This window comes from Salvelinus fontinalis, chromosome 36 (assembly GCF_029448725.1).
Source record: "Salvelinus fontinalis isolate EN_2023a chromosome 36, ASM2944872v1, whole genome shotgun sequence".
Classification (NCBI taxonomy): Eukaryota; Metazoa; Chordata; class Actinopteri; order Salmoniformes; family Salmonidae; genus Salvelinus; species Salvelinus fontinalis.
The window spans coordinates 13,152,183-13,213,130 of record NC_074700.1 but is presented as its reverse complement, the minus strand read 5'-3'; the positions used below and the strand labels follow the sequence as shown (position 1 = coordinate 13,213,130).

The following is a 60,948-nucleotide window of genomic DNA, read 5'->3' as shown; positions in this document are numbered from 1 at the left end:
CCATACTCTCCTCCCCACATACCCCCTGCCACTGATGTGCCCTCACTCCTGTTAAGCTCCTAATGTTCCTAACCTTAACGCAGAGGTTGTAGAGGGCTTTACCTCCCACCCCTTCAAACTCCCCCAGGCTCGGAGTGTTAAACTCTAACAAGTCCTCCAGACCCCCTTGCCAGTCTCCAGTCTCTGCCGTCACCTGCAGTGGCGGAAACGTTGGTGGCCCCTCTCCCTTTGGCCTCTCAAACATCCCCCTTACCGGCTCAGACAGTGCCTCCTGGACCTCCTCCAGGAATCTCTCCAGCAGCCTAAGAGATGTTATTCCTGTTTGTTGAGCCAAGACTTCCAGGGTTTTCCACCCCTCCTCTTCCAGCAGTCTCAGGTCACCCAGCCTTTGTAAACCCCCTGCCATCAGTTGCCTCTGCAGGGTGGCCGACTGAACCGATCTCAAAGGGATGGCTGGGTTGTGGAAGATAGGCTCCTCCCACACCCACAGCCCACGCTCCACACCCCCTTCTCATGTGGGCCTTAGCAGCTGCCAGGTCCTCAGCACCGCAGAGTAAAAGTCTGAGAGACCTGCTGTACTCAGCCTCTCCAGCTTCATGAGGAACAGCTGCCGGTCCAACGCTAATCCACCAGCTCTCCTCAGCAGCGCGCATGCTGGTTCCCTCCAGCCAACATCAGTATGGTACAACAGAGTCTGCACCGCCTTTAGCCGGAAGGCAGCCATCCTGCTCTCCAGTTCCACCAGGCCCTGTCCTCCTTCGTGGACGGTCATGTACAACACTGCCGCCCTCAGCCAGTGATGGCCCGACCAGAAAGAGTCCACCAGCTTGCGTTGCAGGTCTGCGAGCAGCCAGTTTATGCCACAGGGAAGATGCCACCAGGTTGTTAATTATCAGCACCCTCCCTCTATATGACACTTGGGACAGGAGCCACCTCCACCTGGCCAGTCTTGACACCACTGCCTGTGACAGCCCCTCCCAGTTCTTCCTGACCCAGTTCTCCGAGCCCAGGTACACCCCCAACACTTTAAGCCCTTCACAACCCCACTGCAAACCCCCTGGAAGCAGAGGAGGAGCCCTATCCCCCCATAACAGAGCTTTGCTCTTGCCCCAGTTTACCTTAGCTGATGAAGCTCCCTCGTACACCTTCAGACTGGTCTCTAGTGCCTGCATATCTTGACCATCACAGAAACATCCTCTGCATATGCTGACACTGCTATGCCTGTCACCACATCCATGCCTGTCCAGCACACTCCCTGCAGTCTCCTGCGTAGCAGTCCTAAAAAAGGCTCAATGGCTAGTGTGTATAACTGCCCCGATAGAGGGCATCCTTGTCTAATACCTCGTCCCACTCAGACTGTCCTACTGAGTCCCCCTCCCACCTTAACAATACATGACGCCCCAGCATATAACAGCTTCACACATGTCAAAATACTCTTCCCAAACATCACATTAAACAGATGGTCCACTCAATCAAAAGCCTTCTCTTGATCTAAAGAGACCAGTCCAAAGTTCACATTAGAACCTCTCGACAAATCCAACATGTCCCTAATTAAGAACAAGTTGTCCGTGATTGAGCGTCCCGGTACACAATATGTTTGGTCCTTATGTACTATCGAGTCCAAATGGGACTTCAGTCTGTTAGAGAGGACCTTGTCAAATATCTTGTAGTCCGCACAGAGTAATGCCACAGGCCTCCAGTTCTTAAGTTCACACGAGTCCCCTTTTTTGGGCAGGAGAGTCAGAGCCACCCGACGGCAGCTCATCGGCAACTCTCCTACCCCGACGCATTCACGCAACACGCAAAAGAAGTCCTGTCCAATTATTTCCCAGAATTTTTTATAAAACTCCACTGGGAGTCCATCGACCCCCGGTGCACGACCGGGGGACATCTGGGTTACGGCCTCTGCCAGTTCATGGGACAACAGAGGAATGTCCATTTCATCCCTCTGTGCTAGAGAGAGATTAGGGAGTCCTGCGAACAAGACCTGAGCACACATAGGATCACACACACTTCTGCCCTATACAATTCAGTATAAAACTCCACAGTCCTCTCCCGCATCTCACCCACCACAGAGGTCACCCGCCCATCAGACAGCCGTAGACAATGCATACCCTTGGCTTCACTGCTCTGTCTTTCCAAACCAAAGAAGAAGGAGCTGGGAGCATCCATCTCCTTGAGCATGGAGAACCTAGCTCTTACAAGTGCTCCCTTTGCTTTAACCTGGAAAAAACTGCCCAGGCCCCTACGTAATTCAGCTAAATTAGCCTGGAGGCCTGCATTGCCTTGCCCCACCATCTCTACCTCCATCTCACTAATACAGCGCTCTAGTTCCCCCAATACTCTCCTAGACTCTGAGGATGAGAGAGCTGTGTACTGTTGACAGAAAAGCCGAATTTGGACTTTCCCCACATCCCACCATTGACTCAGAGACTCATACTCCTCTCTTCGCTGCTGATGCGGAAACACAAAAAAAGGCTCTGATGACACCTCCCTTACGGGATCCGCCCACATCTTCACCACTGGTTCTGCCACTTGGGTGGGGGACAAACGACTGGTTGGATAGGATATCTTGCATCCAAACACCACCACCAGCAGAGGCAGAAGGCGAGCCATCAATCAACCAGGAGGAAGTCAGACCAACAGTAGAGTTTGATTGGGTTAAATTGATGCAAGGTTTAAACTTAGGGAACGCATAGGCATAGTCGCTGGTAATTTATTCACAGAAACAGCTTGCCGCATTCGCTGACAAGAATAGAAATGTAACTGAGCGATAAGGCTGACTTGGTCCCCAAGAGTATATAAGAAGCATGCTTTCCAAAAAAAAGGTGTGGTAGTGCGACTTGACTTATCACTGAACTCGTGATACTTCAAACTACCATCAACCTAAAAGGTCATATCTGGCTTTCATACTCTAGAACAATTGTATCTCTTGACTTCTGATTTATGAATGAGACATACTGAGTCAATTCCCACATACACCCCTCGCGCTGAATATATCCACCAAGTTAGAGTGGATGAAGGGCGTAGTGGGTGCTATGAAGGGTGTTGTTCTCGAACCGTCTCTTCACTAATTAGTAAATCATAGTGCGACTTCTAGTAGGAGACACAGATACATATCTGAATTTCATACTCTAGAACAATTGTATCTTTTGACCGCTGGTTTTTAGGCGAGACCTACTGAGTCAAGTACCCCGTACACTCTTAGTGGTGTTACACAGGGTCTTGATCTACGATAGCAGTCTCGCTACTAAATCAGAACAAATATACAAAACAAGAAACAGGTCATGGTACAACTTCTAGCAGGAGGAACAGATACTGACGTGATTGGCTAAACCGGTAGAGCAAATGTGAGTTGAAGAACATACTCTCTGGGAACCAACCAGGTCGACCTAAGCTAAGGTAATTAACTGCTTGTTGTAATACATAGATAAGGCACTGAGAGTTCAAGTGTTTTTGATGATTATTGATGTTTTATTGGAAAGACGTAAAGAAACTGTAATGACGTGTATAACTGTGTGCTTTGCAAACATTGAATAAAAAGTAGAAACTAGACCCAAAACCCTAGGGGAGAAAACATCTCTTGACACTCCAAGATCTAGGGGAACAAGTCTAGTTTCTACACAAAAGACAATATATTGTAAAAGGTAAAGTTATTCTGTATTAATATTCAAGCAATATTAACCGACGGGTATAGGCATTAAATCGTAAACCGTGTGTCTAGATACAAGAATAATTGGGAACCCTATAGAGCAATGGCGAGGTGAAGAGTCTACTCTATAAGAGGTAAATAGGCATTAATTCGTAAATCGATTTACAACAGAGTTTATTATTTATGTCTAGATACAAGAGTCTTTGGAAACCCTATAGAGCTGAAGAGTCTACTCTTAGGGGAACCCTATAGAGCAATGTCCAGCTGAAGAGTCTACTCTTAGGGGAACCCTATAGAGCAATGTCCAGCTGAAGAGTCTACTCTTAGGGAAACCCTATAGAGCAATGTCCAGCTGAAGAGTCTACTCTTAGGGAAACCCTATAGAGCAATGTCCAGCTGAAGAGTCTACTCTTAGGGAAACCCTATAGAGCAATGTCCAGCTGAAGAGTCTACTCTTAGGGAAACCCTATAGAGCAATGTCCAGCTGAAGAGTCTACTCTTAGGGAAACCCTATAGAGCAATGTCCAGCTGAAGAGTCTACTCTTAGGGAAACCCTATAGAGCAATGTCCAGCTGAAGAGTCTACTCTTAGGGAAACCCTATAGAGCAATGTCCAGCTGAAGAGTCTACTCTTAGGGAAACCCTATAGAGCAATGTCCAGCTGAAGAGTCTACTCTTAGGGAAACCCTATAGAGCAATGTCCAGCTGAAGAGTCTACTCTTAGGGAAACCCTATAGAGCAATGTCCAGCTGAAGAGTCTACTCTTAGGGAAACCCTATAGAGCAATGTCCAGCTGAAGAGTCTACTCTTAGGGAAACCCTATAGAGCAATGTCCAGCTGAAGAGTCTACTCTTAGGGAAACCCTATAGAGCAATGTCCAGCTGAAGAGTCTACTCTTAGGGAAACCCTATAGAGCAATGTACAGCTGAAGAGTCTACTCTTAGGGAAACCCTATAGAGCAATGTCCAGCTGAAGAGTCTACTCTTAGGGAAACCCTATAGAGCAATGTCCAGCTGAAGAGTCTACTCTTAGGGAAACCCTATAGAGCAATGTCCAGCTGAAGAGTCTACTCTTAGGGAAACCCTATAGAGCAATGTCCAGCTGAAGAGTCTACTCTTAGGGAAACCCTATAGAGCAATGTCCAGCTGAAGAGTCTACTCTTAGGGAAACCCTATAGAGCAATGTCCAGCTGAAGAGTCTACTCTTAGGGAAACCCTATAGAGCAATGTCCAGCTGAAGAGTCTACTCTTAGGGAAACCCTATAGAGCAATGTCCAGCTGAAGAGTCTACTCTTAGGGAAACCCTATAGAGCAATGTCCAGCTGAAGAGTCTACTCTTAGGGAAACCCTATAGAGCAATGTCCAGCTGAAGAGTCTACTCTTAGGGAAACCCTATAGAGCAATGTCCAGCTGAAGAGTCTACTCTTAGGGAAACCCTATAGAGCAATGTCCAGCTGAAGAGTCTACTCTTAGGGAACCCTATAGAGCAATGTCCAGCTGAAGAGTCTACTCTTAGGGAACCCTATAGAGCAATGTCCAGCTGAAGAGTCTACTCTTAGGGAAACCCTATAGAGCAATGTCCAGCTGAAGAGTCTACTCTTAGGGAACCCTATAGAGCAATGTCCAGCTGAAGAGTCTACTCTTAGGGAAACCCTATAGAGCAATGTCCAGCTGAAGAGTCTACTCTTAGGGAAACCCTATAGAGCAATGTCCAGCTGAAGAGTCTATTAGGGAAACCCTATAGAGCAATGTCCAGCTGAAGAGTCTACTCTTAGGGAAACCCTATAGAGCAATGTCCAGCTGAAGAGTCTACTCTTAGGGAAACCCTATAGAGCAATGTCCAGCTGAAGAGTCTACTCTTAGGGAAACCCTATAGAGCAATGTCCAGCTGAAGAGTCTACTCTTAGGGAACCCCTATAGAGCAATGTCCAGCTGAAGAGTCTACTCTTAGGAAACCCCTATAGAGCAATGTCCAGCTGAAGAGTCTACTCTTAGGGAAACCCTATAGAGCAATGTCCAGCTGAAGAGTCTACTCTTAGGGAAACCCTATAGAGCAATGTCCAGCTGAAGAGTCTACTCTTAGGGAAACCCTATAGAACAATGTCCAGCTGAAGAGTCTACTCTTAGGGAAACCCTATATAGCAATGTCCAGCTGAAGAGTCTACTCTTAGGGAAACCTATAGAGCAATGTCCAGCTGAAGAGTCTACTCTTAGGGAAACCCTATAGAGCAATGTCCAGCTGAAGAGTCTACTCTTAGGGAAACCTATAGAGCAATGTCCAGCTGAAGAGTCTACTCTTAGGGAACCAAAGATGCCTGGTAAAGGTACCCCAAGAAGGAGGTTCTCTAAGTCTGATTAATATTATCTAAGATCCCGAAACAATAAACACTAAAAGGCAATTCTCTGAATTAAGGGCAGGAATAAACAACCCGGGTCAGTCCGGCGGACCTGTGAATCATCTGTTTGCCGGATGATATAAGAACGAGTGATTCGACTTGTGTCACTCTTGACGGGGGACCCGGTAAGATCTACTCAAAATCCCCTACCGCGACACTGCCCCCACCTTTCCCAAAAGGTCTGGAGAACCGAGCAAAAACTGGCATCTTGTAAGAGCTTTACATTGAACATCCAATAAGATGCCTGCCGGGGCCCTGTTGAAAGACAGCCGAGCCATGGTTATGTGATGATCCGAAAACCCCACCAGGAGAATGGTAGTGCCCAACAGCCTACTGCTCCGATTCCTAGACATGTGAAACCAATCACGTCGGGCTGCACTCACCCTAGCCCCAAAAACCTTCACCCATGTATACTGTCTTGTGTTGGGATGTTTAGTTCTCCAAACATCCACTAGGTCGAACTGATTAATGATGTCCCTTAACACTCCCACTGACACTGAATGAGGCTCTTCCCCATTTCTGTCTTTTGTAAAATCCATTGTACAGTTCCAGTCCCCTCCGACCACCAGCGTCTCCTCAGGCATCTGTCTTTTGTAAAATCCATTGTACAGTTCCAGTCCCCTCCGACCACCAGCGTCTCCTCAGGCACTACCTGTGAGAGTTCCGGTCTAAGACTCCCAAATAGAACCCCTCTTTCTCTCGCTGTATTAGGCGCATACACATTTATAAAGACAAAACCCATGTTGTTAATTTCTGTTTTAACAACAAGCAGCCTACCCCTACACACCTCCTTTGAGGAGCAAATTTTTACAGACAGACCCGGTGCAAAAAGGACTGCCACCCCTGCACTAAGATTTGTCCCATGGCTCAACACATTTACCCCTTTCCACCAGAGCCCCCAGTCAACTTCATTCACCACATCACTATGCGTCTCCTGCAGAAACAACACCTGATCTTTTTTTAGTTTTACATATTCACCCAACACACTCCTCTTTCCTGCATCTCTGGCGCCATTTATATTGAGCGAGCCTACCCTAAGAGTCTCCATAAGAAGTGGGAGAAAAGCCGGCAAAGAAATAGACCAATAGCAAAGCTCAAAAAGCCCCAGTGTCAGAAAGAAACTCTACATCTAAACAGTGTCTGAAGGTAAACCTTTACGCACTGTTGTGACCCACTTCCTCAACCTAAACCGTTTCCTGGGTGAGAGGACACCATGCCCCTCATTTCTCATAGCATGTTATACTGATCTTACAAATTTTATCGGATCAGAAAAAAAAGCCTCAGCCTTCCCCTTGGTCTCATTCAGGAACCTTGTCAGTTCTCTCAACGTGTACTTAGCTTGAATGGCTGTCAGCTCCGGTTCCATTGAAGAGGAGACTGAAAAAAATAACTCCTCATCCTCTTCCTCACACTCATTTTCCTCCTCATCTCTATCTCCCACCCTGACCTTCCTCTCTGGTCAGGGCATCCCCCACAGCAACAGGCAAAGTTTCCATGGTGCCTTTGACCACACCCTTTTTACATTTCCACTGGACACCCTCCTTCTCCTCCCCTAGTCTCTTACACTTCCCCACTATACTCTCCTCATCCACTAGCATAACCTGACTAGACCCAGTATCATCTACACCACCCTCCATAGCATGACTAGGCCCAGCCTCAGCTACCCCACCATCTCTAGCCTGACTAGGCCCAGCCTCATCTACACCACCATCTCTTGCATGACTAGGCCCAGCCTCAGCTACCCCACCATCTCTAGCCTGACTAGGCCCAGCCTCAGCTACCCCACCATCTCTAGCCTGACTAGGCCCAGCCTCAGCTACCCCACCATCTCTAGCCTGACTAGGCCCAGTCTCATCTACACCGCCATCCCTGGCATGACTAGGCCCAGCTTCTGCATCTCATTATCCCCTGCACTTTGAGCTCGATTTCCCCCACTGGCGCTTGTACCCTCACCTTGTCTACGGCCTCTATGTGGGCACGCAAAGCTCTTATGCCCCAAATCCCTACACTCAAAACACCGTAGACTATCTGTGCTGGCAAACCCTGCGTAGAGCCCCTCCCCATGCCTCACTTTAAAATGCACATTTAGCTGTTGCTCATTGTTATTCAGAAACATAAAAACTTGCCTCCGGAACGAAACAACGTGCTTAACGGCATCTGACTGAAAACCTGCCGACAGTACACGAAAACCGCTAGCAAACTTACCAAAACCACTCAGCTCTTTCCTAATTTGATCATCCGTAATAAACGGAGGCAAATTTGCAACTACCACTCTTGTCAAAGGGGTAGAGAGAGGTGAAACTGGTACCAACACATCCCTTACAAATATTCCGCTAGCAATTAGCCTACCAACCAAATTTGCTCTTTTCATAAACACAACCACAGCTTTGTTCATTCTAGAAGCAGAATGTATAAATTCAGCTCCTACCTGTTCACCGACCGCGAGCAGAACCTCCTCAACCCTAACTCCATTCTCAGGAACACACCTGAATCCATGCTGTATCGACAGCGTCTCCTCCGCGCTAGGCTGAGAAGCCATCGCGCACACCACACCTTCCAAACCCCAGGAAAGTCACTCTGTCCTCTTCCACCCTAACTTTGAAACAACTGTGGATACCGCTAAAACAAATATTGCATTAACCCTCCAACATAGAAAATAACATGTAAAGAAAAGAATCAAGATTCCAAGAACACGGGATGAGATGTTACTATCCTTTGTGCAAGCACTTACAAGAGTTCATGAATAGTGAGACTGGTGAAATTTGGGGAGCGCATCGTCAGTAGTGTACCTTTGGTTCCTAGGGTGTTTCGGCCTTTCACACTATACACCCTCCCCAAAGGCGGCCAGCAACAGGGTGATCAATCCTACGCTTGCGTCCCATTCCCAATTAGTCATAGGAGTTGCCTTGTTGTTGATAGCCAACATCCCATGGGACTATGCATGGCAGGGGCGTCTTCCTCCCTGAGTCAAGCATTGTTGACCGCATACCTCCTGGCGCTCTCACTTCGGGGCCCAGCTGGGGTCTTTCCTCTTCATCCAGAGCCATTGACTGCTGCCTTCTGCCGCCTCTGATGCAGCTTTGATTGCCGAACGCTGGCTCTGGCCCTTAATTCCCAGGTCTCTAAGCAGTCTGGTTGTAGATGTTGCCACAAAACCTCTGCAGCCCACCTCCACTGGTCGGACTTCTGTGTTCCAGCCATGATGCCGTGCTTCGGCAGCTAGATCGGCATAGCGCAGATTTTTCCGCTCATAAGCCTCATCTACTGAGTCCTCCCAGGGTACTGTGAGCTCAATGATGAAGACCTTCTTGAGCGAATGGGACCAGAGCACCATGTCAGGTCTTAGGGTGGTGGTTGCGATCTCCGGAGGAAACACAAGTTGCCGGCCAATGTCAGCTAGCATTTTCCAGTCGCGGGCCAAGCGCAGCTGATCTCGCTCTAATGGTGTAGAGCCACTCTTCGGTGGTTTAGCCCCTTCGCGGACAAAGGTCGTCCGTAAGGGGTGTGATGCTGCTGGGGGTGGTAGGGAGTTGGTGGCAGCTCGCTTGTCCTCCAGGGCGGACGCAAGGTTTTTAAGGACTTGGTTGTGACGCCAAGTGTAGCGTCCTTGGGTGAGGCTTGTTTTACACCCTGTGAGAATGTGCCTGAGGTTGGCTGGCATGGAACAGAGGGCACAGTCCGGATCTTCACCATACCATTGGTGAAGATTAACTGGTGTTGGAAGGACGTCATATGTTGCTCTGATGGAAAAGCTCAACCGCCTCGCTTCCATGGCCCACAGATCCTTCCAGCTGATCTTCCTCTTCTCCACACTGTCCCATCGAGTCCACTGTCCCTGTTTGGCAAGAGAGACTGCCTTGGCCCACCTTGCAGCCTCCTCCTGATGGCGTACTTCCTGCACTACCATCTTCCGCCGCTCTGGTGCAGTGGCCTTACTCCAAGCAGCACGGCTAGTTAGCCCAAGGCCTCCTCTCCCTTGCTGAACATGACCCACAATGTCAGCATGTCTGAGGGCTGCTGTTGCCTCCTGGACTGCTTTTCCTGGCCTCCATTTGCGCCCAGTTGCCAAGGTCGGCGCGTTGTTGCTCACCACTGGGTCTCGAGATTCATTCAGTGTCATCTGGAGCCTGGTTTTTGCACACTTGAATTCCTCTGTTAGACTGGTGAGGGGCAGCTTGAGGACACCATCTCCATAGAGGCCTATGGTGGTAAGGCATCGTGGAACTCCGAGCCACTTCTTTAAGTAGCCTGTGACTCCTCTTTCTATCTTCTCCACTGTTGAGATTGGAACCTCATACACTGCTAGGGGCCACAACACCCGGGGTAGGAGACCAAACTGCAGACACCAGGCCTTTAACTTTCCAGGTAGCTGGGTGTTGTCGATGGACTGTAGGCTACTACTGATGTCTTTGCGCAGCTGTTGCACCTGGTCTTTGTCCTTCAGGCTTGCATCATACCACCTTCCAAGGCTTTTTACCGGCTGCTCAGACACTGTTGGGATTTGGTCATCTCCGATGAAGAATTTCAGGTCAGAGAGTACTCCCTTCACAATCGAGATGCTGCGTGACTTGGATGGCTTAATCTTCATACGGGCCCAGCTGATGTTCTCCTCAAGTTTTCTGAGCAGTCTCCTGGTGCATGGGACAGTGGTGGTCAATGTTGTAATGTCGTCCATGTAGGCTCTGAGTGGAGGGAGGCGGAAACCAGAGTCGACTCGCTGTCCACCAGCAACCCATTTTGAGGATCTGATGATAACCTCCATTGCCATTATGAATGCCAACGGAGAAATGCTACATCCCGCCATTATACCTACATTCAGGCACTGCCATGAGGTGGTGAACTCTGAGGTGGTGAAGCAGAACTGCAGATCCTTGAAGTACGACTTCACCAGCGTTGTGATGGTGTCCGGTATGTGGAAAAATCTGAAGGCAGACCACAGGAGTTCATGGGGCACAGAGCCAAATGCATTGGCGAGGTCGAGGAAGACTACGTGGAGGTCCCTTTTCTCCACCTTGGCCATTTGGATCTGGTGCCAGATCATGCTGGAGTGTTCCAAGCAGCCAGAGAACCCTGATATGCCTGCCTTCTGTACAGATGTATCGATGTACGCATTCCTTTGCAGGTACTCGGACATCCTCTGGGCAATGACCCTAAAGAAGATTTTACCCCCGACATTCAGTAAGGAGATTGGGCGGAATTGGCTGATGTTCACTGCATCCTTCTCCTTAGGGATCAGGACCCCACCTGCCCTACGCCACACTTTGGGTATTATCTTCTTCTGCCAAGCTGTTCTCATAAGCCTCCAGAGGACGTCTGGTGCGTTCTTATACACTTTGTACGGGACTCCATTTGGCCCCGGGGCTGATGCTGTTCTTGCCCGTCGAACTGTGTTTTCCACCTCTTTCCATGTCGGAGGGCTGGTCTCAATATGATGTTCCGGGGGTTCAATGGGTGGGATATCTGATGGGATGGCCAGATGTTCATGTCGCTTTGAGTCAAAGTTTGTTGTTATCAGGTGCTCCTCTAGGTCTTTCTTTGTTGTTTTTAGAGCTCCACTTTTTTCCTTCGTGAAGAGACTTTTAAGGAACTTGAAGGGATCTTTACAGAATCGAGTTCTAGTTTGTTCTTTCTTCCTTCTGCGTTTCCGTAGGTTCTCTGCTCTACGGAGGGATGCCAACCGGGTTTTAATGTCAGCCTGAAGTGCCTCTATGCCCTCCTTTTCCACTTCCGAGGCCTTCTTCCACTGTTTCTTAAGCTGTCTCCTTTCTTGAACGAGGCGCTTGATTTCTTGTTGCCTCCTGGAAACTGGTGGGGTTGGAACCTTTCTCCCGCCTTTTGCCTCTTGCACTCCAAAGCTTTCTGCCCCGTACTCATAGATGATGTCCCCCATCCTCTCCAACTTCTTCTCCACTGTGTCTAGAAGTTTCTCGAGGGTCAAGGTAAGGTCAGTATTCACTGCTTCCCACAACTTCTTGTCACTGGCGCCAGGCCACTTCACATACGGTCTGTGCCCTGGTAGTCTCCTCTCGACTGCAGGTCTGGGAGGCTGGGTGAGTTCCACTCCTGTTGTTGGTTCCACCTCAGTTGTTACTTCGGTGCTTGAGTTTACGTCCTCCATGACAGTGGTACTGATGCACTGCAAACTATGGTTTGCGTCCAGTTGCTGTGCTTCATTCGACTGATTTGATCGCTTTCGCAGAAAATGATCAATGCGAGGCCTCTGTCTCTCTTTACCCAAACGCCCCTTCTTCCCCTGGTGGATCCTCAACCCATGGTGTGATGTAACTTTCCTCCAACCACAGACACATACCTGCATCTGTTTGTGGCCCGCTGTTGCAGCGGAACTTGTGACAGTTGCTGTGGTGTTCTCTTGTGGTGTGCTCTCATTACTCGTAGTTGTTTCCGGTCCAGTCGTTACCATGTTGTCAGCCAATGAGTCATCTTCCGCCCCCGCTCTCGCAGACTCTAGGGGTATTCTCGTATGTTGACTTTCTGTAGCTAAAAGCGGGTGTTTCCAACATACTGCGAAGTATGGGAAACTACAGAAATGGGAAGCTACCCCATGGCTGTCCCAGTGGGGTCTATTCCCTCCTGTCAGCCGTCTCTCCGTGCCGCCACAAGGACTTTCCCCTGTTGTCAGCTGAAAGAAAGTTAATTAGGATAGAGCCCTCCACACCAAACACTCAAACTCCAAAAAATTCCCAGCATGCACTGCAAGAGAGAGAGAGAGACCCCTCACCTCTGCTCTACACTTGTCAGTGCTCTCTCTGTGTGTGAAGGTAAAGCAGGAAGTCTGTGTCAGGAAGTCCCGTCCCCTCAGGCCGTGTCATCGCCAGGTTTGGTGCATCAGGCTCTGGGTACACTGCACAGCCACTCATGTGATCATCTGGGATCTGTCAATCAACAATTGGTAAAGTGATAAGATTGAAATTGGTACATTTTTACTGGCAGCCTCTCTCCATGATCCAATGACTACTAGGACTACTCTCATTGTGCCAGACTGGGTTCAAATGTCTTCTGTTGACATTTTCTGTATTTATTTATCTGTATACTGTATGTATGTATATTCTTTACTGCTCTAGGGATATAATTATTGTTTGGATAATCTTATTTACTATTGTAATGATTTATATTTTTTCACTCTTCATGCAATGCGCACTGCAGAGAATGCCGGAAAAATACATATTGTAATGTTTGTTTGTGTCAATTAATCCCATAACATCAAAAAAATATATTAATTCATACTATACTAGTACTATAGCATATCTGGATGGTGTGAGTAAGAGTAAAATGCTGCTATACTCACAATAACATCCAGACTCAGTCCTGTAGTTCTCATTGGCACGGCCACACCTGTGGAAATGGAAAGCTTTGATTGGTTGAGATCATTCAGGGGTCGATAGAACCCCACAGTGGAGGTGTCATAATACCCATAAATCCTACCAGTCAAACCATCAAACAACTGTATTTATAAAGCCCTTTTTACATCAGCAGATGTCACAAAGTGCTATACAGAAAAACAGGGAAATGGTTCGAATCGTTTTTCCACAATTCATTTTTCCCATAGGGAATTTTAGAAACACTTAAAACGAAGGCTTGCCCTGGCGTGACGTTTTGATAACCATGTAAATCTCTCTCGGACAAGGTGACTTTTATCAATATATTTACTGTCAGATTCAAAAGTGCTAATTAGCGTCAAACTAGACATTATGCAAGACTACAAATCCCTGCAAGCTCCTGCACATCATCTTTAGCTGACACCTTTGCTAACAGGTATTGTGTCAATTTAAAACTTGCAGAAGTCAGTTCACAGAACTGTCAATTTAAGGAAATGTAGCCAACTTATTCATGACTAAATTTAGTTAATATTACATAGTTCATCAAGACATTCTTACCTTTGCCTCGATTCAGCAGTCTCGTCCAGACCATCATGGCCCTGGAGTGACGTGAGGCTTGAGACGGGCATTTGTAGTTCTGTATGATAGCCACATTAGCAGCTAATTCGCATTTCATTTTTGAGGTGTTTAATAGTCACCTTGTCCTAAGAGATTTACACAGTTATCAAAACGTCACACCAGGGTAAGCCTACACGCAACACAGCCCTTATTTTAAGTGTTTCAAAAATGTATGGTGGAAAAACTATTGGAACCATTTCCTTGTTTGACCGCTAGAATTTATAGGTATTACGACTCATACTGTGGTACGCTTTAGCAGTAGATAAGCAGATATACAGTACAGAATTATTAGACAAGACTTTATATATATTATAAAGTCAGACCTGTTGGCAGCGCTGGCGTTCCTCCAGATGAATTCACAGTACTTGTTGATGAGCAACAGACGACCAGCGACTCTGTTCACTGTAGAAACAGATATTTTAGAAATTATCACCACCATTAACACATAAACATGCAATGACACAAAATAACACTAACATTCATTAACAAAACCAATCATACAGTCAATCAACAGTAAATAAACAACAAAAAACACACAGCTAACAAAGACACTCGTGTCTTGTTAACATGACAGTAAGCTGGACACGATGCCAACAGCCTCCCTGACTGCTAGCTAGCTCGTCTCTCTCTCTCTCCACGTGAGACAGGGCAGGGCTCTCTCGCTGAACCCAGGTGTGGATCCTGATTGGCTGTGCAGGGTGTGTGGGTGGAGCCATCTCGCTGAGCTTTCTGTTGTGTCTCTGGGATGGAGGATGTTGAGGTTACGTCTCCAGGGTGAGTCTGACTTCTAGATTCATCTGTATCCTCTGAACTTGTGAGTTTGTGGCCCAGTGATTTTAGGGTGAGGTCCATGTTGATCAGTGGGTGTGGTGACCACTGTGACTGACTGCTGAACCTCATCAAAGATACATTTCTCTAGAGCACCAGGAAGCCATATGCCCACCACCACCACCATCATCCACACCCATGGCCTGCTGAGGGAGAGGGGTGAAGCCATATGCCCACCACCACCATCATCATCCACACCCATGGCCTGCTGAGGGAGAGGGGTGAAGCCATAATCATAGCCCCTCCACAGGAGTCACATCTGGGGGAGAGATGAAAGAGATGGGATCTATAGGAGTGACTTCAGTATGACATCAGCCACAGGACATTGGTGGCACCTTAATTGGGGAGGCGGGCTTGTGGTAATGATTGGAGTGGAATAGGTGGCATGGTATCAAATACATGGTTTCCATGTGTTTGATGCCATTCCATTTGCTCTGTTCTGGCCATTATTATGAGCCGTCCTCCCCTCTGCAGCCTCCCTTGACATCATCTGTAGATATATGACAGGCTCCAAGAGAATCCTAAATGAATTGGGGGGAAAGATAAGGAGCATTGATAGGCTCTATGAGTGGTTCTCTCCTCTCCCGTTAAGAGTAGGCTGATGATAATGGAGTCATTCAGTGATTTTGGAGAGAAATCCATATCTCTGGCCAACTACTGCATTTTCACAGTCCACTTGGTCACTAATGCACATAGTTGCCTCAACCTCGCGCCGATGCCGTCAAAAACCGAGAGCTGAATGTTCTACATGTCATCTTTATCAGTAAATTGCGAGACCCCCCCCCCCCCCCCCCCCGACTCCCTTCACTCTTCTAGTTCTTCAAAAGTCACAACCATTCCTTTGCACTGGTCTGTCCCTCATCTTCCTTTGACACCCAGGTATTTAATCCACTTGAATTGTCATGGCACCCCAGGGCTCTTCTGGAGAAATGGATGTCACATGTCTTTGATACATTCCCAGGAGACAGAACAATGGCGCTGACAACCTCCTCATCGAAATATGCCACCTCTTCTCTGCTTTTCCTAAGATTGCCTTTTTATTTCTTTCACACATCTCTCTCTCTCTCTTAAACACAATAAAAGCTAGAGTCCAAGTAAAAGTGCAAATTGTTTAATCTCTGTGGATTTCTCCACATCTTTGCTATGTACAGTGAAATAGACCCTAGTAAAATCACTCTCTCCAACCGTATCACTACATTGCAAGTTTTAAACATATCCTCATCCTCCAACCACTATGTTTAATTGAATACATTCAGTACAACCCAGGCAAACAGAACAATTTAAGATTTTTTTAAAGTACATTTCTGGAGGATAAAAGCGGAAAAACTAATAAAAGATAAGATGTAAAAATGGCAGACTATAAAGTCTCTTAATTTGCTATATGTTCATTGTGTCAAAGCGTGGTAGAGTGGATTCCATTCACAAAGGGCTGAGAATTTAAGTCGGGGTTGTTGTGACCGTGGGGCCTCGTCTTTCTGTGTGCGGTTGTGCACTTCACAGGTCTAACCCAACCTCAGGCACCAAGAGAGATTGTCTTGTGAGCCGAGACACAATTTGTCTACTAGAGAACTACATTATAAAACATTCATACATCACACTTGCAAGTGCATACGCAAACTATACACGTCAGTTATGCCATATGTACACTAACCAGGAGGGTCCCCAAAAATTATTGCCAGCTTGCAGAATTGACATGCAATTTATCCATTATGAAAGCAATATAAAACACAGTCTTGTGCGTGAGAAGGTGGGTGTTCCTTTTTGTCCACATGTTTGGGACAGTGTGTACAGTCTGTGTCATCATTCAAATTCATCAACTGTAGCAAGCTTCTGAAAAGGCACTTAAATGGTGGATGACAACTATACATGGGATAGTGTCTACACAGGACATCTACATATCCTTACACTGGCCCCCATATGCTCACCCTCACATGACGCATTCACACATATGCTGTCACACAAAGACATTAACTCTTTCATGTGTTAAAACCAATCATTCACTTGACAGTAAATTATATATTATAAACCGGGTGGTTTGAGCCCTGATTGCTGATTGGCTGAAAGCCGTGGTATATCAGACTGTATACCATGTGTATGACAAAACATTTATTTCTACTGCTCTAATTATGTTGGTAACAAGTTTATAATAGCAATAAGGCACCTCGGGGGTTTGTGTTATATGGCCAATATACCACGACTAAGGGCTGTATCCATGCACTTCGTGTTGCGTCCTGCATAAGAACAGCCCTTAGCCATGGTATATTAGCCATATACCACAAACCCCAGAGGTGCCTAATTGCTTAAATTAGATCATGAGGCGGAGATTTTCTGTGCAAAGTTCACCTCTTTCAGACTATATCTGGATAAGTGCACATCCAACACACAAATACACACACTTTCTCTAGGAGGTTCCACACTCAATAACATAAAAGCATTGAATATTAGATTCCTTTAGTCAGTTCAAACCATCCAACCCAATGCAATTCCAAGGCACCAGACCAGCACAGATAGAGAGAGAGAGAGGGAGCCTTGCAGTGCTCCTGTGCTTGAGTCATCATTTAGGGAAGGGGTGTTGGATCAAGTCAGGGGTCGAGTGTAAGCAGGGGCACGTCGTCCTCTGGGGTTGTGTCCTCGGAGAGGGGGATAAGTAGCACCTCGTCCTCCGAAGAGGAGGAAGAGAAAGAGGGGGATGTGGAGAGGGGCAGTGAGTTGGTGGGGGAGGAGGAAGGGGAGGAGCGGAAGCGAGAGATAGTGCGCCCCAAAGAGTGAAAGAGAGAGGCTAGGGAGGGGCTGCTGGGTGTGGGGGGGACAGCCACCGGAGGGCTCTGGGGGGTGGCTGGGGTAGAGACAATGGGTGGAGGGAGTAGAGTGGGTGGAGGAAGGAAGTGGGGGGGTGGGGGTGGCTGGTACTGCACTGTCTGTGGGAGCAAGCCTAGTTTCTGTGGCAATGGCAGATTGACGGCTTCCACAGCCAATGAGGTGGTGGCGGGAGTTGATTGACTGGGATCCACACCAGTGGAGGGGGCCTCTGTCATCTGGGGGGCAGAGCTGGATGGCTGGGAGGGCCTGGAGGCGGATCTGGGGATTAGGCCCCATCTCCGCATGCGACGGACAGCCCGGCGGATGAATCGGGGACGGCGTCGGCGTCGTGGAGAGTTAGAAGTATCCTGTCTGAGAAGCTGGAGAAAACCTCTCAGAGAAAGAGAGGAAGACTGATAGAGCGAGAGAGGAGAGAGACAAAGACGAGTAGAGGACAAGAAAAAAAGATAACCACCTTGAGATTTCAGTTGTATTTAAAGAGTGCTATACTAATAAAATGACTTACCATCATGAAATGATAATGACTTTATTATTTGAATTAGATCACTCGAGGGGACCATTAAACAAAGCTACAACACTGAACACAGACAGCATATTGTTTTAGCTAACCCTCTTTCAGCTGTCTACAGCAGCTAATCAGACTATGGTGTAGTGAGGGGCTCCATTGTGTTGTCTGGGGTAACTCAATCTATCAAATCACGCTCCTGCTATTGCTGTCACACAGCTCTCGGATCAGGTCCCCCCTGGTCATATAATACTATTAATTTTGATCTAGAAGGCTAGACTGATCCTAGATCAGTACTCCTACAGGCCCCAGTGTAACTCAAATCTATGAGATAACACCCTCCTGATGCCGCCATACTACAGCCTGATGATAATGGAGTGATTCAGTGAAGCTGGTAGGTAGTAGAATAAACAGGGCTAGTGGTGAACAGTCAGAGGCCATAGGGATGTACTGAGGACCTTTCAAATCGACTGTAAGTTAGTGGAGGATTCCCTTGTAAAGGAAAAACACCCAAGAATGGAAATATCTCAAGTTATCAGTTGTTTGAGGACTTCCGTTCATTGTGCTCTAATCACAGAGGGACAAGGTTGCCTTTAGTTTCTGATCCGATGACAGTTTAGCATTTTCCCCATTAATGGTTAGTATGAGGATTGGGAGAGGGTTAGCTGATTCTAGACCTGTGCGCTCACCTCGTTGGGGTTCTCCGTGGGGAAGTCCTCCACTGGAGGGATGATGCCCTGGGCGATCAATTGACCATAGGAGGGAGGGGCCTGCTGCTGGATTAGCTCCGCCTCCTGGCGGCTGATTGGCGCAAACATACTGCAGGAGAGAAACAAGGTAGAAACATCTCAACACATACATGGGGGTCAGGTCAAACAACAATAAACGTTGGTTTGGACAGAGATATTTCTTCGTATTCTGGAGACAGATCAAGATCATTTGCAGAGATTTTTTTGTGTATTTTGGTGAAGCATCAACAGGCGTAAAGCTGAGGTGTGAGGTGTATAAGGGGTACCTATATTCTCGGGTCCGCAGTGAGTAGAGCTTGCAGGTGCAGCCCATAGCGATGACCAGCAGCAGCCCACAGACCAGGCTGCCCACGGTTGCCGCGGTGATGACCTTTCGAGGCAGGGTCATGGTGCAGTTCATCTCGTCTGTCCCGTCCTTACAGTCCACCTGGCCGTCACAACTCCAGCTCTCAAACACACACCTGGGGAAGAGACACACACCGTCAGGGTGGTGATTTCTCACAAACACCCAAAAACCAAAACACATACACACACACAAACTAAATATCATACAGTAATGGGTGCACACACACATATCAAAACACACACACACCCCTATTCACTACCTGTTGCTGTCGCAGTGGAAGGTCCCAGGTTGACATATGGTACAGTCTTTTTCGTCGCTCCCGTCAGCACAGTACAGCTGGTAGTTACACCTCTCCTTGGCAGGGAAGCACACCGGACGCCCTATGAAGTTATGACCAGCCAGCACCGCCCGCTGCCCCACCCCTCCGCAAGCAAACTGGTCCCTGGGACACCCCCTGCATCCCGCCTCATCATGCCCTGTCTCAGGACAGTCCCAGCGCCCGTCACACTTCTGTTCCTGGGTGTAGCAGCCCCCCGCGGCACCCCCACATTTACCCTCCCAGGGGGGGCAGTAGCCCCCGACACGGTAGGTGGCGTTGAAGCCCAGCCCCTCTGAGCCGGGGAGCGTGCGATAGGTCAGGGAGAGAAGGCCAGTCCGGGACTCGACCTGGATGGCTTTGTAACTGGACTCGCTGGTGATCTGTCAGAGGAAAATGGACAGGGTGATTAGATTGAGTAAATTAACTTGGGTAACAGAACTGGACAGTATTGTGACATGACACATTCCAGATGTAGAAGTTGGTTTTAACCACAGATCGAGGATCAGACTACCCTACTCCCAATAATAGGGGAATAAAAATATATGACCCTGTATCAGTTTGTCAGGGGAAACTTCTATTAAAACACATACCCAGATCCACTAACACTTACAGTTTTGATGAGCTCCCCGGTGCCCTGCTGTCTGTTGGTGATGGTGACCGTGTCTCCAGGCCCCAGTTCCAGCAGCTGCAGGTCCAGCTTCAGAGGCCTGGAGTCCTGGGGGTCCAGGGTCCACACACAGAACAGAGGAGGGCCCTTGATGGAAGGAGGGGCGAACGTCCCATAGAAGGTTTGGAGGAGGCCGCCACATGGCCACTCAATGGGGGCCCGGGTCACACCGGGACTGGGGTGGGCTCTATGAGGCTCGGGGCTGGGGAGTTGACGAGGCAGGTACTCCCAGTAGTCCTCTATAGGATTATCTGTCTCCTTTACCTTGGTGTAGTCCCCATCCTCCTCTACTTCCTTCTCCTCTTTCTCCACCTCAACCGGTGCCGTTTCCCAATCCCTCCCCCCGTTCTTCTCTCTTCCGGTCTCCCCCTCCGTCTCTATGTAGGAATCTGGTGTGGTGGTGGTCGCCACTACTTTGTCGTGCTCAGGATCCAGGATCTCGATCTCTCCGTCACAGTCCTGCTCGTCTGTTCCCAGCCCCATCCCTTCACCCAGACACTCCGTCCGGCCGTTACAGCGCCAGGACAAGGGCAGGCAGCGCCCGCCCAAACACTCAAAGTCCACCACCGGACATTCACCAGAGTCTAGAGAGAGCGAGAGCGAGAGCCAGAGAGAGAGAGAGAAAGAGTGGAGTGGGAGAGAGACCAAGAGGGCAAGCGAGATGAACAGGGGGAAATGGTGGGAGAGGGAGGAGAGTTTATATTCCTTTTAGCTATATTGTAATTCCTGGTCCTCAAATATGGTTAAAACTAGTTTACTATGTCCTTTCTCATGATGAACAAGTGATATAAAATCCTGCCACCATACCTCTGACGTAGCCCAGGCAGAATGCAGAGACGGGGAATAAGTGTGGCAGGAAGTGGTGTGTCACTGTAATGTTCCCCCCCATCAACTCCATGGGCTTTGGCAGGTCGGAACCACACAAGGTAATGGGCTTGCCAGTTGATGACGTCACCGAGACCCATTCCTTCTTACAGCGTGTAGAAAACTGGGAGAAACTAAAAGAACGACGGGTGAAAAGAGATACAAACAAGCAGTGAGCAAATGATCAAAAACAAAATGATTTGGCTATGAAGCCATGTTCTTCACATGATGTGACCTTTCTGAGGTCCAGTCCAGACACAACCTCTACTCCCTGCCCCCGAGGAACTGTCAATCTGAAGGTATTGGAATAGTATAATTAAACAACATATTAGTAGTGTCACCTTGTCCACTGAGAGTCGTGATGGAATTTCCAACACCTACCCAATCCCTTCAGATCTAACCAAGTGCCAAGAGGGTTAGAGACTGGAGGTAGTTGAGAGACAAACGTTGCACCCTGACCCCACCGAATAAGCCCCTGGGGGGATAAGACAGTGAGTGGGCAGATATTACCTGAGGATAACGGGCTCTCCTACGTGTGCCTTGATAATCCAACTACAGTTGAACGGCCGTGGGCGATAGGACCAGCTGTGGTGGACGGAGCTTCTGATATCTCCCCTCGGGGCTTCCAGGACTTGGGGAGATTGTCCACAATGAGCTGGAAGAGAGAAGGACAGTGAACTACTTTAGACTCCTGGGTTGTGTTCATTAGGGAGAGAACAAGAGTGAAATAGGCAGGTGCTACCTAAACTTGTCCAATAAAAATTCTGATTTTAGTTTTCTGTTTCAAAACTTTTTGCTGCGGTGCGCCCTGCTAAACATGACCCTGATAAATGCAATGGCTTGGTGCTGAAACTGTTGAGACACTGTGCACTATACCACAACATGCACACTAAACCAAAACCACATCACGCACAGCTAAAAATAATGGAGCTGTAGTGCACTTCCAACAGAGTTTGCACTTATTCGAAGGGCACTTAACAGGAGTCGACTGTAACAGAATATTAGCAGGACCTTCTCTTCATAACCTTGAGTTAGCCAACTCATGATATTGGTATATGCCCTGTCTAGAGGAATCCTAGTAGTATCAACAAGACAAAACGCATTTCAATATTTGAGCGTCACAAAAATGTGACAGAACGGGTTGTGCCACAGCTGATTCTTACAATTACTGTTTAGACTGCCACACCTACTTTGTTGATCAGACGGGAGAGAGACAGACAGGTCCCTTTCATAAAATGAATAGAGGCATTTGTAAGAGTTGGGGGGGGTAGTTATCTTACCAGTACTGGAGGCCAGCTCCAGGCTGCTGTAGGCTGTGAATCAACAGGAAAAACTGAGTTATGCAGGTCTGAACAGGGCCTTACTAAAGATCTGTCTGGTATTTGTAAGTGGTGCAGTTGACAGTTGAAACTAGCTACACACTGTTTGTAATAGTTGTATGCCCTAAAGTGCCACGGTGTCTTGACATCTTCAGACAGACAGACACACATTCATAATAAAACTCACCAGTTACAAACAAAACGTTGAGGACACAGAGGTTGAAAGAGGCAGTCATTCTGACGATAGTGCTCCTCTGAAATACAGGTGCTCATGAAAGAAAAAGAAGAGTTGAAAAGAAAGAAAAGTAGAATAGAAAAACATCTAGGTCAGATCCCTCAGTCCTCCTTGCAGAATGACCCCATCGTCACTGACTTGTCTTTCAGGAAGACAATCTAAGAAAATAAAAAGATAAAACCTATTCAACATAAAGAGTTATTTTGACTAGCCTGGTCCCAGATCTGTTTGTGATGTCTTGTCAACTCCTATGGTCATTGTCACCATACCCCCCCAAAAAGAACATAAGAGTTATCTGGAACCAGGCTACATTGTTACAGAAGCAGGAGGGAATAACTTTTAAACAACATACAGAAATGTACTTGCCTTAGCCTCTAGATATGACAGCAAGGTATTTAAGGTAGTTCGGTTTAGCTAGCTAAGCATTGTTGAGGTTATGCCGATCTATTTGTATCGAGAACACATACACAGCAATTTCCTGCCTCGCAAGGTAATGACGTTATGTTGTAGCGATGACTTACCAGCAACCCAATCCTTATCCTAACCACAAAAATGCTTGAGGTTTTCAATTAGGTGATTTTCTATGCCATTTTAACTCCGGGTGAGCTGAAATAATTCACACCAGACCTATCTAGGCCTCCTGAATCCTCGCCCCCGCAAACTTCCTTGAAGAGGAAGGGTAAAGCAGCAGCTGCTTCGCTCTCTCGTCCTGTCTGTGTTGTGCGGCTAGCATGCTAATGCTAACGCTGGCTTAACTAACTAACTTCTTCCTTGTAACGTTTCCTGAACGTGCCACGCGATAAAAAAAAAGCATTGAAATATACCTACAAACACTCTGGTGAACATATACATTACAAACGGCGATACATGATGTATATAAATGCCTGTAACAACTAAATTAGCAACCTTACCCTTTCTGTCGTCTTTCTTGTTGACAGGCAGAGTTCTGTGCAACTTCCGTATTGTTTTAGTTGAATGACATGAGAGGGTGTAGCGCTACTGCCAGCAGATGGCGCTATTATTTCTTACGGCGTTTATCACTAGCTGCTGTCCAGGTGAGAGCGGGGGCGGTGCGAGGGGCTTGGGCTGTCACTGCTGCGCCTCAAACTCCAAACAATCAAATCATTGTCACGAGTATTTTCTCTGATTTATATTTAACCATCATTGTTTGCTACTTGGTCCCTCTATTCACAATATCTTTGCTATAGAGTTAATGGTGTGAATTAATGTTATCATGTTTCACCACCAGGTGTCAGAATAGAGTAGGCTAATGATATGATCCCTCAAATCTTAGGGGCCTTTTATTATAGCAGACGGCCTTGCATCTGATACAATGTGACATTCTTTGCATTAACATTAGTGGTTGTATAATCAGAAAGGTAACATGCTGAATTCATTGTTGATGCATTTTGGCAAGGGACTGAGACAACGGCGATTGAAATTAAATGAATAGTGAATTGTCTGCCTAACTTCTTGTAGTTCTTTTTGACAGTTTAAATTATCCTGGGCTGTTGTTTTAATTTATTATGATTAATGAATGTTCATATTTATACAGCCGCAGAGTCTACAGCTGTTTCTTTACCTCACTGAAATAGGCTTCACATCTGGAAGAGGGAGGAACTTCCTCTCTCTCTTTATCTCAATTCAATTTAAATTCTCTCTCAATTTTTTTTAATGATGCTAAACTCTTTAACATTAACCGCAGCTCTGGCATCTTCCCCAATATTTGGAACCAAGGACTGATCACCCCAATCCACAAAACTGGAGACAAATTTGACCCCAATAACTACCGTGGGATATGCGTCAACAGCAACCTTGTGAAAATCCTCTGCATTATCATTAACAGCAGACTCGTACATTCCTCAGCGAAAACAGTGTACTGAGCAAATGTCAAATTGGCTTTTTACCAAATTACCATACGACAGACCACGTATTCACCCTGCACACCCTTATTGACAAACAAACCAAATCAAAGGCAAAGTCTTCTCATACCTTGTTGATTTAAAAAAAAGCTTTCGACTCAATTTGGCATGAGGGCCTGCTATACAAATTGATGGAAAGTGGTGTTGGGGGATATACATATGACATTATAAAATCCATGTACACAAACAAGTGTGTGGTTAAAATTGGCAAAAAAGACACATTTCTTTCCACAGGCCGGGGGGTGAGACAGGGATGCAGCTTAAGCCCCACCCTCTTCAACATATACATTAACGAATTGGTGAGGGCACAAGAGCAGTCTACAGCACCCGGCCTCACCCTACTAGAATCTGAAGTCAAATGTCTACTGTTTGCTGATGATCTGGTTCTTCTGTCCCCAACCAAGGAGGGCCTACAGCAGCACCTAGATCTTTTGCACAGATTCTTTCAGACCAGGGCCCTGACAGTAAATCTCAGTAAGACAAAAATAATGGTGTTCCAAAAAAGGTCCAGTTGCCTGGACCACGAATACAAATTCCATCTAGACACTGTTGCCCTAGAGTACACAAAAAACTATACATACCTCAGCCTAAACATCAGCGCCACAGGTAACTGAGAGAGAAGGGCCTTCTATGCCATCAAAAGGAACATAAAATTCAACATACCAATTAGGATCTGGCAAAAAATACTTGAATCAGTTATTTAAGGAACCCATTGCCCTTTATGGTTGTGAGGTCTGCGGTTTGGCGCCCTGCACTTTCACTGGCTGTTGTCATATTGATCCCGTTAACGGGATTACAGCCATAAGAAGATAACAAAGCCATCTCCTACAGAAAAATAAACATGGAGAAGAGCCCCCTAAGAAAGCTGGTCCTGGGGCTCTGTTCATAAACACAAACAGACCCCACAGAGCCCCAGGACAGCAACACAATTAGACCCAACCAAATCATGAAAAAACAAAAAGAGGATTACTTGACACATTGGAAAGAACTTACCAAAAAAACAGAACAAACTGGAATGCTATTTGGCCCTAAACAGAGAGTACACAGTGGCAGAATACCTGACCACTGTAACTGACCCAAACTTAAGGAAATCTTTGACTATGTACAGACTCAGTGAGCATAGCCTTGCTATTGAGAAAGGCTGCCGAAGACAGACCTGGCTCTCAAGAGAAGACAGGCTATGTGCACACTGACCACAAATGAGGTGGAAACTGAGCTACCCTTCCTAACCTCCTGCCAAATTACCATATCAGAGACACAGATTTCCACAGACCCACAAGTCCTATTTTGATTAACTCCCAAATCTATTGGGTGAAATACCAGTGTGCCATCACAGCAGCAAGATGTGTGACCTGTTGCAACAAGAAAAGGGCAACCAGTGAAGAACAAACACCACTGTAAATACAACCTATATTTATGTTTATTTATTTTCCCTTTTATACTTTAACTATCATTATAACACTGTATATATACATAATATATAATATAATATTATTTTGGAACTTTTGCAAGGGTGATGTTTACTGTTAATTTTGTATTGTTTAATTAACTTTTGTTTATTATCTATCTCACTTGCTTTGGCAATGTAAACATATGTTTCCTATGCCAATAAAGCCCTTAAATTGAATTGAATTGAGAGAGGAAGTTCCTCCCTCTTCAAGATGTGACGCCTACATCAGTGAGGTAAAGACACAGTTGTCGACGCTGCTGTAGTTCTTCTCTCTCTCTCTCTCTCTCCCTCTCTCTCTCTCTCTCTCGCTCTCTCTCTCTCTCTCTCTCTCTCTCTCTCTCTCTCTCTCTCTCTCTCTCTCTCTCTCTCTCTCTCTCTCTCTCTCTCCCTCTCTCTCCGCTGAGCGCATTGGCCGACCTCGTCCACGCGTCAGAGAGCTGTCTAAATAGTCACACAGCGAGAAAGAAAGAAAGTAACTTGTGGAGACAATTGAGAGAGGAACTATGAAGCACTGAGATCGCAACCATTCCCTCCCCCCTCCCAAACATCTGGACTTGAGTTTTTGGATAGACTTGTAGGATGCTTTTGTATTTTTACATTTAGTTATGATTGTTGGTACCACAAAAGATTTGTTGTGCAGAACTTGAAGTGTGGCAAGAAAGTTTCCATGAGAACAGATTAAAGTACAATATTGTTTTAAAGGTAATCGCTAAGGATTATAATTTATAAAAACGTGGAAAGCCAATAGAAGCTGTCCGGTTGTGAAGCTCTTAATCGAGTATTTTTTGGGTAACTCGCACATACAGAGGAATGTTGCTCCGGCTCGAAAATGTTATCCAGCTCCTTACGCTGGCGTGCGGACTGTTCTTTGGAGTTGTATCAACGGAAAACGAAGTAAAAGCAGAGGTAAGTAATTTTGGCGATATGCAGACACTTAGAAACACCATTAAAACAAACTATTTAACTAGAAGATACTTTTTAAGATACTTTGGTTAAGGTTTATAGGAGAAGGGGTGGGAGTATATCAACTACAGTGTGTTATAGGCCTAGTGTCGTCTATTGTTTCTGTGCTAGTCCGCATAATTGACTCTATGTTCTTCTTTGTTTTTCATTATGGTTGACCTCTTCTCAATTGAGGGTAATAAAAAATGAAAAGGTGGCAGCGGTAGCCTCGAGATTAGAGAAAGCCGGCCAGCAACCGGGGGTTATTTGAATCCCAGTGCTGAAAGGGGGATGTAGCGCGGATTGAGCTGGTAACCAGGGGGTTGCTGGCATCAATATTAGGTGACACCTACCGCTGATGTTCCCTTGAGCAATGAAATTAACCCCCTGTGTGTGTGTGTGTGTGTGTGTGTGTGTGTGTGTGCGTGCGTGCGTGCGCGCGCGCGCGCGTGCGTGCGTGCGTGTGTTAGGGTAATGGATTTGAATCTGTACTGAGTGGTGGTAGAGACAGGAGACTGGAGAGGAAGCTGTTCTCTGTTTTAGCAGGTACTGTCTGGAGCAACAGGCCCCATACCCTTTGTAACTGATGTGACACTACTAACATAAACACTACATTTTGTCCCTCTATATTGTGTCATAGTGTACCTTCAAAATGATTAGGTCCCTGTCATGATGTCTCTAGCCTGGGGTAATTCTAGATCTGTCCTCCTCGAGCATTCCAGAACTCTCTATCCATCCCAGAGTACTTTAGCACATAACCCAACCCATCAAGAATAACCATTGTTAGCCATGACTGCAATAGCCAATGTCCAAGTCAACGGTATCCAATGGTGCTCATGCATTGCTCCAGTCTTTCTCAATGCAGGCCTGGTCTACATATAGAGCTCGTTCTTATTAAGATAGACAGGATGCTTGGAGGAACTTAGGTTCTGACTCAGTAACCACAAACAGCTGCAGTCTTAGTCAGCCAGACATGATGGATGTCCGAAATGGCACCCTATTCTAAAGTGCACTACTTTTAGGGAATCAGGCACCACTGAGTCAGCCAGACATGGTCAATCATTGCACTGTCAGTCAGAAATGCCTGAGAGACACAGTACCACATCTATGATCTATAGCATTGTGATAACAGTGTATCAACTGCACACACAGCACTGAACCAGTAATAAAGGGAACACAGTGTAGCAATAAGACTGCTAATGTTGGTGCCGGGTCCATGACAGATCTAGGATCAGTTAACCCATCCCAAATCCTACACATAATGTCTCCTGAAGGCCCATCATATTTGCCCATGGTCCTATGGGAGTAGGCAGAAGATGCCCCTTACCACACGATCAGATTCCCCAAATCCCAAAGAATGCCATAAGGAATATATTGAAAGATCTGAACCTGGAACAGCAGTTAGGGGAAACTTCTACCTACTCCGCTCATATGCTCCCATAGCAGGCATGATGAAAGATGGGATTATCACTAATGACCAGTTTCACTATTACATCACCTGTATGTAACGGTAACCTATGATTAACTCAATGATGTCTGTTGCGTGGGAGAGATGAAGAACGGGAAATGAATGGATGACTTTCATAACATGACAGAGAGTGACGAATAGGAATAGGTAATAGATCAGGTTGAAAGCACAGGCGGGATGTTCATTTTATGCAGAGTGCGACTTATACTGTGACATTCATTTTTTTCATGGGACTTCATGTGTTTTAATAATAGTGAAAACATGTCATTTAACGGTACAATATGTGTCACCTTTTAATTTAGCATGAACCCAACCAGTCATGATGTTGTCATCTTATTTTGCCAAACAAATCACTTCAAAAAGTAGGCGACCTACTCAGGTTCGTGCTCTGTGCACTCGCGTCGTTTGATGAATAAAACACCAAAAAGTGTAATGCCATTCAGCGATTGCCATTGGGTGTGCACTCTTGCAGCCTAAATGAATTGATGTGTCTTGCTGACAAAAGGACCATTATGTAGAAAGAAAAGTTAGGACACCTGAAAAGGGGCTGAGATACGACTGTCCCGGTATGACAAGTGCAGCCACATGGGGAATTTTATTTTATTCACACAGAGGTGGGAGTGTTCGTTTAATTTGGAATAAGCTTTTATTTGAATACTTACCACTGTAGCAGTACAAATTGCATATTAAACAAATTAGTTTGCCTTTGTTGCATTTAGGGGGACTCATGTCTCATTCAGGGGGTCTGAGACCCCCCTGGGCCCCCTGTAATTTGCATTCTGATTTTATGACTACAAGATAACGATTAATGGTATAAAAACAAAGACAACTAAGTTGGAGTGACATTTTCCGACATTCCTTTCATGGATTTTAGACTGGATTCACTGCCGCCTGATCCAACTTAATAGGCCATGGAGGCTAAGCCTACAATTTAACTTGAAGCTGTGATGAGTGAGGAGACTGGATGAGCAAATATTCACAGCCATAGGGCTATCTTAAGATCAGACAAAATATAGGCCCAATGGAACAAAATATAGGCCCAATGGAACAAAATATAGGCCCAACTTAACTTTGTGAATCATTTTGTCTTTATGCACATACTATAAATCCAATAGAGGTTTCCTTTATTTAGTTATATTTGTGTTTATTCACAAAAAAACACCCTGTCTCACTTTTATTAAATTGCTGGTTGGACTTTTTTTTTGCCAAAGGAAGTGGAAAGGAATGCAAACGAGATGATCCGTTCCACAGATCTTCACAACATATCTGTCTGAATCTGAAAGTCCTTGAAGTTCTCTTCAAACACAATAACAGCAGACATCTGGAGGCAAGGTGACTAGCGTGTCTTAGGATCACAGGGAGGGAGGAGGTCATGAGGGGACAAATCCCATATGGGTTGGGCCCATGGAAATATAAATACTAGAACGGAAATATATTCTCAGAGCTCAGCAATTAGACAGTGTGTGTACATTCAATATGTCTACCGCCGGTTCACCCATCACAGAACATACACGTGAATGGTAATGTCTGTTCTAGTCATTCTATTTCTATATTTGGGCTCTCCCACTGGGTCCTGAGGAGTCTTGGTTGTTTTTGTACGGTTGCAGCATGCTGTTGGACACCTTTGGTGAAGTGCTGGTGCATGCTGCTCATACAAGTGCTCGCTGTCACTTAAAAATGTTCAGGGAGGACAGTATTCAGTTCATCTGATCTGCCACATGGGAAACAAACCAACACGATGAATGTCTATGGAGAGATGGTGTGTTTATCCATTCCACTCAAGTACGATCGCTGCAGTTTCCATCCTAGAACCCAGGGCCGGATTAATGCAGGGGCTTATCGGGGCTGAAGCCCCTGGGGCCATGCCCGTGGGGGGCCCTAGAGGAAGCAACAACAACAACAATCTATAATAATCCAATTTTTAGGAGCAGGGATTGAACCAAACTGCAGCATTGTATTTAGACATAATGAATTTAATTAAGTGTGGACGAAAAACACGAACTTCACTTGAATACTTACAAAATAACAAAATGAATGTAGACAAACCTGAACATACGAACTTACATAAAACACGAAGAACGCACAACAGGAAAAATGACTACATAAAACGATGAACGAACGAAACAGTCCCGTATGGTGCAACAAACACTGACACAGGAAACAACCACCCACAACCAACAGTGTGAAAACACCTACCTTAATATGACTCTCAATCAGAGGAAATGAAAACCACCTGCCTCTAATTGAGAGCCATATTAGGTCACCCTTAAACAAACATAGAAACAGAAAACATAGACTGCCCACCCAAACTCATGTCCTGACCAACTAACACATACAAAAACTAACAGAAAACAGGTCAGGAACGTGACAGGAGCCTGCTCTCAATGAGTGTAGACAGCCTGCTGCTACCTGCTGCCGCTCTGCTAATTGTCAGATGGGGGAGGAAAGCACTTTGTAACATCTGCATTTGTAAAAAGGGCTTTATAAATACATTTGATTTGATTTAAGGGGCCTGGGTAAATGGTTAAATAGGGGGGCCTGCTTTGATTGGGTAACAGATTAATAAAAAATAAACTGCATAATAAATAAATGTGACTGGTCAATTATGTGAGTCTGGGGCTGGGCCCAAGCCCGTAGGTGGCCCAAGAGGCAAAAAAAAAATAGATAAATATATCACGTCATTTTTTGTTATTATATTTTTTATCCAAACACAGGAGCCCACTCTCAATGTTCAAAATACAACGAGAACATAATTTAGCCACAGAGGATGAATAGTTAAAAAAATAACTGTGGATTAAGTTTATATCACAAGCACATACAGGTATCTGCCAAAATAAAGGACACACTAACATAAAGCATCTTAAAAGGGTGTTGTTGGGCCACCACAAGCTTCCAGAACAGCTTCAATGCGCCTTGGCATAGATTCTACAAGTGGACCTAAACCATGCCAGGTAAATGCACCCCACCCCACACCAAAACATATATACTGTATCCCCCTTTACTCAAGTGTTTCCTTTATTTTGGCAATTACCGGTATGCCTACAGTCGGGAAGGCAGCAGTTTGGGCAGCATGCCCACCAAATATACAGCTTTTTGCATTGTGGCCATAGAAATATAATCCATAGAAGGGTTTTGTAACCTCTTACCCTGGTAATTTGACTGTTAAACTCATGGGTACACTAGCAATGGATGCCAGTCCTGACTTTAATGGGAACTACCATCTATGGATTATATTTCTGTGATTGGCTGTTGGCTTGCCTTATGCAGATTTCAAAATATATGAGCGAAAAAAAGAAGACTAATCTATCTGTAGAACCAATAGAAGAAGAAAATGTCTCAACAACTCACAATTTGTAGCTAACAGCAGCACTGCTTTTCAAAGAATCTCATCTTGAGATAGGCTATTGCCAAGACGAGCGCATCGGCCATTACCGTGAGTAGCCTATGGCTTCATCTTCATCATTAGGTGAGTCAGTGTGCCACTGGAAATTCTATTTAGTAGCCTACTGTAGCCTATGATATATATACTGTATATATATTTCCTCCTAATATTGTACAATATGTGAGTCGATTCATTGGCCTGGGCTATTGTTTGTTTGAATTCAAGACCAGATTGATCTCAGTTTGTCAGTCAGACTACCCACTCATTTCGGTCATTTGTGTGGTATTAAAAAAGATTAAGCTAACGTCTTCTTGTCATCTAAATGACGTCAAATTGCATGAAATGTGTTTTTAAAAGGCAGATTTTTTTTCTGCCCCTACAAAAAAAAATGTCCCCACGTGTGGAAATCCTAAAAACACCTCTGCCCTGCTAGAACCGCTCATTATTTGTATAACAGTAGACATATTAGGATTTAGCCATCGTGGCCCAGTTGATTAATTACATGTATGAACCCAAGTTAGGACATTTGAGGCTCACAAATTGAACTCATGATATGTTCAATAATAGGTATAGAACATCTTGGGTTTGGTGTGATTGTGCAGACTGGAGCCACATGCACGCTAGTACCCAGTGTTGGCTGTGCTTGCTCAGCATGCTTGAAGGGGTTAGAGTAGCCAAATGTATTATCAGATCCTTTAACATAGCATGCAGGTGTTCTGCATTGTGTTAAGCTTATTTACACAGCAACAGTACTTTAGTTAGCGTTAGCATGTATCGGATGTGTCGGTGTAAGTGGGTGAGAGATGTGGGACACCAAGGCTAGGAGGTCAGGCAGTCTATGTGTCTCAGACTCCAAACTCGCTTATGACCAAACTCTGGTCTCTGTTTTTTTTTCTTCCGTTGGCACCGTCCGAGGGGAACAACTGACTCAGTCTCTACTCTGTCTCCCTCAACTTTAGATTCAGCTTTAACGCTTCTGTCCCCTGTCCGTGTCTTTTCTCCCCTCTTCTTTGTCATTCCGTACGTCAATCCCTTTCAACATTTCCTCTGACATTTCTGCCTTTCCTTTTTAGTCACTCTTCCACTCTCAGCCTGAGGGATTAAAAACGAGGGACAGGAAAAATATACCACTACTTCCTCAGCCTGAGGAAAACCAGATCCACTATAGAAGACGTGTGGACTGAGAGGGCTGAAGACTGCTTCTGTTTTAGCAGATTGCTTGAAACCCAAATATCTGCACTATATCCAATACCTTCACACTTGGCAGAGTTGCTAGATGTATTATGGTAGAGGTCGGTATGGAGCTTATATAAACAAATGAATACAGGGGTTTTCAAACTGGGATACTGCAGGGGGTCCGTGATCATTTTTTTATGGGAGAAATATGTATTTTTATGAAAATCGCTGGCTACAACAGAATACTGTTGTGGATACAATGTTTATGTCTCTGTGTCCAGTATGAAGGAAGTTAGAGGTAGTATCATGAGCCAATGCTAACTACCTCACTAGTCTAGAAGAACAGTTAGAATGCTGGCTGTTCCTGTTCATCCAACTCTGGGGAAGTCGATAAATGGCTTAATTGGCAAAATCTCAAACTATCCCTTTAATATAGAGGAAATTACAGTCATTGGAGCTAATTACAGTTTTTTTCTGGATAGAAAATTCTTAGGCGGGCCATCTGGTAATGTTTGGGATGGGAAAACAGTTTCAGTGTACATTTAAAATGACCAAATCCAGATAGGAAGCTTGCAGAATCGATATTGAACTATATACATTTTTAAATAACAAGTATTCTCCCAGTCATTCAGGCCACATGCCCATTTAGATTTAGTTATAATGTTTGAGCAGAGGAACACAGCATCAACCATGGCAAAATGCATGGAATTGCAGGAAATTGGCTTTAAATGTGCAAAATATTCTCTCAGCTCAATTGAAAAATGTGTAGAATTGCAGAAAATTAGCTTTACAACAGCAAAATGTTCTCTCCGCCACCAAGATACAATACCTTTACCTTTCTATCTTATAGGCTATACTTATATATATTACAGTTTATACTAATATATGTAGTTTATCCTCTTCCAAAGAACTGGGGAGGTGAAAAAATATGACTTTTACTTGCCATTATCATTCACCTGATAATAAGACAAGATATTCGTTTTTTTGCTAACATTTGATGGGGGGTCTCTGAGGCGCCAGTTTGCCTGAGCAGAGATCCCATGGCAAGAAAAGTTTGAGAACCGCTGCATAAGTACACAACTAAGTGAATACCATGCATGTTTATAAACCCAACTGTGTGTAAACCCAACTGAACCATCTCTCCTTCAACACAAATGTTCAATTGAACATGTTGTTGCAGTCACAGTGTTATCGATCTGTTATTATTTCTCTGACTATTATCAAACAGTAATGCCTAGGTACTAGTATGTTATCAGGCCACTTTATCCTCAGGGTGTCTTAGCACTCTCTCATGACTGTCTGACCAATAGTTGCACCTGATCTCACTGTCATTTCATGTGATGTTATAGGACATTATTAGTCATTATCTGCTGTTCCCGGAACTTCCTGCTGGTTTAAGTTCATGGCCGACTTTGTTACTAATATTGGACCAAGTCTATCTGCCAGATACAGCGCCTTCGGAAAGTATTCAGAACCCTTGACTTTACCCACATTTTGTTACGTTACAGCTCAGGTGCATCCTGTTTCCATGGATCATCCCTGAGATGTTTCTACAACTTGATTGGAGTCCACCTGTGGTAAATTCAATTGATTAGACATGATTTGGAACGGCACACACCTGTCTATATAAAGGTCCCACAGTTGACAGTGCATGTCAGAGTAAAAACCAAGCCATGAGGTTGAAGGAATTGTCCGTAGACCTCCGAGACAGGATTGTGTTGAGGTACAGATCTGGGGAAGGTTACCAAAAAAATGTGGCATTATTGAAGGTCCCCAAGAACACAGTGGCCTCCATCATTCTTAAATGGAAGAAGTTTTGAACCTCCAAGACTCTTCCTAGATCTGGCCGCCCGGCCAAACTGAGCAATCGGGGGAGAAGGGCCTTGGTCAGAGAGGTGACCAAGAACCCAATGGTCACTCTGACAGAGCTCTAGAGTTCCACTGTGGAGATGGGAGAACCCTCCAGAAGGACAACCATCTCTGCAGCACTCCACCAGTCAAGCCTTATGGTACAGTGGCCAGACGGAAGACACTCCTCAGTAAAAAGCACATCTGATGAAACGTCTGATGAAACCAAGATTGAACTCTTTGGCCTGAATGCCAAGTGTCACGTCTGGAGGAAACCTGGCACCATCCCTATGGTGAAGAATGGTGGTGGCAGCATCATACCGTGGGGATGTTTTTCAGTGGCGGGGAGTGGGAGACTAGTCAGGATCAAGGGAAAGATGAACGGAGCAAAGTGCAGAGAGATCCTTGATGAAAACCTGCTCCAGAGCGCTTAGGACCTCAGACTGGGGGCGAAAGTTCACCGTCCAACAGGACAACGACCCTAAGCACACAGCCAAGACAACGCAGGAGTGGCTTCGGGACAAGTCTCTAAATGTCCTTGAGTGGCCCAGCCAGAGCCCGGACCTGAACCCGATCGAATATCTCTGGAGAGACCTGAAAATAGCTGTGCAGCAACTCTCCCCATCCAACCTGACAGAGCTTGAGAGGATCTGCAGAGAAGAATGGGAGAAACTCCCCAAATACAGGTGTGCCAAGCTTTTAGCGTCATACCCAAGAAGACTCGAGGCTGTAATCGCTGCCAAATGTGCTTCAACAAAGTACTGAGTAAAAGGTCTGAATACTTATGTAAACGTCATATATCTGTTTTAATTTTTTTTTATACATTTGCAAAAATGTATAAAAACCTGCTTTTGCTTTGTCATTATGGGGTGTTGTGTGTAGACTGATGAGGGGGGAAACTATTTAATCCAGTTTAGAATAAGGCTGTAACGTAAAAAAAAAAGTGGGATAAGTCAAGGGCTCTGAATACTTTTCAAATGCACTGTATGTGATCATTCTACTCATGGTTCTATTTATCTGATATACACACGTCACACAGCCTGTCTCTGTTGAAATGCATTTCCTTACCACACATTCATCACTGCAAAAATGCCTAACTTATATGGGCTTGCGTCTGTTTACAAAAAACGCATTCACATGGACCCTAGACTATGACCACACACACATGGGTTTGTATTTACCCCCAAGGCCAACAATTAAGCGACGTAGAATTCCTACTAAATAGATCCGTTGACTGTGAGCGCTTGCTGGGAGTTCCACAGAAGAGGTGCGTGGAGCGAGAGAGAGAAAGGGAGTGAGAGGGAGAGAGATATATAGACTGAGAGAGAGGGAGAGAAGGAGAGAGAGAGCAGTCTTCTCTGTGTGGGGGAAACTTTTCACCCTGACGGAGCTGAGAGGGTTTTCACAGAGCCAGACGCGTCACCACAGTGGAGCCACTGCACACACTAGGAGCAGTCAGAGAGAGACAAGGAGTGAGAGATGGAGAGAGAGAGAGAGAGAGAGAGAGAGAGAGAGAGAGAGAGAGAGAGAGAGAGAGAGAGAGTGCAAAGCGGGGGGAAGGAGTTTGTGGGAGAAGGCGGAAAGAGAAATACAGACATGGAGAGAGGTTGGGGTTTGGGTGGTGAAGAAATGTGAGGCAGGTTAAGAAAGATGGAGGAAAACTAGAAGGCTTATGATACTGTGCGTACACACCATATCACAAATGTCATTGCTGAAAGAAGGGGCAGGCATTTACATGATTAGAGTGGGAGAGTTTACCTCACTGTGCAGCCCACAACTGAACCTGGGTCTTTGTCCCTCTCTCTGCCTGCCTTCTGCTGTGGTTGTGTGTGGTCATATCTCTGGCCAGGTACAAGACGTTACAGACGTTTCCTCACCGTTTCTCACTTACAGTCCTCTCTTTTACTCCCTCATTTCAATTGCTATTGATATTAAAAAAGACCTCTTCACTAAAACGACATGAGATAGAGGAAGCATGACTATATTCACCAAACTAACTATAAAATGACTACTATTGCGTAGACAGTCAGGGTTGGGGGTTTTCTGGGTTGACAGAAGAATTCTCTGTAATTTCACTGTTTGAATTTGTGGTAAAGATTGTGACACTCACTGGCTGACTGTCTGTGCAGCATACGCAGACACGCACACACACACACCACAGGAGGTTGGTGGCACCATAATTGGGGAGGACGTGCTTGTGGTAATGGTTGGAGCGGAATCGGTGGAATGGTATCAAATACATCAAACACATGGTTTCCACATGGTTTACATGGTTTCAACATGGTTTCAACATGGTTTAAATGGTTTCAACATGGTTTCAACATGGTTTACATGGTTTCCACATGGTTTCCACATGGTTTCAACATGGTTTACATGGTTTCAACATGGTTTCCACATGGTTTCAACATGGTTTACATGGTTTCCACATGGTTTCAACATGGTTTACATGGTTTCCACATGGTTTACATGGTTTCAACATGGTTTCAACATGGTTTAAATGGTTTCAACATGGTTTCCACATGGTTTACATGGTTTCCACATGGTTTCCACATGGTTTCAACATGGTTTACATGGTTTCCACATGGTTTACATGGTTTCAACATGGTTTCAACATGGTTTAAATGGTTTCAACATGGTTTCAACATGGTTTACATGGTTTCAACATGGTTTCAACATGGTTTCAACATGGTTTACATGGTTTCCACATGGTTTCCACATGGTTTCAACATGGTTTACATGGTTTCAACATGGTTTCCACATGGTTTCCACATGGTTTACATGGTTTACATGGTTTTCACATGGTTTCAACATGGTTTCCACATGGTTTCAACATGGTTTACATGGTTTCCACATGGTTTCAACATGGTTTACATGGTTTCCACATGGTTTCAACATGGTTTACATGGTTTCCACATGGTTTACATGGTTTCAACATGGTTTCAACATGGTTTAAATGGTTTCAACATGGTTTCAACATGGTTTACATGGTTTCCACATGGTTTCCACATGGTTTCAACATGGTTTACATGGTTTCCACATGGTTTACATGGTTTCAACATGGTTTCAACATGGTTTAAATGGTTTCAACATGGTTTCAACATGGTTTACATGGTTTCAACATGGTTTCAACATGGTTTACATGGTTTCCACATGGTTTCCACATGGTTTCAACATGGTTTACATGGTTTCAACATGGTTTCCACATGGTTTCCACATGGTTTACATGGTTTACATGGTTTTCACATGGTTTCAACATGGTTTCCACATGGTTTCAACATGGTTTACATGGTTTCCACATGGTTTCAACATGGTTTCCATGGTTTCCACATGGTTTCCATGGTTTCAACATGGTTCACATGGTTTCCACATGGTTTCAACATGGTTTCCATGGTTTCCACATGGTTTCAACGTGGTTTCCACATGGTTTCCATGGTTTCAACATGGTTTACATGGTTTCCACATGGTTTCCACATGGTTTCAACATGGTTTCCATGGTTTCAACATGGTTTCCACATGGTTTCAACATGGTTTCCATGGTTTCCACATAGTTTCAACATGGTTTACATGGTTTCCATGGTTTCAACATGGTTTCCACATGGTTTCCATGGTTTCCACATGGTTTCCACATGGTTTACATGGTTTCCACATGGTTTACATGGTTTCCACATGGTTTCAACATGGTTTCCACATGGTTTACATGGTTTACACATGGTTTCCATGGTTTCAACATGGTTTCCATGCGTTTGATGCCATTCCATTTGCTCCGTTCCAGACATTATTTTTGAGCCATCCTCACCTCAACAGTCTCCTGTCTCATATTGTCTCTCACCCCAGTCACTTGTCTCGTATTTACTCATCTTGTCGCTGATCCACCCACCCACACATCCTTGTCTATGTTTTATAACATCACATAGGACTCATCTCCATCAGGTTTATGTTTGAGGATCAGTCTCTCGCTCTGTCTCCTCTCTCTCTCTTTCTCTCTCGCTCTCTCTCTCTCCTCTCTGTCTCCTCTCTCTCTCCTCTCTGTCTCCTCTCTCTCTCCTCTCTGTCTCCTCTCTCTCTCCTCTCTCCTCTCTCTCCCCTCTCTCTCTCTCTCTCTCTCTCTCTCTCTCTCTCTCTCTCTCTCTCTCTCTCTCTCTCTGTCTACTCTCTCTTCTCTCTGTCTCCTTACTCTCTCTCCTCTCTCTCCTCTCTGTCTCCTCTCTCTCTCTCCCTCTGTCTCCTCTCTGTCTCCTCTCTCTCTCCCCTCTCTCTCTGTCTCTCTCATCTCTCACCTCTCTGTCTCCTTTCTCTCTCTCTCCTCTCTGTCTCTCTCCTCTCTGTCTCCTCTCTCTCTCTCCTCTCTGTCTCCTCTCTCTCCTCTCTGTCTCCTCTCTGTCTCCTCTATCTCCTGTCCTCTCTGTCTCATCTCTCCTCTCTGTCTCCCCTCTCTCTGTCTCTCTCTCTCCTCTTTCTCTCCTCTCTCTCTCTTTCTCCTCTCTCTCTCTCTGTCTCCTCTCTCTCTCCCCTCTCTCTCTCTCTCTCTCTCTCTCTCTCTCTCTCTCTCCTCTCTGTCTCCACTCTCTCTCTCTATCTCCCCTCTCTCTCTCTCTCCCTCTCTCCTCTCTATCGCTCTCTCTCCCCTCTCTCTCTCTCTCCTCTCTCCTCTCTCTCTCATAGAGAGACTGTTGCGCTGAGCACTGATCAAGGTTGTCTGATGTAATGCTGTTGTTGTTCCCCCATGGCTAAAGATCATATCCCAGCTGTTTTGGAGAACTAGGAGCAGAAACATGAGCAGCTCTGCATGACCACTCTTGTGTTTGAGAGCGAGACAGAGGTGACATTTTAGAACTTACAACTTATTCTGGTGAAATGTTTCTGAAACACCAGTCTGTTTATCATTCTGGTTAAATATGATCTCACCTGGTGAAAGGCAGTTCTTCTACCACTCAGAGGAAGCATAGATATTATTTCTTAGATGCCACTCCTCTCTTCCTCTGCATGTCGGGTCTGGCAGTGAACCCCCTGGTTCTGACTGAGAGGATAGAAGAAGTTCTAGTCATCCACGTCGGAAATGACATTGCTGTTTATTATGGTTCTCCTGTGTTTTATTTGGCTCTATTCTCATCTCTCCTTACATCCCCACAACAAAGTCTCAGTTCCCTTTCATTCTGCCCAGCGTATCAAGCAGAGGAGACTGTGAGGATGGGTTTGTTTTTATGGTATAAATAGAATATTAGTAACTCTTGCAAAAAGAAGAGGTTGGTTGTGTGTGTGTGTGTGTGTGTGTGTGTGTGTGTGTGTGTGTGTGTGTGTGTGTGTGTGTGTGTGTGTGTGTGTGTGTGTGTGTGTGTGTGTGTGTGTGTGTGTGTGTGTGTGTGTGTGTGTTCAGTCTCAGTCTGTTTGCTGTTGTAAGGAAGGCAGTGTGTGTTCCTGGGGAGAAGGCAGTTTTGGTTCAAAGTCAGCTTGGCATTGCTTTATGCAAACTCTGGATACTGAGCTCCAATCCACCCACACACATACGTATACAGTCTTTCTCTCCCTCTCTCTTTCCCTGTCAATCTCTCTGGCACACACACACATTCAGACTAGCACTGTGAGCAGGCCAACAGGCACACCCACACACACATTTCGGCACAGAATAATCAAAACAGAGACATATTCTTTTCAACAACATCCTGCCTCTTTCAGTATGACTGTCTGGATAATCATTGACTATCACCATGAATGGGTTGGTTTCTGTGTTGTTTCTGGCTGATGGATATGGTGGGAAACTTCACAGAGAGAGAGGGAGGGAGAGTATGTGTGTGTGTGTGTGTGTGTGTGTGTGTGTGTGTGTGTGTGTGTGTGTGTGTGTGTGTGTGTGTGTGTGTGTGTGTGTGTGTGTGTGTGTGTGTGTGTGTGTGTGTGTGTGTGTGTGTGTATGTGTGTTTAGCCAATACTGTCAAAGACATGCCATATAACCACATACGAGTGTCGTTTTCAATCTTTGTCTCCAAATACATTGTATTCACCAGTGTCTAACCCTCCTTGTGCCCCTCTCTCTACCCCCCAGGTGTGGCTGCAGCAGTATGGCTACCTGCCCCCAGGTGATGTCCGAGCCCAGGCTCTCCGTTCTCCCAAGTCCATCACCACAGCCATCACAGCCATGCAGAAGTTCTACGGCCTCGCCGTCACCGGCTCTATCGACTTCAACACCCTACAGTGAGTACCAATGACACTACAAGGAGGGCTAAGCAGAGCAACGACTGCTGCTGACCTGAGATACATAACCACTGTGTGAATTGCACTGCTAATACAGTGCATGCATTTTATTTACATGTTATTTTTTTTCCTTAATTCAAGTCAGAACAAATTCTTATTTACAATGATGGCCTACCCCGGCCAAACCTGGACGACGCTGGGCCAATTGGGCGCCGCCCTATGGGAGCAACCTCACTCATAAAGCCCCATAGTATTTGATGTTTTTAGGGCACAAAAGAATCAAAGAGTCTCAGGACAACTCAGAAATGAAATAGTTCATGGCACAGTGAGTGTGATTGACAGGTGTGTCTTGCCGTTGCCAGGGCGATGAAGCGGCCACGTTGTGGCGTCCCGGACAAGTTTGGCTCGGAGCTGAAGAGCAACCTGAGGAGGAAGAGATACGCCGTACAGGGGCTGAAGTGGGACAAACAAGAGGTCACATTCAGGTGAGACTACAACACTGCTTTAGTGCGACAACACGCAGTCCCAGATCTGTATGTGCGCTGGCCAACTCCATTGTGCCAAACATTTGGCATGAGAATGAGTGACAGGGAGTTGGAATGATGGCACAAACAGACTGGCACTTAGGCAACGGTTGTAATGTCTGTGTAATGTTTGTTTCATTTGAATCAGACTAAGTGTAAATGAACCAAGATCTGATTCTAAAGGAATACTGATTCAAATCTAAACAGATTCATATTGAGCATCAAGGAAGAATTGCACAAAGTTCCACAAAAGAAAGCAGAGGAAGAGCCAATACAACACTTTAGAAGATATTGTTGTATCTTTTATCTTTAAAATGTACTAACATCTGCTATTTCCTCCGTGTCGCTCTCCTAGCATACAGAACTACACCCCTAAGATTGGGGAACACGCCACATACGAGGCTATCCGCCGGGCCTTTAAGGTGTGGGAGGCCGCCATCCCGCTCCGCTTCCGAGAGATCCCTTACAGCCACATCCGGGACAAGGTCGACAAGTACGCTGACATCATGCTCTCCTTCTCCGAGGGTTTCCACGGCGACAGCACACCGTTCGACGGCGAGGGCGGCTTCCTGGCTCACGCGTACTTCCCCGGGAACGGGATAGGGGGCGACACGCACTTCGACAACGCCGAACCCTGGACGACCGGCTACGTCGACCAAGGGGGTAAGAGACAGAGAAATGGAGGAGAGGGCGAAGGGGGAGGAGGAAGAAGGAAGGGAGAGGGAGATGGTCAGACAGAGGGTTTTCACCGGGTTGTCTGTTAGCCGTAATACACTCATTCACAATTATACTGTACTGTTTGGTGAATGTGCTACTTTTAGTTTCTTTTCAAACAGTCACCTCCCATCTGCTACTTCCTCCTCTCTCAATTCAATTTCAATTCAAGGGGCTTTATTGGCATGGGAAACATATGTTGTGAAATAGATAATAAACAAAAGTGAAACAAACAGTAAAGAATTAACAAAAATGAACAGTAAACATTACACACAAAAGTTCCAAAAGAATAAAGACATTTCAAATGTCATATTATGTCTATATACAGTGTTGTAACGATGTGCAAATAGTTAAAGTACAGAAGGGAAATTAATAAACATAAATATAGGTTGTATTTCAAATGGTGTTTGTTCTTCACTGGTTGCCCTTTTTTTGTGGCAACAGATCACAAATCTTACTGCTGTGATTGCACACTGTGGTATTTCACCCAATAGATATGGGAGTTTATCAAAAGTGAATTTGTTTTTGAATTCTTTGTGGGTCTGGGTAATCTGAGGGAAATATGTGTGTCTCTCTATCTCTCAAATTCAAATAACTTTATTGGCATGACAAACATTGTCTAAATATTGCCAAAGCATCAATGTTACAACTTTATTGAGTTACATACATAGTAGTAATAGTAATAATAAAAGTATCTTTCCCTCTCTCTCTCTCTCTCTCTCTCTCTCTGTTCCTCTCTCTCCAGGTAATGATGTGTTCCTCGTTGCGGTCCATGAGTTGGGTCACGCCCTGGGTCTAGAACACGCCAACGACCCGTCTGCCATCATGGCTCCATTCTACCAGTGGATGGACACAGAGAACTTCCAGTTGCCTGATGACGATCGCCATGGCATCCAGGCAATCTATGGTAAACACCCAGTTCCGTTGGAATGCTGTAGCTATGTTCTTGGAATGTTCTAACAATGTTCCTGGATTGTTACGGCAATATTCACCTCAAACTGTCTCTTCTTCATAATGGTTCAGGAATGCTAGAAAGTTCTAATCTAGTTCAACATTACACGGCACGAAGGACGTTTCAAATCACATTCTGTCCAGAAAACATTCTGTTCACTTTGGGAATTCACTCAGTCCCCTCAGTTCTACCTCTGCTTATAGGCTTTCCTTGTTTTGTCCTGACTGTGTTCCACTACAGGGTCGTCCGGAGCGCCACCCCCTCCTCCCCGCCCCACCAGACCCTCCAAGCCTGACCACCCTGGACTCGGACCAGACGTCTGCGAGGGACACTTCGACTCCATTGCCATCCTCAGGGGGGAGATGTTTGTCTTTAAGGTACGTCTTAAACACAGTGACAATCTTAGACATGAGGATACGCACAGACATGAATACAATAAACCACATGACACACGATACACATTGCATTGATGTTGACATAAATATACTTAGTTACACACAGTGAGGACTGAATGACACAAAACTACCAGAACGTAGATGTGTATATGTACTATACAATGCAAACAGGATCAGTGGTTGTGGTGTGTGTACAGCTATGAAGTGTGTTAACTCTGTGTCTCTGTCTCTCTGGCGCAGGATAAATGGCTGTGGCGTGTGTGTGTACAGCTATGAAGTGTGTTAACTCTGTGTCTCTGTCTCTCTGGCGCAGGATAAATGGCTGTGGCGTGTGTGTGTACAGCTATGAAGTGTGTTAACTCTGTGTCTCTGTCTCTCTGGTGCAGGATAAATGGCTGTGGCGTGTGTGTGTACAGCTATGAAGTGTGTTAACTCTGTGTCTCTGTCTCTCTGGTGCAGGATAAATGGCTGTGGCGTGTGTGTGTACAGCTATGAAGTGTGTTAACTCTGTGTCTCTGTCTCTCTGGTGCAGGATAAATGGCTGTGGCGTGTGTGTGTACAGCTATGAAGTGTGTTAACTCTGTGTCTCTGTCTCTCTGGTGCAGGATAAATGGCTGTGGCGTGTGTGTGTACAGCTATGAAGTGTGTTAACTCTGTGTCTCTGTCTCTCTGGTGCAGGATAAATGGCTGTGGCGTGTGTGTGTACAGCTATGAAGTGTGTTAACTCTGTGTCTCTGTCTCTCTGGCGCAGGATAAATGGTTGTGGCGTGTGTGTGTACAGCTATGAAGTGTGTTAACTCTGTCTCTCTGGTGAAGGATAAGTGGTTGTGGCGTGTGCGGAACAACAAGGTGCTCCAGGGTTACCCCATGCCCATCGGTCACTTCTGGAAGGGACTGCCACCAAACATCAACGCCGCCTACGAGAGGAACGATGGCAAATTTGTGTTCTTCAAGGGTAGGTCTAGTTTTTAATGATTTAAGAGGACTTTTCATGACTAACAGTTCTGTCTAGTAGTTATTCATTGTTGTTGTTTTTACAGTGTGTAGATGACTTCAGATGTATGTAGTCATGGTTTTGATTCCCTCCCTCTAGGTGACAAGTACTGGGTGTTCACAGAGTCCAGTATGGAGCAGGGTTACCCCAAGACTCTGAAGGAGCTGGGTACAGGGCTGCCCAAAGACAAGCTGGATGCTGCCCTCTTCTACACCCCCACCGGACAAACATACTACTTCAGAGGGACCAAGTGAGTCTGTCTTTATGTCTGTCTGTCGGTGGGTGTGTCTTTATGTCTGTCTGTCTGTGGGCGTGTCTTTATGTCTGTCTGTCGGTGGGTGTGTCTTTATGTCTGTCTGTCGGTGGGTGTGTCTTTATGTCTGTCTGTCGGTGGGTGTGTCTTTATGTCTGTCTGTCGGTGGGTGTGTCTTTATGTCTGTCTGTCGGTGGGTGAGTCTGTCTTTATGTCTGTCTGTCGGTGGGTGAGTCTGTCTTTATGTCTGTCTGTTGGTGGGTGAGTGTCTTTATGTCTGTCTGTCGGTGGGTGAGTCTGTCTTTATGTCTGTCTGTCGGTGGGTGAGTCTGTCTTTATGTCTGTCTGTTGGTGGGTGAGTCTGTCTTTATGTCTGTCTGTTGGTGGGTGAGTCTGTCTTTATGTCTGTCTGTCGGTGGGTGAGTCTGTCTTTATGTCTGTCTGTTGGTGGGTGAGTCTGTCTTTATGTTTGTCTGTTGGTGGGTGAGTCTGTCTTTATGTTTGTCTGTTGGTGGGTGAGTCTGTCTTTATGTCTGTCTGTTGGTGGGTGAGTGTCTTTGTCTGTCTGTTGGTGGGTGAGTGTCTTTATGTCTGTCTGTCGGTCTGTCTGTCGGTGGGTGAATCTGTCTTTATGCCTGTCTTTATGTCTGTCTGTCGGTTTATCTCTCTCCCTCTCTTTCTTCATCCACTCTCTTCTACTCTCTGACATCTATCTACCCATACCTATCCTCTCTCTTTCCCTCATTCTTTCTCCCTTCCCTCTCCATAACTGACTTCCCCTCTCTCTCTGTCAGGTATTACCGTTTCAACGAGCAGTCCCAGACTGTGGACAGAGACTACCCCAAACCCATCAACACGTGGCAGGGTGTCCCCGACAACATCAAGGCTGCCATCATGAGCGAAGAAGGATGTAAGTGTGTGTGCGGGACAGAGAGTTGCATGCCTGCATGGTTGAACGCTATCTTGTGTCAGTGTCAAATAGCATTTCTATCAACGATAAGAAGTGGCTACATTAGCATAACACCTCAACATATATATAATATAGTAGAATATCTGAAGCTCGTAGTAAAGTCAATGTTGTATGAACTTCCCTTTTCCCCAGCCTACACCTACTTCTATAAAGCCAACAAGTACTGGAAGTTCAACAACCAACACATGAGGGTGGAGTCGGGCTACCCCAAGTCGGTGCTCAGCGAATGGATGGGCTGTGCAGGGGAGGAGCCTAAGAAGCGGGATGGCAAGGAGGAAGTCATCATCATCGAGGTGGAGGAGGGAGAAGGCGGGGCCACGGCGGCGGCCGTGGTGATCCCTCTCCTCCTATTGGTCTGCGTGGTCCTCACTCTGGGAGCCCTGCTGTTCTTCAGGAAGTACGGGACGCCACGACGTCTCCTCTACTGCCAGAGATCTCTACTGACTAAGGTTTAGAGACACACTGAATGAACCAATGACGCAGAGGGACTGAGAGAGATAAAGTGTCTGAACGACTTTAAAGATTGAAAGAAAGAGGGGAGAGGGAGGGACAGGGTGAGAAAACAGAGGGGGGTGAAAGGAGTTGGATTGTGTGGTAAGCGAGGGGTCATGTAATAAGGGGTTGGTTGGTTGGACGTTTGGGTTTAGTCCATTGGTTGGGTTGTATATGCCACAGACAGGATGAGAAAGAGAGAGGAGAGAGGAGAGAGGAGAGAGGAGAGAGAGAGAGAGAGAGAGAGAGAGAGAGAGAGAGAGAGAGAGAGAGAGAGAGAGAGAGAGAGAATCTGAATTAGCAAAGACGTGTATTTGTATGTTACCTATTTACATGTACAGCTCTGTGGGTTTGAAATCAGGACCAGGCCCCAACACACAGAGAGATGATGATTGTGACCAACATCCTGTGTAGTTGACACCCCATCTGCAATAAATCTACTATCATGTCCCTCCCTCCATTCTATCCCTTGTCCCCTTCTTTTTCGTCCTCTCCTAAATCCTCCCTCCCATCTGCTTGACGACTCCAGCTGAACCGCTGTCTGAATTAAATGTTTCACCCTGCAGTATATAATATACTTTCTTGTTTCATTTTTGATTTCGCTCTCAAATCAGGCATGATCACAAACAATCATCTCTCTCCTCCTTGTTTCCCCCAGTTTCCCCCCTGTGCTCCAGCGGCACATAGCCACCACAGGAGATTGGTGGCACCATGGAGGACGGGCTGGTGGTAATAGCTGAAGCGGAATAGGTGGAATGGTATCAAACACATGGTTTATCTGTGTACGATGCCATTCCATTTGCTCCGTTCCAGCTCTTATTATGAGCCGTCTTCCCCTCCACTGATAACCACATAAGGTCTTATAGCTGTTGCAAAGGGCATGTAATAGGGTGCTCTCCCTACCCAGGGTTGAAATGAGACAGGCTCAGAAATGAAGGCCGTGTCAGGAAGAGAGGGGCCAAGATGGCTGCCGTTTATACACATTGACAATGACATTTGACCTCTGTAGTATCCACACAAAAAAAGCTTTTCCTCCCAGTTGCTGTACATGCTTTTCTGTACACCTCTGTTTAAACCATTTCTCAAATTGCTCAAGCCCTCAGTACAGAGCCTGGTCTCAGTAAGCAGTCAAAGTTGGATGGAATTAAAGTAGCCATTTTTACTCAATAAAGCCAGTTTCAATGTTACTACATAGAAAAGCGGAGTAGTTCAATCACATAGTACTCACTTCAAATGCTAATGTCTTATGGTGTTATTTGTTGGTTTTGTTACCATCATTGTAAGAAATGTTATTATTATGACTATAGTTATTATTATTGTTGTTCTCCAGGTGTAGTCCTTTGGTAAATTGTGTTTGTTGTTTTTATACATTGTCATTTTGAGTCCTGCTGGACAGAGGCTATAACGTGACAATGATTGAATCAAAATGGATCCCATTTTTCCATTAAAGTGGTGGACTTGGACAGTACAGAGGGGGTATTTTAAGATTTTGGAAAATGTTTCCTTTTTTTCGAAACACTTATTTTCCCATTGATTGGTTGGCATATAAAGACAATCAAACAAAACTATTTATAAGTAATTCTGATGGTGCATAATGTTTTTTTTTGTATTACACAAATCAAATAACAATAATAACAATGATAATGGTAATGATATTTATAATGATAATGAAATCAATAAAAAAGGGAATACATTTTGTTTTGGCCAATTTTTCAACTTTTTGTATTTCATGCGTTAAATTGAAATAAAAAATATTTTCTAAAATGTGATTTTCTCCTGTCCCAACACACACACATACACACACTGGAGAAGAGAATGGCCTTCAGACTGCTGTCTCATACACAAATAACAGCCTGGCCTCAACACTCAAACAGGTCTATAGGGGCTGGATTCAATCCGTATGGTCAAATTATCACGGAAGATTCACATTAAAATGTAGATCATTTCCCGATTGAGCAGACAGATACGCAGCGTTTACCGTGAATGCAGTCTCCGCGACTGCGGGAACACTGCCTTTAATTGTCAATCACGCTACGGATTGAATAGAGCCCTAGGAATGCTTAGCGAGCTCAGAATGAAGAGCTGGTTCTGTGTTGTTCTGTGCATTCCATCTGGTTGTTAACAAGCTATTGTTTACAGCTTACCAGGGGGCATGGATGGAGAAGAGAGGAGAACCTAGTTGAACCTGGGAGGGTGTTTTGGACATGGCTGGAGTCATGAGCCCCGGGAATGGAGAAGTGGAAAAAGTGATGGAATGATCACGTTTTTCTTAGTGCAGTGTTCCAACTGAGTTCTATTAACGACATCTGGAATTCTTAAAACATCTGAGCCTCCAGCCCCAACCCAGCGGGAGGGAGGGAGGGAGGGGGGGAGGGGAGAGAGTATACGCTCATTTAAGAGTGAGGTGTCCAGTAAAGCTGAAATGATATGAAACATTTTCTAAAACTTATACTAAGAAACAGTCTAAACTTGTTACCACCCTCCCCCTCTCCCTTCCACTCTCTCACACCCCTATTCCTCCCTCTCTCATCCCTAGCATTTCCTCCTCCGCTCCCTCTCTCTCTCAGCCATATTTCCTTACCCGCTGCAAAGTAGTTATTTTGATGAGGTCTCTAACAGAAACCACTCTTTCTCCTCCTCCACCACCACTCACCAAGTATCTCTGCTCTGTTCTCTCCTCTCTTCCCATTTCCCTATCCCCTTTCTCCTCTCTTTTTTCTCCTCCTCCACCACCACTCACCAAGTATCTCTCCTCTCTTCCCATTTCCCTATCCCCTTTCTCCTCTCTTCTTTCTCCACATCCTTTAACTATTCATGTGCCCTCTTGCAGGAGATTCGTCAGAATCTAGCTCTGTTTGGATTGGAAGCCATTTAACAGACATTTCTGATCTCTATAACTTTACGAAATGTAATCATTTTTGCACCATTAAACACTTGTTCATAACTTTCTCAAGCTTCACTCGTGTCTTCTAATGTGGATCTTCTTTCAGACTTTCCATTCCCTCTCTCCCTTGTCCCACATCTGTTCCTCTCTTCTCCCACTCTTTCTCCCCTCTCCATGTCACCTGGTATTTCCATCTCATACTGTAACTCATTTCTCCCACTAGGCAGTATTACAACCATTTATCTTCTCAAAATGATTTCCATTCCAACACTCCATCTGCATCTATTAGTATCTATCCTGGTTCCTAGTCATTTTATCCCTACCTATATCTACATATTTACTTCAATTACATCATACCCCTGCACATCGACTCAGCTATATACACGGGGTACCAGTACTGAGTCAATGATAGCTATATACACGGGGTACCAGTACTAAGTTAAGTTATCATTGACTCAGTACTGGTACCCTGTGTATATAGCCAAGTTATCATTGACTCAGTACGGGTACCCCATGTATATAGCCAAGTTATCATTGACTCAGTACTGGTACCCCGTGTATATAGCCAGGTTATCATTGACTCTGTACTGGTACCCCGTGTATATAGCTAAGTTATCATTGACTCAGTACTGGTACCCCATGTTTATAGCTAAGTTATCATTGACTCAGTACTGGTACCCCGTGTATATAGCTAAGTTATCATTGACTCAGTACTGGTACCCCATGTATATAGCTAAGTTATCATTGACTCAGTACTGGTACCCCATGTATATAGCCAAGTTAATAATAAATACACATTGTGTATTTATTCCACGTGTTATTATTTCTCCATTACAACAACAAAAATCTCTCTGCATTGTTGGGAAGGGCCCATAAGTAAGCATTTCACTGTTAGTCTACACCTGCTGTTTACGAAGCATGTAAAATACAGTTTGTGATTTGATTTAACATTCACAAAGGATGGCTGGGTGAACGGATAAGAGAGGAGGGAGAATGTATGGTAAACATATGATATAGGGCTCAGAGAGGAGGAACGTTTAGTGACGGGAGAGCATCTCACACTCACATGCTCATATAGATTTGTGCTCCAGAGAAAGAGAGCAGGCAGCGATGTTAGTCCGTCTAGATGGGCGTCCTGCCCCAACAACATTCAGACCTCAGCCTCAGCACTCCTAACCCAGCCAGGAAGTGGGCTGGCCAGCTGCTTGCAATTCAACCTTTGGGTAACCTACATTGAGGCACACTCTAAAGTATCTCACACACACACACACAAGTACGGACTAACACGCACACATGAACACACATACACACACACCCAAAGACACAGCCATAGAAGTTTGTATGACAGAAAGAGGGAGAAGAACATTCCTTTGCAGTCTGAGTGCCAGAGTGTCTGTTTATCCCATCTGCAAAACAAAAAGTGGAAAACCACAACCTCTCCAGTATATCAAGCACAGCACTATCAACAGGACAGTTGGCCTACAAGTACAACAGCGAGAGACTGAGATTTCATGTAACTCAACATAACACAGAAGTTACACACTTGTCAGGAGGTGACACCCTAACCAGGACTTGCTGAATCAGGCCCGCCACAAACCCCAACCCACTCAGCCCACCTCTCAATCTGCACATGCCCCCTCACCCTGGCCCAGTCATATCTGTCAGGAAACCTCTGCTTCTTCTCAAGCCTGTGGGCATGGGGCCGCAGTAACTTTTTTAGCTGAATCTAAAACACTACCCCACCACATCAGGGGGATGAGAACTCTTGACCCTCTTCTCCTCCTTGCTTGTCTTTTCCTTCATCCATTCTTTCCTCTCTACCTCCGTGTGTGCTGCTGTTCACTACAGCAGACTGACCTCACCCCTCCTCCTCTCCCCCTCAGTGACTTCTGCAAAATAAGCAACATCTGGTTCTCATTTCCCAAACAACACGAGGATGGGAGGAGAGAGAGGTATGAGTGGAGGGGAAGCTGGAGAACTGGGGGAAGAAGAGGAGTGAAATACAGTAAGAAGTAGAAGTGAGAATAATAGAGGAATAACGAGGAAAAGAGTTCTACTTTTTCCTCTCAAGAAGACACGTCCTGGCTGTTTCACACACACCTCTGGGTTCTTCCAAAGGAAATGTTAAGTTGGATTAAATGGGTAGTAGAACAATGTGAATACGGGTGGGAAGTTCATGCCAAGCCATTGTTCCAATGCTTTACAAATCTCACTTGGGAGGGAGCGAATAAGTGAGAGAATCAGTCTGAGAGACTCTGTATTCAGCAACAAAATACACTGAGTGTACAAAACATTAAGAGCACCTGCTCTTTCCATAACAGACTGACCAGGTGAATCCAGGTGAACGTTATGATCCCTTATTGGTGTCCCTTGTTAAATCCACTTCAATCAGTGTAGATGAAAGGGAGGAGACAGATTAAAGGATTTTTAAGCCTTGAGACATGGATTGTGTACAGTATGTGAGTTGTTCAGAGGGTGAATGGGCAAGACAAAACATTTAAGTGCCTTTGAACAGGGTATGATAGTAGGTGCCAGGCACACCGGTTTGTGTCAAGAACAGCAACGCTGCTGGGTTTTTCACGCTCAGCAGTTTCCCATGTGTATCAAGAATGGTCCAACACCCAAAGGACATCCAGCCAACTTGACACAACTGTGGAAAGCATTGGGCCAGCATCCCTGTGGAATACTTTCGACACCTTTGAGTCCATGCCCCGACGAATTGAGGCCGTTCTGATGGCAAAAAGGGGGTGTGCAACTCAATATTAGGAAGGTGTTCCTAATGTTTGGTATACTCTGTGTACATGATTCTAACACATTACAGAACATGTCCTCTGTTATTAATGCTCATTGTTCATCCCACAGAATTTAGAATCGTTCTATTCTAATTCTATTGTTCACCCACTGACACCACAAACAGTTAACACAAAAAACAATAAAAAATCTGCAACTTAGTGGCTAGCACGCCTTAATTACAGTGGTGCTCTGCTGAGATTGGCAAGAAGACCTGAGGGAGAGAGAAAGAGAGGGAAGGCAAGAGGGAGAGCGAGAGCAAGAAAAAGATAGATGAGGGAGAGATAAAGAGAGATGAAAGGGAGGGAGATGGAGAGAAAAAGAGAGAGGGAGAGAAGAGAATGAGGGAGGAGAGGTGGAAAGGTTGTGTGAGAGAGAGAGAGAGAGAGAGAGAAAGAGAGACTGGGAGCTTAAGTGCCTTACCTCACTTTGTAAACACAGACTGTTGGTTAGTCAAAGTCACTCTAAATTACAGCTGACGCTACATATACAAAGTAAGCTCAAGGTTAATGAGGGCAGTCTACGTTACCTCTTTAGTACTCAAAATGACCATACGCTTGTGACAAAGAGCAAGAAAAAAATGTGAAATTAGAACTGGACCTCGTATCACTTAGCCTAGCTTAGCCTAGCTTCTAGTCTATTGTATAAGAGCAGCATTGGTGGGACGTGAACTGGGAAACTGTGTTACAGTGGCACACACACACACAGCAGAGGTTGACACAGGGAGATGCCAGTGGGATCACTTCAGAGATGGTAAAACTGCCATTTCTACAGGATCAGCCTCTTAATCATCTTACCAGACAGCAGCGTGGCACACACACACTGTCTCATAACACACTTTCCCTGCGTCTAAAGTGTGTCACCTACAGTAGGCTACACAGGAATGCACACTTTGATTGCCGCCTTACACTGCACTTCATTAGGAGAGATTCACACCCACAAGGGAACTTTTTATAACACCGTCAAGTGGCAAGAGGGCAGTCTGAAGGCAGGCTACTCGAAGTAATACCACATTCATATTTTAACATTAGTTTCTATCACATTAACCCTAAAACAGTGTATCAACATTAGCTTCTAACACATGAACTCTAAAGCGTTGTGTCTAGTTAAACGGAGCAGCCGCCCATAGCCTAGGCCAACATGTGATGTGCAGATACAAAAACACGCAGCTGCACAATGTCACGTTTGTCTGACAACCCCTTTCTCTTTTCACCAGCCCCCACAGCACTCCCTCTAGACCAGTGGTTCCCAACCCTTTTTCGTTACTGTCCCACCAACTGAATTTTGCTCTACCCGGAGTACCCCTGAAGTACCCCCCTCATGTGCATTTTACCAGTAGGACTAAGGCCTCATGAGTCTTCTCAAGTACACCCCTTGTGGATAGGCCAAGTACCCCCAGGAGTCCTAGTACCCCTGGTTGGAAACTACTGCTCTAGACTAGAGACTGCTGGAGACAAAATGGCGGCGAAGCACTGCTATTGACCTAAACTGGTAAAATGCTGCATTCTAGTGGGGGAAGGACGACATGGAGTAGGGAAATAAATATATTACTCAAACTATTGTTAATAACCAAGCCACAGTAATAAGGGAAATGGCATGTTCCTAATATATTTTCATACAGAAGTTCAAGAACAAGTAAGACAGTAGATTAACAGTAGGTAGTGGATATACATTCAAGTTTTATTTCAGAAAACATTGAAAAGGGTTAAATAAGTACAAACATAAATGGAAAGACAACGCCATTCACCAACTGCGCAAATCTCCTCCATTTTGTCAATAAGTCAAGTCGGCCAGAACAGAAAATGTGATTACTTATTTTTCTTCAATAAAAGGTTTCCTTTGGGTTTAAGCAGAAGAGATTTATTGCGTTCCTGCATTCTTTTGGCTTCTTCCTGTTTCTCCCTCCACACTTCCATCCCCTTATCCACCTCCAAGCTGAGATTCACTACACGTCTCTGGAGGGGACCGAGAAAGAGATCAGAGGAAAGAAGAGAATATAAAGGAGGTGGAAAGGACATATGTGAACTGTAATGAAATATTCAACTTTATGGAGGTAATATAGAAGGTTAACATAAGATACTGACTGCTAACGTCCCTCTCTCCTGCTTTCTCCTCAGCTGTCCTTTCAGGGGGGGTGCAGGCCGGCCATCTGTATGTAAAACACAAATACAAACGATCAAATCAGGTAGGCCTAAATCATATTCCCAACAACCACACACACAACAAATACAAACAGCATCGATCAGCCACACATCAGGTTCCTGACACATTAACCCTTGTGTTGTCTTAAGGGTCAAAAATGACCCGCCACTATGTTTACCAGCAGAGAAAATCGCCAGCAGAGAAATGATCTCGTTGCCGAAGCCATGAATGCACGTTTCAGTGCCCAAAAGGTCATAGATCGGATTTTTCAGTTGTCCAGGAGGAACAAGAGAACAAGGATTTAGAAGAGGAATCTGAAGAAGAAGATGGGGAAGAATACAACCCAGAGCACAATGCATCATCTTCAGATGAAGAAATCCCCCAAGCTGAGAGATACATTTTTGTCAAAGAACAGCTAAATAACATGGTCCTTGTCACCATATGACAACCACGGCAGGATGGCAGCACAACATGTCATAAGGATGACCCCAGGGCCCACAAGACATGCAGTTGCCCAGGAAGTCACTTCAATATTCTACATGTTCATCACACCAGCAATTGAATCCCTGGAGATGACAAATTTGGAGGGTTTCTGTAAATATGGAGACAACTGGAAATGGATAAATGAGATTGACCTGCATGCCTACATAGGGCTGCTAATCTTAGCGGGTGTTTACAGGTCCCGAGGCGAGGCTACATGTAGCCTCTTGGATGCAGAGAGTGGGAAGGGTGATTTTCCATGCCACTGAAAATCTTTCACACTTTCTCAAGAATGCTACGATTTGATAACTGTGAGTCAAGACCTGCAAGACGCGTGAGAGACAAACTGGCGGCCATAAGAGAGGTCTGGGAGAAGTGGGTGGAGCGTCTGCCATACCTCTACAATCCTGGGCCTGAAGTAACAGTGATTGAGCAACTGGTTCCATTCAGAGGTACATTTTTATTTTCATATCTGTAATGTAAGCGATTTTCACTGATAATTGTATTATGTATTGCTGTAATATCATTGATGTATGTGATTACTATCAGTATCACAGAAAACAATCTCTTTTGTCAAAAGGTCACGGTCCTTTCTGGCAGTATATGCCCAGCAAGTCAGCAAAGTATGGCATCAAGATATGGGTGACCTGTGACGCACAATCCAGCTACGCTTGGAAGATGCAAGTCTACACAGGGAAGCCGACCAGTGGAGGCCCGGAGAAGAACCAGGGGATGCAGGTTGGGCTTGATGTGACAGATGGATTGAGGGGGCACAATGTCATGTGTGACAATTTCTTCACCTCTTATGAACTCAGCCAGCAGCTCCTGAAGAGGAAGATCACCATGGTTGGCACAGGTAGAAAGAACAAGCCTGAGCTCCCCCCTGCACTCCTCACAACAAGGGGGAGAGAGGCCTTCTCATCTAAGTTTGTCTTCACCCCCAGCACCACTCTAGTTTCTTACCTCCCAAAGAGGAACAAGAATGTGGTCCTCCTGAGCACACTTCACAAAACAGCTGAGATCAGTGATCGTGAGGACAGGAAGCCAGCCATCATCCTGGACTACAACCACATCAAAGGAGGCTTGGACAACCTGGCACTTACAGCTGCAGGAGGATGACTGCCTGCTGGCCCCTGGTCATCTTCCATAACATCATTGATGTGTCCTCATACAACGCCTTCGTAATATGGAACAATATCAACCCTACCTGGATGCCTAATAAGGCACTTGTAACCCCACATTCAAAGAAGGGAGTGCCTCACGTTTTTGTTTTGTATCGGTCATCTTATTTTATTGTTTATACACCTTGTGGGTGGGGGCAATGGTTTAAAAAAAATAATAATAATAATAATGGGAGAAGACTAGTATTTTGAAGTTGAATTCCTAATTGTACAGTATATATCCCTATGTTGACAAAAAAGTTCAGGACTGTTATTGTTTCCCTTCAATAAAACGCATTTAAAACTACTTTCTGCACATTTCGACTAGCTTCTTAGGCTATACAAGTGCCATCTCTTGCAAAAAAAGTAATGTTTACACCTATGCAGTACCTTTAGCAGTAATAATCCTCTACTTTAGTAAAGAAAACAATTATGACAGGTGCGTTGTAATAAAAAAAAGTGGTGTCCACTGATTTAATGCAGTCTTTCTGCATTGTGAAGAGGGAAACGTTTGTGATGAATGACAGGTTGTTTCTTCATGCAAAATAGGGTTTAAAACTCAATTAAGCTGCTTTATTTTAGGGGTTTAGTGAAGGCGGGTCATTTGTTACCCTTAGGACAAGGGCGTATACAGAATGTTAAGACTACACAAGAGGGTGTTTTCGCTCTTGGTCCCTTCCAGACAATTTTTGGGAACTTAGTGTGGCTCATTAATATTTTTTTGTGCAGTGTGAACACTCCAAAGTAACTCAGACCCCTCAAGAGAGCCCCAGAAGTGAGACCATCGAGAGGTGGTCTGAATTTGGTTCGCTTGAATTCCGCGGTCCGGTTCCCTTTTTTAGGGCAATGTAAACACAAAGCTTCCAAGATTCGCTTGTCATTATTCCCACACCACACTACTGCAACACCGCAATAACCCAAAATGTGCCACGAAAAGGAGTAAGATTATGACGTGCAGGTTCGTGGGAAAAAAGTGCTGTTTTGGGATATTGATTAACAATTGTCATGGATGCATAGAAATTCCAAATATCTGTAGAGTTTTTAGTTCAGATTATTTGTTTGCAATATGTGACTATAGGCTAAGAGAGCTTCATAAACTGTTTATTGATTGTGGGGTTTGAATAGTGAGAGAAGACATAATGGTGAAAATCACAACAGTGCACAAAATCAGTCCTAGCTCTTAAAGGGGCAGTAGCCTACATTGGGAGTACAATTTTCAATTAAAGCATTATTTAATCTGCAGTTATTATTCTGCTATTTATTCTGTTACATAATATTAGCTTGTAAATATTATTGGTATCATCTTTTAACTAAATGCAATCTATTGGCTTCAAAAATGTAACCTCTGATGGCTGAGCCACGGCCTGTTCACCCCGCTACTATCTAGAAGGCGGAGACAGTACAGGTGCATCAAAGCTGGGTCCGAGAGACTGAGGAACAGATTCTATCTCCAAGGCCATCAGACTGTTAAACAGTCACCACTAGCCTTAGTCACTGTTCAAGCCAGACTCTACCCTGCAACTTAGAGACTGCTGCCCTATGTACAGAGTCATCAAACACTGGTCACTTTAATAATGTTTACATACTGTTTTACACACTTTAGATGTATATACAGTTTCATTTTTAACTAGGTAAGTCAATTAAGAACAAATTCTTATTCACAATGAAGGCCTGGCAAGATGCAAAAGGCCTCCTGTGGGGGCAAGGGCTGTGATTAAAAACCAAAAAATATGAGACAAAAACACAGACACTGGCAACAGCACAAATACAACAGCAAACAGTGTGTGTGTGCAGGTGTGTGAAGTAAAACATGTTTCCTCACAGAAGGCAACGCAAACTAGTGACATGGGGTGACAACTATAAACAGCTACATGTCTCAACAACCTGTTCATCTATTTGCACTTTGACCTCCTCCAGGGACACCAGGTCATGGGGGTTTTAGGTTGGCTGGGAGGGAATTCCACGACCAGGGGGCTGAGTAATGAAATAGCCTTTTTCCATGCTCTGTAGGCCATTTTTGGGACAGTTAGCATAAAACAAGATTGAGATCTGAGCTTGTATGCGTTTTAATTTCGAGCTAGAAGAGAGGATAGATAACAACAGCGGTGTTTGAGCCTGTGTGTTGCTAGTGATGTCCACACGACAGCACTGTAGTTAGACATCGCCGATTGGTGACAAAACCAAGGGCTGCATGACACACAATCAAGGGCCTTCAGTGTCGAGCTTAAGGCTTGCACACAAACAGTATATCCAGAGTCCAACACAGAGAGAAAAGCACAACTAATCAACTATTTTCTGGTGGCAAAACAAGCTTTGTGCCGGTAATAAAACCTAATACGCAGCTTGAGTTTCCTGACAAGGTTCTTTACACGGCTGGTGAAGCTCAACTTCTCATTCACCCAAACTCCCACACATGTGTGTGTTTGACTTGCTCTATAGAATGTCCTTGCACGGTAGTAATTACATGGTTTTCAGAGTGTTTAGTATTGGAATATAGAAAAAGCTTCAAAATCGTACAGATTCTGTTGAGTGAAGTTTAAAAGCTGTTTGAGCTTTTTCCAAAAGCCAAACTGCTGCCACTTGAATAGAGAACAGAATCATCCGCATCAAAATGTACATCAGCTGTCTCAAGACGTCTTCCAATGTTGGTGTGCCTCAAGGATCAATATAAGCTCCCCTGTGGTTTACTATCTAGATGAAGGGTAGGCAACCCTGTTCCTGGAGTGCCGCAGATCCTGCAGGATTGTGTCTCAACTAACTGGTTAAATCAAAAACATGAAGTGGCTGCAGCACTCCAGGACCAGGGTTGCCTACCCCTGATCTAGATAATAAACCACAGGGGAGCTAAAGTTGATCCTTGAGGCACACCTGAGTGTAGCTCTACGACGTAGGACCATCTGCCTTAACACACTGGGTTCTATTTGACAGTTCACAAACCACTCCAGAGCATGACCAGTAATCCCAACACACTTCAATATCTGCACCAAGACAGTATGATCCAGTGTCAAATGCCTTTGACAAGTCTGAATACATATACACAATGCCGCTTCCTATCCAGGGCACAGAGAACATCATTCAAGTTGCTGTGACAGTGCTGTGGCTCGAACTGAAAGCTGATTTCATACCACTCAAAATATTGTTTTCCTGGAGGTACACCTTAAGCTTCTTACTGACTAGGGACTCCAATACCTTTGCCAGAATAGACAAGTTAGATATGGGCCTATAGTTATTCAGTAGAGGGGGATCACCTCCTTTCGAAAGAGGTAGGCCAAATGCTGATTTCCACAACCTGGGACTTTCATTACATTCTAGGGTGATATTAAAGATGCAGGTTAAGGTTAAAGGGAGAGCAATGATTTCTGCATCTAATTGCAGTAGGTGAGGGTCTAGATCATCCAGGATTATTATTATTTTCTTTATCAATTGCCTTCAGGGCACTATGCACCTCTGAGACAGAGGGCGAGAAGGAGAACTCGGGAGTGTCAGGTCAATTTCACATGTAACCCTATCAAATCATCTGCCTGCATCAAGACATTTTTTATTAAAAGAGTTCAGAATAGAGGTTCTCTCATTAGGGAGCTGTGCATATTTTGGGGCACACTAAACCGTCACTTCTTGACCAAATTTGGAAGGATTATTCAGATTACCAGCAGTAGTATATAACCACTGCTGTACACATCTTTTCTATTCATATACTGTCTTTAAACACCATTATATGTTTGTATACATTATAAGTATACAGTACCAGTCAAAAGTGTGGACAAACCTACTCATTCCAAGTTCTCTTTAATTTGACTATTTTCTACATTGTAGAATAGTGAAGACATCAAAACTATGAAATAACACATGTGGAATCATGTGGTAACCCAAAAAGTGTTAAACAAATAAATCTAAATATATTTAAGTGATTCTTCAAAGTAGCCACCCTTTGCCTTGATGACAGCTTTGTGCACTCTTGGCATTCTCTCAACCAGCTTCATGAGGTAGTCATTTGGAATGCATGTCAATTAACAGGTGTGCCTTGTTAAAAGTTAATTTGTGGAATTTCTTTCCTTAATGCGTTTGAGCCCATCAGTTGTTGTGACAAGGTAGGGTTGGTATTCAGAAGATAGTGCTATTTGGTAAAAGACCAAGTCCATATTATGGCAGGAAGAGCTCATATAAGCAAAGAGAAACGACAGTCTATAATTACTTTAAGACATGAAGGTCAGTCAATCCAGAACATTTCAAGAACTGAAAGTTTCTTCAAGTGCAGTCGCAAAAACCATCAAGCGCTATGATGAAACGGGCTCTAATGAGGAACGCCACAGGAAAGGAAGACCCAGAGTTACCTCTGCTGCAGAGGATAAGTTCATTAGAGTTACCAGCCTCAGAAATTGCAGCCCAAATAAATGCTTCACAGAGTTCAAGTAACATACACATCTCAACATCAACTGTTCAGAGGAGACTGATTCAGGCCTTCGTGGTCAAATTGCTGCAAAGAAACCACTACTAAAAGGACACAAATAAGAGACTTGCTTGGGCCAAGAAACACGAGCAATGGACATTAGACTGGTGGAAATCTGTCCTTTGTTCTGATAGGGCCAAATTTGAGATTTTTGGTTCCAACCGCAGTGTCTTTGTGCGACGCAGAGTAGGTGAACGGATGATCTGTGCATTTGTGGTTCCCACCGTGAAGCATGTAGGAGGTGGTGTGATGGTGTTTTGATGGTGACACTGTCAGTGACTTATTTAGAATTCAAGGCACACTTAACCAGCATGGCTACCACAGCATTCTGCAGCGATGCGCCATCCCATCTGGTTTACGCTTAGTGGGCCTATCATTTGTTTTCAACAGGACAATGACCCAAAAAACACCTCCAGGCTGTGTAAGGGCTATTTGACCAAGGAGGGTGATAGAGTGCTGCATCAGATGACCTGGCCTCCACAATCACCCGACCTCAACCCAATTGAGATGGTGTGGGATGAGTTGTACCGCAGAGTGTCATTTCATATTTTCGATGTCTTCACTATTATTCTACAATGTAGAAAACAGTCAAAATTAAGAAAAACCCTTAAATGAGTAGGTGTGTCCAAACATTTGATTGACTGGTACTGTGTGTAATTTATACACACACACCGATCTCTGACATTGCCCGTTCTGATATTTCTATATTATATGTGTTTTATTG

At 45.0% G+C, this 60,948-nt stretch overlaps 3 protein-coding genes across 6 annotated transcripts in view; 1 reads left to right on the top strand and 2 right to left on the bottom strand.

The window, feature by feature from the left end:
• Nucleotides 1–15,924: 15,924 nt before the first annotated feature.
• Nucleotides 15,925–23,665, bottom strand: LOC129835227 (low-density lipoprotein receptor-related protein 10-like). Of its 3 annotated transcripts, none has more exons than XM_055900754.1 (10): nucleotides 23,565–23,665; nucleotides 22,606–22,811; nucleotides 22,380–22,412; nucleotides 21,610–21,754; nucleotides 21,043–21,233; nucleotides 20,179–20,819; nucleotides 19,509–19,948; nucleotides 19,170–19,364; nucleotides 18,844–18,973; nucleotides 15,925–18,041 (listed from the first exon to the last, which is right to left on the bottom strand). In XM_055900754.1, the coding sequence occupies exons 2-10, from the start codon at nucleotides 22,652–22,654 to the stop codon at nucleotides 17,412–17,414; spliced, it is 2,454 nt and encodes an 817-aa protein (XP_055756729.1). In that variant the 5' UTR covers nucleotides 22,655–22,811; nucleotides 23,565–23,665; the 3' UTR covers nucleotides 15,925–17,411. The 3 variants fall into 3 exon arrangements, with proteins under 3 accessions (XP_055756729.1, XP_055756730.1, XP_055756728.1); XM_055900755.1 differs by having other exon boundaries at nucleotides 23,175–23,622; XM_055900753.1 differs by having other exon boundaries at nucleotides 22,606–23,622.
• Nucleotides 23,666–26,468: 2,803 nt separating this feature from the next.
• Nucleotides 26,469–48,090, top strand: LOC129835226 (matrix metalloproteinase-14-like). Of its 2 annotated transcripts, none has more exons than XM_055900752.1 (10): nucleotides 26,469–26,931; nucleotides 40,879–41,027; nucleotides 41,390–41,512; nucleotides 41,907–42,214; nucleotides 43,011–43,172; nucleotides 43,458–43,594; nucleotides 44,429–44,567; nucleotides 44,706–44,856; nucleotides 45,654–45,769; nucleotides 45,962–48,090. In XM_055900752.1, the coding sequence occupies exons 1-10, from the start codon at nucleotides 26,836–26,838 to the stop codon at nucleotides 46,282–46,284; spliced, it is 1,704 nt and encodes a 567-aa protein (XP_055756727.1). In that variant the 5' UTR covers nucleotides 26,469–26,835; the 3' UTR covers nucleotides 46,285–48,090. The 2 variants fall into 2 exon arrangements, with proteins under 2 accessions (XP_055756727.1, XP_055756726.1); XM_055900751.1 differs by lacking the exon at nucleotides 26,469–26,931 and adding an exon at nucleotides 40,531–40,554.
• Nucleotides 48,091–53,654: 5,564 nt separating this feature from the next.
• LOC129835225 (39S ribosomal protein L52, mitochondrial-like) overlaps nucleotides 53,655–60,948 on the bottom strand; it is a 10,035-nt gene continuing 2,741 nt past the window's right edge. Inside the window, exons 4-5 of the mRNA XM_055900750.1 lie at nucleotides 54,080–54,144; nucleotides 53,655–53,950 (exon numbers count right to left, since the gene is read on the bottom strand). Of these exons, the coding sequence (XP_055756725.1) occupies nucleotides 53,804–53,950; nucleotides 54,080–54,144 (212 nt within the window). The 3' untranslated portion in view covers nucleotides 53,655–53,803. The remainder of the gene's footprint in view (nucleotides 53,951–54,079; nucleotides 54,145–60,948) is intronic.

Excerpts from the sequence above, each read along its gene's own strand:
- LOC129835227 (XM_055900754.1), bottom strand. The coding sequence starts at position 22,654 with ATGACTGCCTCTTTCAACCTCTGTGTCCTCAACGTTTTGTTTGTAACT. Across the intron at positions 22,413-22,605 it reads CAACGTTTTGTTTGTAACTG|CCTACAGCAGCCTGGAGCTG; the intron begins GTGAGTTTTATT and ends GTTGATTCACAG. Across the intron at positions 20,820-21,042 it reads CTGCCTGGGCTACGTCAGAG|ACTCTGGTGAATGTCCGGTG; the intron begins GTATGGTGGCAG and ends CGCTCTCTCTAG.
- LOC129835226 (XM_055900752.1), top strand. The coding sequence starts at position 26,836 with ATGTTGCTCCGGCTCGAAAATGTTATCCAGCTCCTTACGCTGGCGTGC. Across the intron at positions 42,215-43,010 it reads CGGCTACGTCGACCAAGGGG|GTAATGATGTGTTCCTCGTT; the intron begins GTAAGAGACAGA and ends CTCTCTCTCCAG. Across the intron at positions 43,173-43,457 it reads TGGCATCCAGGCAATCTATG|GGTCGTCCGGAGCGCCACCC; the intron begins GTAAACACCCAG and ends GTTCCACTACAG.